Below are 70,255 nucleotides of genomic sequence, written 5' to 3'. Positions count from 1 at the left end.
GTGCATTAGTGTGGGAGGTGCACTGACCTTGGTTAACCTCACTGAGGGATGACTGTAAAATGGTGGCTGTGATTCATACAATAACAATGAATAAGGATGTAGAGAATTATTTTATTGTAACCCCAGGTGAACCTATCTAAGAATAGAAATATTTCAATCAACAATGAAACAATCAAAGAAAATTAATGTGAGACTTATGAAACTCTTCAGACAATTCTAGTTTGTTGAAAAGTTTTTAAGTCGGTCTCCTGGGGTTGTTATAATCACTAAAACATTCTGGATAGTTTTCTCTCTCCAGGTAGGCCTCAGCACTGGTAAGGAGTGTGTCAGTCTTTCCATATGAGTCTTCTCCACTCTTGACCCAAGAGCCTGTGACCATAAGAAAAGCGCTGACATTTGAAAAAAAAACAAACAAAAGGTGACAATCTTGCCAAAGGTGGCTGCACTGACTGTTTTATTTTTGACTCTCTTGCTCCTGTTTCCCTGAGTTACAGGCTAAGCTGAATGTGTGAAATACTGATGGGCAGAGTCTAGCAAAAGATTTATTCACTAAATAAATGGCAATTAATCAACAGAAAGAACTAATCTAATTACTATTGAGTCATTTGATGAATGCTTCTACAACCCTCATCTAACTTCAACTGTAGCCAGATTTACCTTGGTATGGCGTTAAATGAAAATTTTCAGAAAGAAGCAACTTTATAAAATGAGAAAAATCGTTTTTTTTTAGTCCAGAAACTTTATTTTAACTTTATTTATTTATTTTTTTAATATAGACCTTTAGCATAAATAATATAGTCCTCTTCTCTTTCATGTGACAAATCATTAACATCATAGTGGCTGGATTAACAGCAGTGGCAACATTTCAGTTTGAGTAACAGTGCTGTCCCTACCTCTTCTGAGAAGTACAGTAATAGTGACTGATGTCTCGTCAGTATCATTGTACAGAAACAACTTTGAGTGTGACCCGTTGTGCTGATACCTTAACATAGCAACACATACGTTGACAACAAAGTAGAACACAAACGTGTCAGCAAAACCCCTTCATCACAAAACCTAATGTACGATACAGACAACTGAGGTGTTATGGTGGTACAGGGACTGCAGTTTGACGTGATGTTGGATGATGATTACATGCAGAAAAATACAGGGAGGGGCCAACACATTGTGTCTCCCGAGCCCACATTCAGCAGCAGTGAATGTGATGCAAATGGAATAACACGAAGCGGTGACATTTAGTTTTGCACTTTGGTTTAAAGTATGTGTAGTTGCCCTTTAAATCACTTGTGATCATTTGGAACATGACTCCTTCGGTCGACCCCTTTTAGGTCCCACCCTTAAAAACTGCTAATATAACTCAGTGGCAGATTTGACGCAGTCAAACTGAAAATGATGAAAAAAAATATTTACAGTTCATATCTATTTTTGGAAATGAAACTGATCACATATGCTTCTCAGACTCTGGCTGACATTCAGATTAGGCTGCATATATATATATATATATATATATATATATAATATATATATATAGCAATGAATTGATGAAACTTCCTTCTCTTTATTTGTCTGTGTGAAAAAAGCTTTGTGTTCACATTTATTTCCTGTTTTCAGTTCAGTTCATTGCAGCTGTGTATCCATTTATGTCAAACCGCCAGTGCCTGTATCCCCACATCCCAATGCCAGGCTCCACAGCAAACCTGTGGCTGTCTGCTTCATGACAGCCCTCAGACTGTATCTCACTTCCCAGTATATTTTTTACAGTTCAAGCTGATCAGCAGGTGTGCACTGCTCTACAAAACCCACTTTCTCTCTTTCTGTCACGTTCTCTTTCTTCCTGTGTCAGATGCATTCATCCCTCTCTTTCATTCTTTCTCTGTGAGTTTCTCTATTATTGTTTCTCTCTGTCTCTTTCCCACTCCCTCAGTCTGGCTTCCCAAGAATCACGTCATGCATGTGCTGATGTGCTTTCTGGTTATGTTCCCAACTTGCTCTTGCTATCTTTGCTTTCGCTTTAACTGTTTTAGTTCATCTTCTGACTTTCCCATTGTCTTTTCTTGGGTCAGGTGCATTTGCACAGTATTGTTTTTGTCTTTAAGGCCTGTCTGTATCTGTGCGTGTTGTTCACCACCACAGTTCCTCCCCACTAGACATGGCTGCATAACGCGGCTAAGCAAAGGAAGGAAAATGGAAGTTCCCCCACAGTACTTCCTCCCCACATGAAGATGACGACCTCGCTCGCGCTCTGACCACAAACCTGCCCAAAATTACCCAGAGGCCTTTGCAATATGTCTTCCTTACCAACTTTAGGGTGCACAGGGTGTCAAAACAGTGGCTTCAAAACTTAAACTTGCAGCTTCAATTCCAGCTAACTGCAAACATAGACCTCATTTACTCAGCAACTTCTTAACAGTTTATTTACATAAAACAATAAAATGTGGAAGTAGCTCACATTATAGCACCCCTACCACTGAACATGTTGCATCAGCCAAGTGTGCTGGTATAGTACCACAGAGGCAGAGAGGCACCCATGCCAGTGCAAAGACAAAACACAAGTATTCCCTGCAGGTTCTCAAGCTCGGCTGCACTGCTACTTCCACCACCTCGCCTCCAGTGTTCCAATACTGACATAACGCCAGTCGGTCTCCGAAGTGCATCAACCTTTCCCAGGGTTTTCACATTACATCATATTCAATCAGCAGAAACACTTAACAAAGCTACTGATACCAGATTTCTGCAGTGCTTCAACTAGCCTTAACAACTTCTAAAATATGGGTGTGTAGCAGAGAAAACTTGGCGTTGTGAGTTGTTGTTGTGCGTGCGTGTGTGTGTGTGTGTGTGTGTGTGTGTGTGCACACGCGTTTGTGCATGTCTTTGCTAGCGTGTGTGAAGTTTTAAAGACCAGGCTAAACATCCACCACTACCTGGCAGGAAAAACAGGAATAGGACTTGTCACCGGGCGATTGCACAACCTTGCTGAGGATTCACATTAGGCTTAAGAAGATCTTGAACTGCTCCCTGCTTTGTAACTCGAAACCCAGAGGACAGGCTACGCCACTTGTTGCTCAGACAAAAGCAACACTGATTCCTATGTGCTCATAAATAACAGTGACAACTGAAGGCATACATCATACTTTACATCTGTTCCATATGGGTATTAATCAGTATCAGTTGTCTTTTTCCCCCCACTAATATGGAAATTACATTAATTCAACCCAACCTAAGATCATACTTCTGTATAGTCATATTTGTTCACAGTATACTGTCAGCCTGGTTTATTCTTTGTCAGACGCCAGTGTCACTATGAGGTGTGTTTTGGTGTTAATCTGAGTGTGTAAAGTGTGTCTGTGTACATGCAGAGTATGTAGGTGTGGATGGCAGTAGTTTCCAGTGCTTTTGACACCTCCAGATCACACTTACCAACTGAGAGGATCTGCAGAAGAAGAAGAGGAGGCACGGGCAGTGGAACCCGACAGAGGAAGTCTCCCAGTCAAAGCTTGCTGCAGCCCTGTCCTGAGGAGAAAAGAAAATGCTATTAGCACTTTGGCTCAAGTCTTTGGCGCTCAGCAAAATACTTAACACTCAGCTGTCTTAGGTTACACAATCAGCGGGATTTTCATAAATAGCCTGTCTTAACACAGACGTACAAAACATGGAGAATATGTTGACAACTCTGTGCTGTCTGACAAAAATATTAGACATGAGAGAGTGCTTTTTGTTGCATCCAACATCCAAAAAAACTTCCACAATGCTGGAACTTTCAGACTCTAATTTTAAGTAGGATGAGGAACAAAACACACTGAGTCCACTGCGCTTCAGACAGCTCAAATAACTTACTGATCAGACAGGTCTGAGGAAAATGTCAAGAATTTCTTCAAACTATTTAATACTTAATAAAAACTTTCATACTGACCTGTCATGGCCACACGCTTCCAGCAGGTTCATGTGCCGTCATCTTCAGTGAGGGTTTAAAAACATGACATCAACTCACCTCAGAATATCTTTAAGCTCTCTGAAATAAGTTAGTTTGCTGTTAGCCACATTATAAGTAATTCACCATTTAATTATTAAGTGTGAAGTTAAGAGTGGTATCTTATTGATAATCCTATAATATCTATTATTATTCCAAAGCGATTTATGTCTGGGATCTGAGGTCTAGACAGTGAACTGGTGAGTGCTTCATTACTTCATGGAGCAATTGCTGTCTTCGGCCATTCTTTAACATGGCTTCTCTACAGTACATCAAGCTGCAGTTGCCATTAGGTATTTTTTTCTTTAATGAAGTGGTGCTCTAGTCTAACGGCTGACTCCAAAAAACATGTTTTTGTAGCCACACCATGAAAACACTGACTATTAACAATCTTTTTGTATTCCCCTCAGTGACAATGTCACTGCAGCACAGCCCTCAGTCATGACAGTGCCTGGCAGTTGCAGGCAGGTACTGTCATGATTCTATTCTTTTCATTCTTCCAAAAAGTCTTCACTGCAAGTGAAGTTACAGTAAACTGTGATAATAAAGATTTGAAATGATGCAATAATCTTTTTTTTTTTTAAGCAGTTCTGAAATCATTTTTCCCCTTAATATGGGTAATGTCTGAGAAAGGGCTTTCTATCAGAAGAGCACCAAAAAGCGAGGGCAGGTGTATCACACCTGTGCTGAAAATATGAGTCAACCAGAGATATGATCTCGATGGGAACAAACAATGAACCGACAGGCAGGTAAATAGAAGGATCTGAAGATGAAAAGATACAGTTTGGGGTCTGTTTAGGCTTTACACTTCTCAGTTTTGCTACCGCCCTCAGGCAGCTTTGATTTTGTGTTTGCTGTGTGATTATGTGTGTGTGAGTGTGTGTGCAATACACAGATTAAAGAAGTAAGGGGTTGATGAAGGCTGCTCTGACATTTGAGGCTTCTACAAGTTCCAGCGCCCACCTGTTCATAGACAAAGACTGGAGGGGAACAAACACCAGTCGTTACAGTGCAAAGTAAGGCAAGCCACTAACGCTGTACAGTACAGTGGAGTATGTCTGCCTGCGATCACTAGAAATGATTTCACTTTACTTTACTTAGAAATAGACATTTTTATGTGCAGAAGAATGCTGCATCCAGCTTCCTCAGATTTGACATTCATAAGCACTGAAGGAGCCAGTTGCTTTTATTTCTGTATTTATTCAGGTAATAAATGAGACAGTAGGCTATTCAATGTTTGTTGACAGGTTTGACATTTTCTGTGATAGGCCAAAATATTACTGTATTGAATAATTAAAATAATGAAAAAAAAAATTCAGAAAGTGAAATTTTATTGCTGCCATAAACTGTTTATATACTGTACGGCTCTACTCATGTCAGCAGTGGTCCACAGGACTTATTGCTATTTGACCTTGAAAAAAATGAGTGCTCCATCAGCACACTGTTACACTGGCAGTGCAACTCCAGTGCTTCACAATCACGGCTTATTTGTCTCATTTTAATTATCTTTCACTTTTCATGAGTCATGTCCGGTTTAAGCGGAAAATTTGCCTGAAATAGAATTCACATACAGTATGATTCTGTACAGTTGGTGATTTGAGCCTCTCATTAAACTAAGCAGCAGAGAGACAGATTGTGGTGAGAAACTGCTCTATGGGCAGTAAATTATACTATTATGTTAAGTATAACTCTAAGACACAGTGACCACGTGTAGCGACAAGAGCACATTTTCTGATTGATTATGTAGCCTTCCATTCAAATAAAACACACCCAGGGTGGAATCTCACACAAGTGTTCTACAGTCGAACACTTTAAACAAATGTCACTTGACGATCTCCTCACTTCACTATTTGATCCTTGTCTATGCTTGTGGATTTCTACTCTGCTGTGCAGAATCTCGGAGAGAGATATGCTGGGCATATTGTTACAAAGTAGTTGTGAAGAGGGCATAAGTGGTCAAGCCATTTCTGCAGACATATTTAGCCTCTTCTTCCAGTTTAATGACTTTTTCCTGACTTGCCTTTACATGTTGTTCACAAGATTAAAGCACTGTATTTTTATTTCTCACAATAAAATCTTTTAATTGCAAGTAAGATACAGTTTGCATGTTTTGAAGAAAACTATATAACAACACGTCTCACTTCCTGTTTCGAAATTCACAAAACAGGAAAGGCAGTAAAATCATTTCTTTAATAGAGAGAAACCCATGCCTCAAAAATATACATTGTATTCTTCACAGCAGTGTGTCTTCATGTATTGTCATTGACGTTGAAAAACAGGGCTGAACAATCCTCCAACTTCCTTCAGCACATTCAGTACTGGACTGAGTCAAGAGAAATTACCAAAGAATTTCAATTAATGTGCATCTTTTTTGATAAATAAATCACATATTTTAGGACATAAAAATACACAGCCTATGCAAATACCTGAGAGCCCTCACAGCAGAAAGTTGTTATCAACATGAGAAATTATCAATCAGCACACGTTTTTTTGGATAATGTCAATGTTCAGTGCCAAAATATACACCGCTCATATATTATTTCTTAAAAAATACAATGCACCTGAACCCTGTCTTTTACATTTTTGTAAACATTTTTCAACTTAAAAAAAACACACACAAAGTTCACAAAACTATTTGCATTAACATTTCAGCAGAAAAATAGGCATTTAGCACACTCACTTTCAAGATTTACAAAAAACATCCCCGCAATCTGAAACAATACCAATGATTTTGATTTTCAAGTAAACTCCTCACTCATTAGGAGGGCTGACAGAAGACCTTTCTTCTTTACTTTTTTGTTCATATGGCTGCTTCACTTAAAGAATTTGTGGACAACTAAGGATGTTCTTATCACAACATTACTATGAGAGCACAAAGTCAATTGTCCTGGTCTGTTTATTATTACTCCCTCTGAAGGGGATTAAGAAAACAATAAATCAGGGTAGCATTAACTTATGTTTTACCATAGGAAAATGAAAAGGATATGTTGTTTTAGAAGGACCCCTGTCTAAACTGATAAGGCTTTCAGATGATATATATACAGGAATAATATAGTAGAGGAATGTATAGAGTCAATATCACAGCTGCGAGGTGTAAACAATTTCCAGTGCCAATACTTTACAGACAGTGCGTTTTTATGCTAGCTGGGCACCAGTTGCGCAATAGAGAAGCAACATGTAAACAGTGAAAAAGCTGCCTTTTGATCACAAGTAGATGTTGAACATAGACAAGTAGATCACTGAGTTTAACCTTAGAAAATAATCAGCTGTTTATGATGGTAGAAAAGTGACCTGGGAGAAATGGGAGTAATGATACAGTAAAAAAGAACATGTTGCAAAACCTATGTGGAGATTAATGTCCAATGTGCAACTCCAAGATTGTTCTTTTAAAAGAAAAGAGGAACCTGTGTCCTGTCAGTAATGGCTTTCCACTCCACCTACACTTTAATGTAACAACAGACAAATAATGCTGCCTATAGGCAGGGCATGGACATAAAGTGCATGGCCAACTGTACAAAGCACAGTCGTATCTGAGTCCTTTCACAGGCAGAGACAGTAACTGTGGAGGAGCTGCAACTGGCCTTGTGGATCAAAATCTCCAATCCTTCAACATACTGTAGATGATGGACAAGAGAATGTGGATCTGCCATTTACATTTTGCATACATGAGCTTTTAATGTTAGAGCAGGTCTACAGAGGTGACTCGGAATGCTACAGTTTTGGGAAGTGCCTTCAGAGTGGTACCTGAAAGAATTGTGGTAACCACACTTATTTCACCTTTCCTCTTGCTCATGCTGTCTCATTCTTGATTCCCTCTGTAAAAGGTCATAGATGAAAGCCGCAACATTATACCAATGCAAAGAGCAAGATTCAAAGAGTGAGGAAAAGACATTAGTGTGTGTGTGTGCGCTTGTGTGTGAGATGGTGTTTACGAGGAGCAGATAATGAGCAGCCTGATTCAAACAAGATCAGGTTAATAATATTACAGTGGGAAACCAGCATGACATACAAATCAAGAACTCCTTCAATTCCCATAATGCAATACATTTTAGGGATTCAGCTTCAGTTAAAGCTGCGCTAGGCAACAGTTTAAGGTGCCATGGTAAATGCACCTCTGTGATGTTTCCCTGTGTTTGTCATGACATACAAATAGGATGAAAGATGGCATTGAAAGCACATACAGTATAAGCTTATAAGCATGTGTTTACCGTGCTAGAAAACAGCACCAATAATGCAGACCCCATGACCCCATCCTCAAGCCCAGAAAAAAAAAAAGCACAACATTTATACTATATATACACACAGACCCATCCGTCCTAAATCACAAAGTGGATTAGATCAAAAAGACCTAAAGGCCTAAAGCATTAAGTGAGGTACATCAGTGGTATCCATTCCCATAGATAATCATTCTCCAGGCAGGTAATTACAACTTCAACAACTTCTAGATTTTTTACGGTTACCTCCCTCTGTCATCTTAGGCTGTCAATGTAGAAGTCCAGTTTTAAACAAACGACCGGTGAGTCATCACGATCTAATAATTTCCTGTAGGAGGAAAAGATGAGAAAAGATGGCCATGGCTGAACTTTTTGAATGTTGCCATGAGGCTTCACTTTGTGCTTTCTTGTTTTCCTTCCAGTGTGATTTTGCTTCATGATCAATAGTTCTACTTTGTTAGTGCACGCTAAATAGAGGCTGATAGCTACGGAGAGAAATAGATCCTAATACAAGCACCAAATTTGGTCTCATGGGATAACAAATAAAAGTGATTTACAAATGTATAACAATTTAAAATGTATATTCTATAAATTAATGAACGCAAAATTAATTATACTTGCAACTTTCAGTAAGCACCCTAACTGAAACATTTGCATCAAATCAATATCAAAATATTTGTGATTTTTTTTCCTTTCATCAACAAATGGTCAAATCTGCATATTGGATTTTATTACATTCAATACAAGATACAAACTTGGATACATGTGATACATGTGTTTCAAATGTTATAGAATAATGTAATCTAATGTAAAATAGGTTTAACCTTTCGAGAATTGGTTGAGCTAAGTTACTCAGCTGTTTATTTCTTTTAATATTACAAATTACACAAACCACCAACAGAAGGTTGGTGGCTTTCTTTTTGTGTGCTGGTGGTACAAAAGTGCTTTTCCAGCCAGTGAGAATCAGACAAGCATTGGTGGTGCTAAGTGACTGATTTTTGCATGATTTGCAATAGGAAAAATAACCTAATATAATAAATATGTCAGTTGATCTGTAAAAAATTTATTGGTGAAGACTATCACATCAGCTGAATGTTGTTGTTAAGAGGTAGTTGTCTGGTTTCAGCTTTTCTAGACTTCAGCTAAAGCTTCACAAATTAGATTAATAAATTAGATATAAAATGCAGTAATAAAATTGTGTAAGATTTCGTTACGTTTGGTAGTATTTGTTTTGGAGAGGAAAACTCATTTACGATCAACATAATTTATGTACAAATTGTATTTTGTTGAGACATTGATTTGCTACTTGTATTGAGAGTTCTCTTCATAGATTACGTTCAAAGCCTGACAGCAATGTACCGGCACCAAGTCTACTGGCAATCATGTATTCGTACCATTACACAGTTATTCATAGGAAAACTGAGAATTATTGGTTGTGGCAACGTCTTAAGACAAAAAAAAAAAAAAAAAGCACAGATCCTGTGTAGGATATGCAACAGTGGGCCAAATCAGTACCATAACTCTTTGTGGGGTCTGTTTTTAGCAAGCAATTTAAATGGTTTCAATACATTTAATATTTTAAACATACTGTAGACGATCTTAACTTTTTTGAACACATAAATTCCATCACACCACATAATGCTATTATCATGAAAGAATCCATGAATGATCATTTTTTTAATTAGAGACTATCTGAAGTCTTATTTTATTTTACCTCTGTGTTAGCCATGATATTTTATCTGGTTAAACTGAAACTATAATTTTATCCACCACATTGAGCCCACAAGGTAGCGAAGGGACAAGGACAAAAGGAGACATTTACAAGTAAGACTAAAAGGAAAAACTAGTCAAAGTTGTCTGACAGCTGCTCTGTTAAATAATTTGTGAACATTTTAGGAGAAAAATCTTACCTTCCTTCCTCTACATTTAATTATTAATTAAATATGTAGAAAATGTGTCTTTGGCCCATACCTTCATATGATTGTTAAACTGTTCTGATTCACAATAAGTAGCTTAAAAAGAAGTCTTTGATTGTGCTACACTTGTCTACAGTGCCATTCAACTGTGCAGTCTCAGAGGTCTGGGGATAAGGATGGATATCAGGCTATTGCTCCTTTCCCTTCTTTTTCTTCCTCTTAATTCCTACCCATCCTCTTACTGGAAGGTGTGTTCACCACGGACTATATGAGAGGAGAACTCATAGCGATCTTTGCTGCGGTGACCACAGATGTTGCACTCCAGTGGATCTCTGTATCCGTGGCAACCCATGTGGATGGTATACATGACATGGTCCAGGAAGAGCACCCGACAGTGCTCGCACTGGAAGGCCCGCAACTCCTGGCCCTCTCGCCCAAACACCCGCACTCCTTCCTGGCTCACAGGCCTCTCTGCGGCCATTCGTATCAGCCCAGCTCCGATTCCTGCCCCGCTCCTCGGTGATGCTGTTGTCACCCGCTCACCTGTATAGACCACTGCTGGACTTGCTTGAGACCTGAGGCCAGGAGTGCGGTTGCTCCCATGATAGCCCGGCCTCTCCTGAGGGCTGCTGCGAGCTGAGTCGGCAGAGTCAACTCCACTGTTGTTGGGAGATTCCTCGTGCCCTGACTGGGGAGGCTTGCCCTGCCTGGTTACAGCAGTGGGGCCGTTTGAGGTGGGATGGCTGGGGAAGTCATGAGGCTGAGGTGGATGTGGTGGCAGCGTGTCACAGTTTCCTTGACGCTCTGTTCGTTGGCCCAGTTGCAAGACATGGTGAAAAAGGGGGTTGACCATGGGTACCACGTCGGCCATAGAGAGAGGTGGACCTGGATGGTGGAGCATGGGCCGAAGGGTGTCCGATCCCAAGTATGTGATGGCATTGCTGATGGCCTGGTCCATCATGTGGGCTGGCATCATTTCAGCCTGCTTTTCATACTTAAGACCCATTTCATAGCTTACATCCGGATAGCTGTAGCGAGCCATCTTTTCACCTGGACAAAATAGAGTAGCACTATGACTGTGACTCTTAATTGATTTAACAAGATCGTGCTAATTTCAAGTTGTAAGACACAAAGCATAATAAATATAGATGCAAAAGATTAAAACGATGTAAATAGTCTTGCTTTTACCTACAAACAGGAGGGGCAAATAATGTGCAAAAATATGTGCATGGCTTGACTTCACAAAATTTCCTTTCTAGCCCGTCAAAACTTATATCTTTCTGATATTTACGGTACTTGTTTTTCATATTCTGTACTTGATGTTCTAGGTGTACGAGTTTAATGGGGTGGAAAGCCCCATCCATCTATTACTGCACTATTTAACCCCTCCAGAACAGGGATGCGGTGAGCTGTTTTCTCTCGATAAGAGCAATGGCAAAGTTACAGGTGTACCTAACCACAGAGTGAAAAAAACATTTCCTTGCCTCTAAGTCATCCGCTTGCTGAAGCATGCTCAACCTTGCTCAACCTCTTTTTCTAATAGTGTGGCAAATAAAACCAAATTCAGAATAAAGAATCTGTGCTCATAAGTAGTGCAGGGTTACTGTGTGATATTATTTACTTTTGTATGATGCAACACTGAGAGGGAAGGTAAAAACTATCTCAGACTTAGTAAACGCAAAACAACAAACAATTAGATAAGTTAATAATAATATTTCACGTCTTTCATTTCATTTCATTTCACTGCAAATCAGTTTTCAAGCCCACATTACTGAATCAGAATCTGCTTGGACAAATAATAAAAAATTCCTCTCACACTGATGACAGAAACCCACTGAAATGCTGCACAAGTTGGACTCCAGTTGAGGTATAAACCATATTCATCATAATGTTACTTGACTTGACAGCATAATTATGACTTGCATGGTAATCCATCAGTGCAGAACATGATACAAAAAATCTTTTTCAACCACTGGCTTAACTTCAGACTCAGAAAAAGCAAATGGAGGGAATCTAATGAAGTTCAAGTAAATAATACTCAAGCTGCTTCTCATGGAGTTTATCTCCACATTAAAGTAAATAAAACCATTGACTGTCTACTGATGTTTAAAATACCCACCCACAAATTTCTGAGGGGTGGTGCTCTTCCTCTTGCCCACATTGCTGTGTAGCCTTTCAATAACAGGTGGCCGATCAAAGGTTGCCATGGCGTTGGCTTCTGCCATGGGCCTTGGCTCTTTAGGAACCTCACCTTGAAAAGTTGAGAAGCGAAGGGGATTAGAAAGGGCAAGAACACATTTGGGTAGTTAAGATTACTAAAACGAACAGGTAACTTTTTGGAGGATGTGATGATGACAAGAAATCAGAATTTAGCTGTTGGGACCAATCATGGGCTGAAATTCATCTATAAACTCAGTCTGTCTTTACCTCCTTGACTTTTCTAATTCTGTTGGAAATGTTGTTTGTCTTGTCTAATTATATTTATATACACAAATGCACAAATTTATGAAAATGTTAAAATAATTGTGCAAATAATAAATAAATAACCACAAAACCTTCTTTAATAATGTAGTAATTAATATTTTTTAGGCTTTTTTTCTTTCACTTTTTTTAAATGGATTTTGTCCACACACATTAATGCACTGAAATGTATAAATTCCAATGGATTAATAATTAATAAATAAGTGTGTACAAGTGTACATGTTAATCCTGATTCTTTCCTTTGAGATCCAGCTTTCATGATGCATTGCAATATACTGTACTACTGTTTCCGGTACACATTAGGCCACCTTCATTCTCATTATTTCAGAATTGAGCAAAAGGTTTTACCTGTGTAAGGGCCAGTGTTGGCAGTTGGATCCAAGCCGATACCTTGCAGGTAGCTATGGCAGCGCTCTTTATGTTCCTCCAGAGATGTTCGCTGTTTATAACTCCGCCCACAGTAGTTACATTTGTGTGGTTTTCCCACTAAAAGTGAAGATTCAAAGGGACAGCATATTAATTTCAGTCACTACATGGAATGCGTAGTAGTAAACACTGTAAACAGTTAGTAGTGCAAACAAACCGGAAGCAAGCCTCTGAGATCATGGATGTTCCACTACTAGTGCGAGGATTCCACACAACTGTTACCAGACTAAAACAGACAAGTTGTGGGCGACAGTGTAAGTTGCACCATAAAGTCTGCAGTTCAAAAAACTTTGGTCTCTGAAACATAACGCTAACTCCCACTGCATGAGTGAATAGCGGAGTTGATCATGCATCCCATGCGGCGGTAGGAAACTAACTCCAATGTTAAACTGCTAACATGGAGGTGGAGGGTGATTCATTGTGCCATTTCTATTTCATTCAATTCCTTCCTACCTAGACAAGTGGAAAGATGAAGACATATCCTTTACATCTAGCTCAGCCAAGCCACCAGCCAATCCTTCCATCCAACTGGCTTTATCAGTTAATTAATGGATCAACGCATCAGTGGATCAGTGAAACAATAAATGCATTTAAATGTGAACAAAAGAAGAAGAATACCAAACTAAATTATACAATTATCCTAAAATTGGCTACTGTGATTTATAGACATTATTATTCACCAGAGAGGCACTTTGTTATGAGTTGACCAATGGTTACAAATGAAGAACAGCTTAGAAAAACAGGCCAATAAATGTCAACTAAATGTCACCAGTGTCACCACCTTTGCACAATGGAACTATATGAATGTTGAGGTAAATGTTGAATAAGAAAAAATAATAATTGAAACACTGCATTCAGGTGAATCATACGCAGGGCAGACACCACTGAGGAAACAGATCCGTGTCCTGTAGTAGTATACTCAAAACTAATGTACTGACTCATAAAGGGACTGTAGTGAGTGGGAGCCAGACCCAGTGACCCAGACACCGTCATTAACAATGCAATGTAGTGAGATGTTCACTAGCATAATGCTGACAGGTATTACTAGAAGATGTGTTGATGATCCAGTGCTCTTCTTGACACCGTGAGAAAAGAGAAACCAAACTCATTTCAGTCTGAGGCATGAAGACTCTAACACATAGGCGCGCGCGTGCGCACACACACACACACACACACACACACACACACACACACACACACACACACACACACAGACACACAGACACACATTATGTGGTAAGTCATAGTTTACACGTGAACATAAGCACTCTTTCTCCCACAGAAGGGGATGTTGCGTTTCTTTTTTTTTCCTCTTTAAAGCACATGTTACGCGAGAAGACAAGTTACTCAGAACTGAATATTCATTTAGCTGTAAATGTTGTATTTTTTTTATCTGGACTATGTCTTGGTTTGAGCGAGTGATATAAAACCCACTTTGTTACAGAATGACATGGCCAGTCATGGCCAATCTTACATCAGCAGGCACTTTTTTTTCAAATGAGTGATGTGGAATGATAATAGGTTTTCTGCTGTATCTGTCATTCAGTACTCTTGTGGTCTTTAAATGACACTGAATTGGCAGAACTCGAAACTAGGGTTCTTTATCATTTTTTCTGAGTATGAACAGATAAAAAAAAAAAAAAAAAAGCAGTGGCTAATGACAAAGGGTTTGACAGTGTGGGTACGTGTACCTGCAAGGTCATTGCAGTAATATTCATTCTGGGTAGTGAAAGAGTAACATCATCATGGAAACAATTTGCTGCTTTCCAGCCGTGAAACTCAAACAGTAGAGTAGGCAGTATTCAATCAAAAGTATCACTCCCATGTTCTCATCAGCTCACATCTACACACTCTGTCACACACGCACACAACATAGACTTACTTTTTCATATTTATATAACCACCCACACGCAGCCTTGTGCAGATGTTGGATGGACCTGAAGAATCCACTTTTCAGCTGCTATTCTTATTCATGCAAATGGTCCCCTCTGTGCACTCAGACTCACTTGACTGATTGTATTTGGCTAACAAACGGGAAGTTGCTTGAATTTAGATCCTCTGCCTTACAAAATGTAAAATCATTTGCCTCTCAAGCCACGATTTTACTGCACTGTCATTTCACCAATCAACTGTGCCTCAAAGAAAAATGTCACATTCCAACATTTAATCTGCAGCCAGATGCAACACTTTTGTACACACTGCTGTACTTTTCTTCACTAGCTTGCACTCTTGTTTTACTTGCCTGACCTCTCTTTCTATGCTTTATTTCCCTCTTTTGGCTACACCTGTTCTTCCTGGCAGAGCACCAGGCCAAAGCTGCCAGATCTGTAGCACCCAGGGACTAGTGAGTAGTGAGTAGTCAGTCCATGTACATAAAAGAGAGTCAGGACAGCACAGCTTAGCAACGTCAAATTCCCATGTGGGAGACAGGTGTAACTTACTCATCATGATTTTACAGGATAAAAAGGGGGTTGGGGGATGTGACAAACAAATACATCTGAACAATAAAGGAAGTGAAAATGGGAAAATGGTCATGGTTGACGACAGATGTGGAGAAACAGAAATACTAAGAAATATGTAAAAGAAGTGCCTCAGTCGCAACTTGGCGAGAGATTCCAAACACAAAAAATGAACCCAAACATGGACATTGCCTTGATCTAAAAACAGAATTATATATGAGTAGCCCCCACTGGGGCATCACAGGTAGAAATGAAACAGTATTGTCTGACCTTAATTTCAAAGGTGCAACAGAGGGGAGAGCACATCCTCTCTGATAGGAAAGTGGGTTACAGTTGAGAGAGACAGACAACACTCCCCATGTGTTTCTCAACAGACAGATAATTTCCTCCTTTGTGAGTCAAGCAACTAAGCAACACGATGTCCTTGGTACCTAACCACAAAGCACTCACAGTGCTGTCTATAACTCACACATTGAAAAAAAAAACAAAAAAAAAAAACACTGCATCTGTCTAACAACAAGAGAGAGTCACCAACCAGCTCGTATGGCTACTGTGGCCACTGTAGCTCTGCTAACTCATACGGGAGCAGACACACAGTCACATAAAGAAATATCTGAGCTAATATCCGACGTACTTACAAAGCATGTAGAGATTTTTTTTGAAAGATGGAAAAATATGGCATCACAAAGACTGTCATTATGGTGAACCAGACATGGGCCTTTACATTCTTCCTGATGAATGTACATATGAACATGGTTTGGCTTTCTCAAGGTATATTTTAGTCCTGAGATCACTTATGAACAAAGGATCAAAGCATTTTTCAAGGTTCCTATAATAATGCTAGAGACAGACTGAGATGATTTAAGTACACACAGCAGTGGAAGAGAGTGTGGACATGTAAGACAAGCATTATATTAGTATATAAAATTATTTTAGCAGGGGTCTGTATCACATATTGAACTATCTCTAAACATAAATATAGACAATCCCAGCATTAAAAGCATTATGGGTTAAGTTTTTTTTTCTCCCAGATCTCTGAAGCACTTCTTATTAATGCCATCTCTTCTGGTTAACAGAGGTGAATGAGTACAAAGGGAAGAGTAGAGGGCAAGGAGGAGTCTTACCAGCATGAGTGCGCAAATGACCAGTGAGAGCATCGCGCCGCCGACAGGCATAGCTACAGAAGGGGCATTTGAAGGGTTTTTCGCCTGTGTGCAGCTTGATGTGTCGCAGCAGGTTTCCCTTCTGGGTGAACGAGACGCCACACTGGTTGCACTGGAACGGCCTGTCACCTGATAGAGGCAGGCACAGGAAGTCAATACCACACTCATCGTGGAAGATGTTTTAGAAAGTATCAACAACCTTTCAAACTGTGTTTTTTTGCCTCTAACTGAACTCTCACATTTTCTGTTTTCGTAACTGCTGGAACAGCTGATTTTTATAAATAAACTATCTTGTCTATCAGATTGTCCTCACATGAACTACTTCTAGTAGATGATTACTAATGAAAATCAAGAAAAATAACAACTATTCAAATCAAATTCTTATTACAATACTTAATCAATTTCTCTATCTGTACCTATAAACTAAAGTGAACTGCACTGTGTTCAACTAAACTGAAACAAATCACTTGTGTTGGACTGTTGAATTACACTGAAATTACTTGAACTACACTGAATTCAGTTTAATCTAAATTGATTGATTCACATGAAATCTAGATTTAATTGAACTTTCATCTTCTCCCCATGTTTGCTTTATTAAAGACATTTAGTTGTACTTGAGAACTTAATACACTGCTTACTGAAAACATGACTGTACTACACCTACTTGTAGACCTTTCCATAGTAAATGCAATGTTTTCCATAGTAATGAATGGGAGTCGGCATGTGTTTATCACAGAATGTGTGCTGGATCGTGGAATGATGTAGTTCAGTACACATTACTGTCTTCTGCTCTAATAGCAAATCTTTTGATCTGCAGCCAGATGGAAAAGAGAAATATGATCCCAATGCTGTGACAACCAGGGCAGTCATGGCGTCAGCTGGAACAGGTTGTGGGGGATTCCAAGGATATTTTTTTCCCTGATAATACTTCCATGTCTAAGCTATTGTCTTTCAACAAAAAAACAAACCAAAACAAATCAGCAAAGAGCAATCCACACCCACTGTCGAGGAAAACAAAATGATTTCTGACTGTGTGCGGGAAACTACACACCACCCTGGTTTTAATGGTTAGGATTTCTAATGCTTAAAGATCATCATAAAAATTGCAACAATTATACCAGACAGCTACTATAATGGCATTTGGAATACACTAATCTGTACCATTTGGTTGTCGACTTCCTGCATCAGCAGTCGCATTTGGCCCAGATAATCCATCCTGTACGTTGCTTGGGCTGCCAGTCATGGATTCCTCCAATGCTACTCCTTCCTCCCCTGTGTGGCCTATTTCTTCAAGTGCTGGGCTTCTGTTGTCAGCTTCCTCCACTGTTTCTTCCTCTTGCTTAATTGTCAGTTCTGTAAAACAAAAAAAACAGCAATGCTGCGATGCTCATCTTACAGTGTCAGATGCAGAGAGGCATAAAAGTGCTTGTATGTTCAGCCTGCGTAGGTTAGGCCTGGGTTGCACGACTTACTCGAGCATAAATTAGATTATACTGAAATGGTTTGTGCTGATTTGCAATGAATGGAGTTGAACTAAGTTATGGTTAGGGCTGGCAGCCTCTGTACAATTGAGTTGGACTGTAAAAGCCTGAGATGAACTGTCCAAGGATGTACTGGATTGACTGGAGGTAGAAAGAGTTGATCGGCCACAGACACACTTAAGTGGGTGAGCCATGCAAAATATATCATTAAATGGGTATGTGGAGTGGGGGAATCCTAGTAACTTTACAACTCAGCATAGACAGAACTGGGATGGACAGACATGGCAACGGAACAAGAAGGAGAAACAGGCTGGTCTGGTTCCTGACTGTTCCTGGGTAGAAAGGGAGTGTCAGAGGCCCTGTAGCTTAAAACACCTGACTAGCAATGGGAGACCGGCTGGATGACAAGGGGCAAAAGATTGTATGTGAGTGTGTGAGTGTGTGCATGTGTGCGTGTGAGCGTGGGTGTGGATGTGTGGGTGGTTGTGGCGGGAAACTATTCACCACTGGAGTCTCTAGTTATCAGTCAGCAATTAGTATCACTTGTACACAAAAATAATAATCCAGTAGATAGCAAAGCACACGTAACACAGCTACACCTAGTTTCAGCCACCTTGAGTCTTGTCCCAGTAGTCACTTGGATTGTACATATTGTAAACATTTCAGTCAACCAGATGAGCAAGGTTTGCTTTGTCCACCGCAGGAACTCTACCAGTGCCACAAAGCAGCTACACTCTGTAAAGGAAAGTTCCTTTGTCTTGGAATTTACCCCATTTCCAGCCATTTCCACACACACACGCAACACAATCAGAATTACCATTTTAAAAATGAATGCGTGCTTTGATCAAGCAGAATGCAGTGTCGTCTTTACAGTTTTTTTGTATATTCTTTGTAAAACTGTCAAATGCAACAATATCAAAGAAAAGTGTATGCTAAAAGGGATTAAGCTGCTTTGGTTGTTTGAATGGGCCTTATAATAAAACTTGACTCAACTTGGTTTCCTTTTCCAAAAAAAAAACCTTCTATTTGCTACTTTATTGCAGTACAGCCATGAAAGAGAATTTCTAAGAATCATACTAGTTCAACAGCCAGCAAATTCTGGGAGCATCTTACACTAAAAATCTAATCTTGTTGTTGTTAAAGATGCATGTGAAAGGGGCTTTAGATGGAGTTTAAAACTATCCAAGCCAAACTTACTGAACCTGATGATCTTGTTTTGGGATTTACAGGGACAGTAATCACAGTGTGAGCACATGTGGTTGTTTTACTAAAAACTCCTTTCTGATTGCATCTTTCAACTGTCCCCTCAGGCTTTGGAGCTGCATCCAAGAAATTTAGTAATTCAGACTACATTTTCTTTTTTTATCGACCATTCTTCATACTTATACTGTATATTTCCATTGCCACCGTTTGTGCACAACACTTATACCAATACCCGTGTCTTCAACAGCTGTATCCTGGCAACACGGAGCAGACCTGAACGTCCTTGCTATTCAGCTCCTTGCATCTTTACATCTGTCTCAACAGTGTGGCAGGGTTGGAAGCAGAGAGTGGTCAGATGAGGATACGCTTGAAAGGGCTGCTACGACAAAAGCAGTATTTAATTTATACTTTTGCGATTAATCAAGTTTTCCACAATCCGAGATAAAGCTCACAATTGATTGAAATGTTTACAGGATGTCTTCTTTCTGAAGAAGTCATTATCTTACCACCCAAACCGTCACCTAGCCCAAAGGGTGTAATTTGACCGATCATCATTTATTACCAGACAGAGTTTACAATACCAGTTACGATTACAAAACCGGAGTTTATGTTCTAGCTGGCAAGTTTAGGAGTCTGGCACTGAAATTTGACATGGTTTCATGTTCATTTTCAACAGATGATGTGATGCAGCCCTTCTTTTGTAACAAAACCTCAAATGGCAAATCATGTTAAGCAACTTCCAGAATGACAACAGGTCTTATCGGTGAAGAGTATCTCCCTGTGAAAACCATCACCCAGCCCACCTCCCTGTATCTCTTAACTTGTGGGAAAGAAGCTTCCCTTTTTCTTACTCGTGTCCCTTGTTTCACAGAGTTTCCCCTTTTCTTACTTTGCTGTTTCACAGTGACATAGCTAAAGCTAATCTGAGGCGTCAGATCAATACATTGAAAGGAACCAAGCAACCCTTAAGGTACAGTACAAGAGCAATATGGTACAACAAGGTGCAGTATGGCATTTTTATACAAACTGTACCCAGTTTTTCTTTGTTTCTTCTTTATAATTCTTTTAGTGCTTTTATGCATAATTTGCTTTGCATTTTGACACTCAAAGTTTTTCAGCTTTCACACTGTTTGGGTGGACACAATAAAACATTTCTGCAGTTCAGACATTGAGCTATTAGCCGTGGGGCTACATCCATACTACATTTACAGGGAGTTCTCACATGCCATAATGGTTGTTGTTTACATCCCCCCCTCCGCTAACCCATCATCCACTCTGTTACTGTAAGACTGCAGACTCTGCACCCCAGTGCTTTCTTCATGATCTCCCAGGGGACTTCAATTGGACAAGACTCTCCCCACCTCACTCAGTTTGTGGACTGCACTACCAGAGGAGACAGGACACTGTGAAAGAGCTCTGGAAATTCTACCTCACACATTACTTTTTGTAAATTTCCATTTCTACATTTTTCTTACTTCATTCACTTACTGTGAATTTATCATTACTACTTTTTTATAGTAGTTTTTTACCTTTTTACTTCTTTACTTCATTTTTTCTTACTGCATGTTTGTGCATTTGTAAAAAAGCAATTTCCCCGCAGGGATCAATAAAGTTTCTCTGATTGTGATTCACTCCTTCATACACATGCTCACACACTGATTAGGGCAAACTACCATTCAAGGCACAGACTTAAACATCAAGAGCACTTTTTTTGTGCTCACATTAACCATGTTGATTCCATACTGCAACTACTGTAGAAACATCCTCAATCTACTGCATTTCACATTAACAACCTTCCTTCATTCAGAGGAAATACAGTAATCCGTCCTTCCCCGGAAGCTTTTATTGTGAAAGAGTTGAGTTTCATTACGAGTAACTTAAAATAAGAAGAGCAAAGTACAATAATCAAAATTAACTGATCTAGTCAGTAAGAACAGTGTATGTGCTTAAAGGAGAAACTGCATGTGCGCATAGCTTTTCTCGGCAGACCACACAAATGTGTTTCTATTGATTGAGCACTCACCACTGGGGGAATTAGGACCCTGAGGAACTGTCTGTCCATTAGGTGTTGACATATCTGCCAACATTCTCGAGTTCTCCTTACCAGGAGAGAATTTGCCGTTACCTGGGAGACAAACAGAAACACAGCAATCTTCATTGTGATGTACAATACTGTAGTAGTACAATAAATACAATACACTGCTGTTATGTGAAAAAAAAGGGATGAGGATGAAGAAAATTAGTAATGTGGTCAAGTGAGAGGTCAGTTGTTGCTGAAAACAGTCAAAATACATACCACACATAAACTGAAAAATACTTCTGGTCTAGTCACGTTTAGACAGATAGTGAAAATGAATAAATGTTGATCAAATTTCTAGCTAAGCTAACAGTTCACATCATATACGGCATCTGGGTGTTAGGTTAGAATAATTTCATCCCTGTCAGATCTCTTTCTAAGCCTAACCTGAATGGTCTCTGTAGGGGTGACATTACAGAACGCAGAAGGCAACAAACTTAACTGTCTTTATTCACCTATGGGATCCTAATGTCCAGCAAATGTGGATCAGATTGCATTCTCTCAGCAGCCTGTACAGAACCCAGGCTATGGATAGCCCTGTGTCCACTCAGAGGGAGAGCAAACCAATCCCTTATCCCCTTACACCCCGGCCCCGTCAGGGTCACTAGAACAATACAGTGGCAACAGGCAAACACCCCTGCTGACCCAGGTGTCAGATCCCTTAGGAACCACAGTGAGCCATCATTCACCACCAGCACAGTTAAAAGTTTTCCTCAAGCATACTGACAACTATGAAAAACTGGAAAGCATGCATTATGATAACTCCAGACTGTCTAACGCTCTTAAAATTGATGGAGCAACAGCTGTAACTGAGGAAGTTTCAGTAAAAATCAAAGGGCCGTGCTACATGCTACATCTGAAACCGCTACAGACGGCCTTGTTACAATTTGTCAGTGCTGAATATGTCTACAATGATCCCTCATACATGAAAAAGAAATCTGTGTCAGATCTCCTCTTGTTGTGGCAGCTCCTCTAAAATTGACAACCTCTTGTGTGGTATTGTTCCATTGTAGTGGCAACCCCACTGAGTGGGGCATACTGGGAGACGATGTCCATGACACAATCCCTGGGCCTGAGCTCGGGTTGCACAGGTTGGGGTTGGAGGAAATCTCAGGTGACTTGACGCTGGCTATCCCTTGGCAGCGCTGTCCTGGAGACAGGAGTGGCCCAGATTTGTCATGAAAGATTTTCCATTACTGTAGCAGACGCTGTGAGCTACCTAGCAGCACCATGGCTAGACTGTCTCAGACATTAACTAATAGTTTTGGGCTGCCTGGGGCCAAAATGCTAAAATAAGAACCCACCATTACAGATTCTAACAGTATTATTTTTGTTTATTTATTTTGTATTGAAAGGGTTAAAATAAATTCCTTCACACATTAATAATATGGATCAAATATTAAAATACCATTCATGAAGTGTGCTCATTCATGAATAATGCTGTCAACAGCGTGTTTTTGTCATAAAGAATGGCACGAAAGAAAGACTATATCATGTTCATCTGTTGCTTATAGTGGTCAAATGCACCCACACAGCCACTGAAGTACATGCATTTCCACACACACACACACACACACACACACACAACACACACACACACACACACACACACACACACACACACACGCACACACACACACACGCTCGCATGGATTGAATTGAAGTTTTGCGTTGGTGCCCCGCATTTGCTGAGTCAATCCTGTACGAACAGTAAGATGAGGATAATAAACAGGCATAACTTGCCAGGGGAAAGGTACTTTGAGTAATGCACCAAATTGGGATAATTTAATGTGGTGGCAAATGGAAAGGAACAAATGTGTACACTTGAAACTTGTAGGTGTAATAAATGCTGACTTTAATCACTGAAGCTAAATGAATGCATAGCTTTAAGGTACAGTCATCCTCTCAGTAATCTAATAAGAGTTGATTCAATTTCTGGTCTTGCAACTTACTGATAAAAGCGCACAAGTAATTATAAATGGTATCTAGGTTCAGGGATGATATTCTATGACAAGGCTCTGGAAACAACCAAAATAAACCAAGGTTAAGCTCCATTTGCCTGTTTGTGATGGTCAAAGTGAATAAGATGACAAAACATGATTCACAGCACCCATGTCTAACTGTGTAAAGAACTGAATAAGATTCTTTTTATGGAGCGGCGAGGTCTGGTTTCTGGATACAAACTGTATGGGAGCTGGTTTTTCCTGTCAACCCCTGAACCTTCCTTAAGACACAGATTCATAACACACAGATACGCCATACACCATTGACCCAATACACAGAAAAAATATACAGAGATAAACAAACCTTAACTTATACTTGTAATATGTATAAAATATTGTATTGGAAATACAACTGACGAATTTCATTTGTGAATAAATGAATAGTTTTGCCTTACACACTTCATTCCAGAAGTATTACAGAAGCACCTGCTGTTAATTACCAAGCGCAGCGGTGTGTTCTATTTGTGGTAATCTACATTTGTGTCTGTGGGGGTGACATGAAAGGAGGGAAAACTGGTAAAGCCCACCTCCACAGAAAACTAATATTAACTTATTTGCAGAGTAGATCTCAAGAGTTAAGTGAAATCAGTAAAGAATTCATAGTAAAGTCCAGCTATTGAATAACCTTGCCACCTGCTGCAGCATTCATGGAGGGTCTTTGATTAATGCTGTAGAGCTAAGATGGAAGTGTGACAAAAACTTTGTGATTAACTAGCTAAATCTGATGATTTTCATTTGTCTCTGGAAGAAGGGGGACTATACAGATCATAAATCATACTTGCTGTCTCACACACACACACACACACACACACACACACACACACACACACAGCCATCATAATCTCACACACACACACCACTATACTCTCCTACCACAACTCTACTTTATATATGTAACTGTTGTAAATGTTTATTACTTGAGATGGTCAAACTAAAATTGAAATGTGTGTATGCTGCTTGTTTTATGTGTTCTCTTAGCTGAAGTGTTAGCTCATGTTTGGTCAAACATGGTTTGAAAGAACCACCACTCTTCACCGCCTACTAGTGTATGTGGAAATAGAATTTGTTAAAAAAGACAGTTTACAAAATGAGTACTGTATGAGGCAATCTGAGGGCTTTGAAGAAATACTTTTTGTTGTTTTTAAGATGATACTGAACCCAGTGCTTCCTCACGGATTATTGTGCAGGAGCTCAGAAAATGCGATTAGTTTCATTTAGAGGCTGATGGGGCTCATTGATAAACTGAAACTTTGCTCAACTGAAATTATACACCAACTAATGCAGCTCATTAGTTTTAATCTGTTTTATCTTTTCAGTCGGCTACCACTAGATTTCTGCATTACACGGGAGATGTTTGCACCTGTCTGTACTATAATGTCACAACCATCAAATTAGAGCAAAAAACAGAACATCAAACTAGATTAGGCTGTGGGTTTTTCCTGTTTAAAAGATCAACAGAATATTTATCTTAGAGAACAGTCTGATAGCATCAGACAAATGTCAGTGACCAATGACTCGCTGATAAACAGATGGTAAAATATCACAGTTTATCCTAAAAGTATATCAAATATTTTTTCAGGGTTATTAGTTTAAAAGCTCTGGACTGGGACCTTCAGGATTTGAGGGTGTGAAGTAGACCTTGTTATGTCAATTTCTAAAACTAGCATTAGCTCAAGTACCTACAATGTAAAGCTGTCAAACCTATTGGATATTGTATTGCCGTTCAGATATTAACAAGCTTATCCTGTCTGACATGATGTGGCGGGTAGACTACATAACTTCAGATTGTCATAATAGTTATTTTTGGAGTATGATTGCATACTGAATTTGCATAATGTTTACTGGATGTTTTATTTTTTATTTAATTATACTATGTAGTATAGCATTGTTGTCGTATAGTGTTGTATACTATTATATAGTGTACGTAGTGTAGTATTGCGTTGTTTCTTACATTGTGAATCATTACATCTTTTGCAACCAAAACTGTGCTAAACTGTAGTTATACAAAAAAGCCAAATTTGAATTTAAAATTTTAAATACTAAATAACTAGGAAGTATTTATCTCATTCTTTTCATGCAGCAATAACAAAACTTTATAATAATCCTTGATAAATGTTCGACACATTATTGGTCATCAGTACAGGTGCAATACTGAGGAAAAAAGTTATTTTCTTTAAAACAGAGCGGTGTGTGTGAGTGAGAATGAAAATATAGAATTACTCAGAAGTGTGACAGAAGAAGTGTGTCTGAATTACTATCATGATATATTTATGTGACAATGAGCATGTGAAACAAAATGACGCGTGTGAGAGAGTGGGATAATATGTGTGAGAGAATGATTGCGTATGTGATAAATCATAATGGTCTATGTGGAGGAGCAAAGCAGCGTGTTGTGTAGGAAAAAGTAAAATTGCATGTGAGAGTATGATAACTTGTGGGGCAGAGAATGACTGACAAAGGCAGCTCACGTGGTTATCAATAATGGTGTGAGAAGAGTGTTTAAAGAAAAAGGAAGGTCGGTTGATTAAAGAGGAAGGCAGCTTCAGTTCTCGATTATTGAACGGACTTCATAAAAACAAACCTTGTACATTCTGCTGTCAACATCTGGGCTACAAGGAGCATTCAAATCCAACCACAGTGCAATTAAGGGCCTCATGTTGTGTTAGCACAATAGCAAAAATTTCTACATTTTAACCATGACTTCTTCTTTATGTGCATGTTCTATATAATGTCTTAAGCTGATCAGAGATTGGAACCACGAATCCTATCAATCACATAAAATTTTATACACTGTCAAGTCGTATGTCTCATACTACAATTCTGAGTCACAGATACTCTTATTCTCTTTTACATATAGACATTAATAGTATCTACAGTTCATATGATTGAGAATAGTAGTGCTCTCCCACACAACTATACAAATTCAAATATTTTCCACCTTGTTTGTGGGGCATATAACTCCAAAATAATGAATCTAATAAATTGTCACATTGCCTTACTTGCACAAGTTTGATTGCTGTATTGTTTTTCAGCTCATGCTTTTTCATCCCAAACAACCAATGTAACAACTTTAGACATTAGTTCTAAGTTAGCTAGTATTACTGATGACCAGCCTCTGACTGGTCTCAAAGCCTATAATTTTCAAATAATATCCTTAAGACTCATCTCCTGTGTTTCATGTCTACATGTTCATGAACTGGACTCATAAACAGTGTTACCAGATTTGACTGACTGACAGCAAGTAACGCAATCAGAGTCCCCCCGTCATAAAAGCCACAAAAGCCCACTCTGAAGCATCACTACACTGAAGCTACTGAAGCAATCCCCAGAGAAATGTAGCTAGCTAAGCTACAAAGCTACACCAACATGGCAAGTAGTTTACTCCATCAACTACTTCTTTTTTTTTTTTTTACATTTAGACGGTGGCTTCACGTGGTGGAAGACCAGCACAGTCTCCAGACTTAAACATTGTACATTGTAGACAGAACGCCATAAGTGTATGCAGCTGCTGGACGAGTCAAAAATTTTTGTTTAAATCTTGTTCAACAAAAATATTCAATGATTCTTGGCTTTTAAAATCTCCAGTTATTTATTTGCTCTATACTTTAATTAATAGAGACACTGTGACGTGGAATTATGCAAAATGGAATGAAAAAAGGAGGTGTTCTAAAACTTTTGACCATTAGTGTACACATGCACGCATGCACACACACACACACACACACACACACACACACACACACACACACACACACACACGGAAATCAAAGCCAACATTCTCATTCAAGTGAACAAAGCCTTGGATAAAATTTTGCTCAGTTTGAAAGTTTTGATGCATCATTTTCAACCTGTGCCTCCCAGGAGGAATATGACACCTCTCATGTCTCTGCATTGACCTTATGTGCACTCATGCTGCCAATAAAATGTATCTCACATACAGCTGATACACACTACTACTGTAGGGTGCTGTGACTATGCGTATGAGAAAGTACATTTCTGTGTTCTGTAATGGGGAAAAGAATAGATATGTTCGGATATAAAGTGGATGGTCGGGTTTAGTGTAGTAGAGTGTAGCAGTGCGTGTAGGAGAGTGTAGTGATTATGATGATGTATCTCACAACCATTACGATGTTTGACCTTAATCTTCTCTCACAGTCAGCAGTGTCTTGCTAATGTATTGACCTACGAGTAAAATACATGGGAGCAAATTCGGATAAAAACAGTTGCGTTCCACGAAGATGCGTGTTTTCCGCAGTTTCATGCTAACGGAACAGACCAGGCACTATTTGTTCCAAACTATCATTTCAGAAGCGTCCCACAGACAAACAAGGAGAGGAAGAGCTTCCATTTCTTCTTCCGCCACCACCCCTACCCCGCCTGCCAAGTGTTCCTACAAGTACAAACCCCCAATGGAGACCTAAAAGTCCCCGATGATGTCATCAACAACATGCTACCTGTTTTCAGATATGCTTACCAAAGCAAAATACAAGGGGTGCAGGCAAGATATTCAAGAGACCTGCCCAAAGGAAACCAGTAAAGGGCAATGGAGCACCACAAAGTGCATATCCAGTATCTACTGTGTTCAACAGGATGTCGCTAATGCTTCGTTTTCTCTACCTTTAAGGGGTGAACAGGAAAAGGGCTGCACTGGGGGAAAATCCCTTGAATGTTTACACTGTTGTAATTGCAAAAATTTATTTTTTTTGTATCAACATTATGTGAAAAAGGTGGAAACGATGTCAAGTCAAAGTCAAAATACATTTATAACGTCACAGCCACAATTACATAATAGCATGCAGACACGATCATTATCATCCTCAGCGTTATCGTCATCAGCAAAACAAAACACAGACACACATTTTGATATTTTGTACAAACTCTGTCCTTGGTCATAAAGTGTGAGTCAATGACTATCCGTGTGTATTGGTTGTAATGTGTAAGCAATATGAGGACTTACTAGCACAATAGTCATCGGGAGCCTCCATTTCAAGTGCTGCAGGGAGTGCTGCAGGGAACAAAACCAAATATGACCGTGACTTTTATGTTACCGTAACACAAAGACTTTTTGCACATATGCTTATACTTCTAGTCTTTATTCCTGATTTATTTAACCGGATATGTGTATTTCGAAAGCTATGCAGCCTGAGCTGTGTGTCATAGTATGCAACAATGATGAGCACCTTCGGGATTAACCTTGATCAAGTGTTCACACAAACACTATGAGCCTGAAAACTATTAATTAGTCTAAAATCACACTAATACCCGTATTTACAGCCGCTAAGCAGCTTTAGATGCATGAATTCCGGTGGACAGAGGTCCTTTCCAACAGAGGCACTGGTCTGTGCAGTTGTCTTATTAGAGCAGTCCCTCGTATATATTTAGCATGCTACACTTTAAACTATTTTAAATGTGTGAATGGCCAAATTTTAGTTTCATGTTATCTATATAAAATACATTCTTGTCTAAGTGACAGTTAAATTATAAATGGGATTTTCTATGACGATACACAATTATGGCTTATATATAATATACATGAGGTCCATGATTGAGGCAGAAATGATGTGATTGATTATATCAGCCATAGTGTTCCCATTCAAAACAGGCAAAAGAAAAAAAAAGATTAAATAAATAAATCAAAAATGTAAAACAGAGGGAGAATTAAACCACTAAAATTCACTGAGTTTCAGCTGTGCAGAGACCCACTTTAACATGCAACTTCTAAACCTCACATTTATGGGCATGTTTGTAATATCTGGTTTCTACGGTCACCTATTGAAGTTGTAAATAAGTCATTAATTATTAATTAATTGCAAACTTAGGTTCATCTTTATCTCTCAACCCACTGTTATTGTTGAGTAGAAGATCTGTTTTTAAAGTAAGTGTGTTACGATTGATGAATTGTAAATGCACTGCATCTGAAAGACTTGTAATATAGTTTTATTTTTTCTAATGGTTTGTTAAACACAAAGTTTTATCACACAATAAATTTGTCACAGCACAACTGCTGGCTTCCTTGAAGAACATGAAGCTTAACTTGTTCTTCATTAAAGGTAAAAAAAGAAATCTGCAGGCCAAATGCAGAATGTCCCACATCCTTATTTCTATTTTCTAATAGCAGTTTACTGTGTAACAAAGACAGAGCTAGCAACAGTTTTCTTAACTCACTTCACTTAGCAGCTACATGGAGGAAACCTTTGGCCATTTTACACTAACAGCAAGTTGAAAAAGCATTTGTTTTAGGTTCTAGTTATAGCTACGATACACTTCTTAGCAGCTAAAGTTAAAAGTGAAACGTGAAAGCAAAACAACAAAGTAAAATGCAATACATAGAAAAAAGGTGGATTCCTATAATTACCTTGAAGTGTCTCCCCTGTGCAAAATTAGTTGGTAATTTCAGTCAAGGACGGGGGGAGGGGGGTGGTAAGATGTCTCCACCTCCCTTTAAAGAAACAAAAAAGTCAAAATGACTTATTTCATCCAGCGATTTCGCACTATGAAAGAATAAAAAACAACTTTTTTTTTTTAAGGTCAGCAAGTTTCAACAACAGTCCGATGACAAGAACATGTAAACCATGTGAAAATTCGCCTGAGCAAGTTCAGAAAAGCAGAGAAAAGTTTAAGAGGAGCGCATCTGAGTATCCTACAGGTGACTGCTGCTGCGTCAAAGCCTCGTCTGCGCGCTTCCCGTCGAGTTTTCCACTTTAAAATCGACCCATCGAGCTCGCCACTCACTTGATTCAAACTTGCGACATTTCAGCAGAAGTCACACACCGATTAGCTGAGCCTTTCACAGTGAACTTTTACAGTAGGAACACCGAGGAGGGGGAAGACTCAACAAGTTGGTAAGGGAAAGAAAGAGAGGGATGGATCAAACTGGATCCACCGGTTCCAAAGGAATTAGCCATAGCGGCAGGGAGCAGCCAAGCTATTTTCAACAACCAAAGGACTGGAAATCCGTGGGTAGGCAATGTTGAAAAGCTATTGTGGAGATATGACTCAAGGTCCTACCGGCAGAGCTTCGCGCGCTGTAAGTGCTGCTGCAGAGAATGGGGGATAACGTGATCTGGTGGCACACTAAACGTGGGTAACCTGCTGCGTGGCCACTACCACCTTCAGAAGGCATTACAGAACGTAAGACAAAAACAACGACTTGTCCCATCAGAAATTTCACTAATTAAAATGACCCCCCCAGCACCCCCCCTCCCCCACAACACCCCCCTCCCCCCTTTTCTCATTTGACAGGCCTGCCACCTTTGACACCAGCCTACTTCCTAGTCTGTCTACAACGTGACTTTAGGTTGCCGGATTAATATTTATGTTAGCAGCAAGGAGGTGGGAGAACTCTATTATGCAGATGCACAGACAGATGAAGCGGTGAGGACAGGGAGCATTTACCTGGTAGGCAACAGAGCATCTCTGGAAATAACCACCAGCTGCAAAAATAATAATAAAAAAAAAAACTAACAAACCCCCCCCCCCAAAAAAAAAAAAAACAAACAAAAACGCTGAAGCCACTTTGGTTGTTATTGTGGCATCGCGCTGTGTTTCTCTTGTTAAGTGATGTCTTTGCAGGCTGTGTTGCCTGCGTGGATTGGCGCTGACTGACAGCTGCAATTCAACAGGTTATCCGATCACCGCAGTCTACAGCAGAGCCCGTCTGGCTTTCCATTCATCAGACAGACGCTCCTTGTCTGCCTCTGCTGCAGACATGCGCCTCTAGCAGGTCTGAAGCGTCGGTAGCCTATTGATACTCGAATGATATTGAATAGCCATATTAAAGCAGCAACAGAATGGTTAGTTAATACAGGAAACCGATCCATGCACTTCTGCCTCTTTCGCTCTCTTTTATTATTTACCTTAAACACGTTGGAGTTTATATATCCACATGAACTTGCACATTGATCCAGACTGAATGTCTCGGCTTGGAATAGACTTCATTCTAGCCCGAGATGCGCCACGCAGCGCGGACTGAACGGTAGTTTGGTTCCGCAGCAGCAGCAACAAAAGCAACAGTTGTTGAATCCACCACTGACTTCCTCCTCCATGTCCTCCGGAGCAGCGCAGAGCAGAGCAGAACAGCAGACAATACCGCCCGAGTTGCTATTCTGGGAAGTTACGGAAACGGATCACAGAGTGTGGACCCAGTCTCCCTCTCTGCTCGGCAATCGATTAGGTTACAAGGGGCCTCTTATTTCTGAGGCTGCAGCCAGGTTACAAAACATAGGTGGCACACTCTTAAAGTATTTTTATAGAGATAATAATGAAGTCAAGGAGCGAGTACAAGTGCATTTTCCCTATCTTCTGCAGCTATGTGTAATATCTATACAACTACACTTGTATTGAAGTAATTTGCGAAATTTAGAACAAATTTTTTTTTATAATTGTTATATATATATATTTTATAATTCTATTGCACTCTGTAATCTTGTGTTGTCCTGTCAAGAATGCATAATGACTATTATTATAATTCGAGAGTATGATCGATACTGCACGATGTCAATATCAAGATCAATAATTAAGAATTCCAAAAATGTAATAACAATACCTCTGCCAGTATTAGCTTTTTAACATCAAGGCAATTTTTATTTGTATAGCGCCAATTCACAACAGAGGTTATCTCAAGGCACTTTCCAAATAGAGCAGGTCTAGACTCTTCTCTTATAAAACGTGAACATTACATAGACATTTTTTATTTATTGACTTTCATTTATCAACAATTTGCAGCTCAAATGTGCACTAAGCAGAACATTGTACAGTTAAAAAAATGTGTTAATGCTACCAGTGGTTCTCAAAGTGAGGTCCAGGGACCCCCATGGGTCCTTGAGGGTGTTCCTGGGGGTCCCAAGCAAAAAGGTGAATCATTTATTTTCACTATACTTCCATCCATGTGTGTACAGTGACATAATGTATGACTATTTTGGTCATGGGTATCAAACACTTTCTGTAATAAAACATCTAAAAGCAAAAAATGTTATCAGATGGGGGGACCCTGGTGTAAAATCTTATCAGATGCCTTGTGTCAGTTTAGAGATCCATGATGTGAAAAAGTTTGACAACCACTGTAGCTTTAATCTTTGGCATTACTCTGTTGCAATTTCTTACCAGCTAAAAAATACATACGCCAACGTACTGTTACTGCGATGAGATGGCAGATATGATGAATCAGCTGGACTCTGAGTCTACAACTGTTAAGACCAGGACAGTAATGATGACAATGTTCATCCATAGTATTATGGTATGTAATACAGTCGAAAAAGTTGCAGTTGGGCTTGCGACAGTCACAAAAGGTTGCTGAGAGGCCCAGTTGTAATATTAGCATAAAGTTTGCAGTGGTACAATGACAGTACTGCAACAGCAGTTTTTTTTGTCAGACCCACTCAGCACTTTTCTTGTCCACCTCATTTCTGAGGCAGGTCCCGCATACATTAGTATTTAATGGCTGGAATTGACAGGAATCAGTAACTAAAGAGTCAATAAACTCATGCTGCACTTTTAGTTGGGTGATCTTATTACTTAAATGTAGCTTCATCATGTAAGAGATTAAGTGAAATACTCAAACCAATCATAACTTTAAATGCCACAGTGACCACATGTAAAGGCTCTATTAGGCTGTGAGGTCTGGTAGTCAGTGGCATTGGTAGTGTAAATGTGGATGTGTGTGAATAATAGAATGTAGGGTGTTTTTTAAAACCAAAAAAGGGTTTGAGGCACAGATAAGGGCTTATAGTGTATGTCCTATAGAAAAAACACTTGGCCCAGGAGCTCCAGATTTGGCTGGCCATCCCAGTGCTATCAGGAACCTCAAACACCTTTAAGACTGTACAGGTGAACACCAGCAGACATAAATAAACAGACACAAAGTGGTACTTCCCTCTTACACTTTCAAGACAGAAAGCTAGACGTGAAGCTGACATGACTCCAGTGGTGGAAATTATGAACATATCGGTTAAGAGCCACTATTTTGTAAGGCAGAGGTTTCCCCACATGGTTCAGACGCGGAGGCATGTGCAAGTGCAGTGAATTTGAATGTGTGAGTGTTATTGTGCGGCCAGAGCAAAACTTATCCCTCCCTCCCATAGTGCTCATTGTTTGCTATGTAACATTACCAATTTGTCTCTGTTTGTTTTCTTTAACAATGGAGAAACACACACAGGGGCTGGGACAGAGAGAAGTCTTCACCGAGAAGTTTAGCTGTCTGTGCAAGCAGCTTAATATGACCCACAGTTACGTTCCATTGCTAAGCAACCTCTAGTGGCCACAGTAGTTATGACAGGAGCAAAGGAGGAAGTCAAATGACATCGTCTTTAGTCTGAGGAAGGAAGGTTAGTTTGGATGGTTGAATGGACAGAACGCAGGACTCTCACTCATGAGATCGCTGTTTGTTTCCCATGGGAAACTAGTCCTTTTTCTTTTATCCACAACTGTTGAATAAACTTAACTGCAAGTTTATTATTGTTACCATGATGACAAAGTCCCTCTAACCTTAAGAATGTGCTTATTTTAATCCAAACTACAGAGATAGATAGATAGAGAGATAGATAGATAGATAGATAGATAGATAGATAGATAGATAGTTTATTTTTACTTATTTTACTTTACTTTATTTTAACCATGATGTTTCCCGAAACGCACCCATGAGTCGTATTCCAGGGCAGGACAAACAACCTATATGGTCGTTTAGGTTGGAGGCAAATCATTCTGTTTCAAGTCCTGCCCTTTGGTTGTAAGGTCAGTTTGGGTTTGGATAAAATAGTTACTGGACCTTTTACAAATCTGTTAAAACGTATTTAGTTATTATTCGGTAAGATTATTCGGTATTTGGTAGGAATAGAAAAGAAGAGGCTGAGATGTTGTAGGCTGGTAGCTGGAGTATCAGCAGTGGGAGTACTAAATAGCAACGGGTCAATACAGCTCACTGTTCAGTAGGCCTATAAAACACAAATTAGGGTTTGTAGCCTGAATGAAAACATATTATGGCCAATAGGATCGACCAGTTTCATTTCACCTTAGACATACACAGTTTTAAAGTTCTCTTTCTTATCGTTTTCCTAATATATATGTATTTCTTACTCACATATATGAGTGCAAACATTCTAAAATATATTTTAAATGAAAATTAAATGAACGAAAGAAAGAAATGCCTTGATGGCATTAGGAAAATGTGAAAAAAGAAAAAAAGTCTTAACTTGGTTAGACTGACCTCAGACAGCTGACACTGTTAGAGTATGTATGTAATTTAATTGTGCTCTCTAGCCTTTAACAAGTATAGTTGACATTGGCTTTCACTGCGTTATATATTAAAAAAATTCTGCTGATCTTATTAAAACCCAAGATGGAGAGAAGTATTGTAGTGATAAATCTACCTCTCACCACAAAATGAACCTCCACATTTGAGGAAGCTGACAAAGTATGGAAATTAGCATAACTCATTGTTAATACACAAACTTAGGGAATACTTTCTGTTTTACATGATATGGGCTATGCTTTATCAAAACATCTGGTTTGGTCTCAGAAAACTATTATTTATTTAAAGTCATGAGGTATCAAACTGTTGAAACAAATATTTTGTGTGTTTTTTTACCTGTTAAAGGAGGCCAGGGGTCTACAGGAGACCGAATACAAAATGAGGGTGAATAACAATTCTTTTCAAGTCTTACATTGAAACAGATTGGCAGCATTTTTTTTACTCACTGCTGAAATATTTGACATCATGGTCAACTTTTGGCTCCATGATGCATGCACGCCAACTATAATAGTGGTGATATGAATAGCCTAGCTGTGGAGTAAGTAGCAGATGTAGCAGTAGTAGTACGGTGTACAGTGTAGCCTAATATATGCAGTAGAATCAGGAGTCTATTAGTGGTAATAGTGGCAATACGGGCTTGAGTGAAGTGCAGTGGAAATAATAGAATGAAAAAAAGACCTTTGTTGGCTTACAAAGTGACAGTTTTATCTTATCAAAGAGTGAGGAAGTGGTACCACCCCACCCCCCATCCCCCCCAGAATATATCTCATGAACTCAGTTTTCAGTAAGAGATTTCTGTCGGGAAACAACCATTTGAGATTTTAATCAGCCCAGTCACATTTGCACCATACAAGTCAGCAAAAAACTAACTGCATGGCCTATTTCTCTCCTTATCCACAATGTACTGTATTTACACCCTTATTTTAGTGCAGAGGTTTGGAATATTAAGCTTCAGAACAGCCATCATGTTGTTTCATTTTAAAAGTCAGACACATTGACAATAATGGACCAGTGAGCTTGTCCACGCATTCATCTTGTTGACTGAGTGAAAGTATTAATTATCAATTATTATCAATTAAGAATTAACCTGATCCTTATTTAATATTATTAGTACTCAAGTACCAATACAATGATGTAAAAAATACACTATTAAAATTAAAAGTCCTTCATTCAAAGTCCCACTTAAATCCCACATAAGTAAAAGTACATCAGGAAAATGTATTTAAAGTATCTAAAGTAAGTAAGATGTCACTTTAGTTAAATGGTCCCTATGATTATACAGTCAGTTACATCAAACATCAGTTAGTCAAAAAAAAAAAATCATACATTACATTATCAGATTTCTTACTGTTCATTGATGCACCAATATTTAAGTAGTATTTCACTGTTGTAGCTGGTTGCAGTGGAGCTAATTTTAACTACATTGCAGTTATGTAGTTTAGTCCTGTGGTACCCAACCTAGGGGTCAAAGCCCCTCCAAAAGGTTACAAGATAAATATGGTGGTTGTGAGTGGTTGTGAGATGATTAATGGGGTGAGAAAAAAGAAGAAACAAAGCCCAGATTAACAGATTTCTATTAGTTATTATTATTTTCAGTATAATCTGATCTTTGCTGTTTTTGTAAAATACTGGAATCCGATAAATAGGAGAAGAAGAACAGAACAACTTCCTCACATCACCACGACCACAGTACAAATGCAGCATTTCCTCCTTTATAAGGCCACCCTACAGTCTCATAAGATAAGAAATCATACTGTATGAAAAATAAGCATCATGTGATCTTTTGTTCTTTGGTGGACTATAATTGACAAATGAACTTTAAACATTCTTTTTTTTTTTTTTTCACAACATACTATACGTCAATGTCTGTTGAATGCTCTGTTGGTCATTACCAGAAAAAGCCTCAAAAGAAAAAAAAGAAAAAAAAGTATATGTGTTACCCAACATATCTTACCACACTATTCATTTTTATGTATATAGTTTTATCTTGCAGCAAAAGAGAACTGCACACAAGTATCAGCTTTTTTAATCTATGAGGTTGTTAAATTTATCTTATACTGGTTTGAGCTTTCTTAGAGTGATTAGTTCTCTTACGCATTGCATGTAGCAACAGTGGCCTTACTGAAGAAATGACCCATCTACAGAGCATCAAGGTGAAGACTGAATGTTTTATAGCCTCTAAAATGCGAAAGTCTGCTGTCCTTAATCATTCTTCTTATCACAGATTACTTTCAATCTGCCTCCATGAGATTCTACAGCGATGTATATATATATATATATATATAAATAATTGTACAGTATACAGAAACATATTCCTTTGTGGTTCAGTGGCACACACTCAGATGGTTGCTTAAAGCTTTTGCAAAAGGGATAAGTATTAAATAGTAATTGACTATACTGCACAGTCAGTCATTTTGTTTGGCTCATGTGGATGTCACCTGTCCTCCTACTCTAACGGAGCCTATATTTGACCAGTACTGGTAGAAATATAGTTATAGCAGTTGCAGTTTAGTCAAAAGGTGGAATGTAAATTTACTCAAGTAGAGTTTTGAGGTACTTGTACCTTACATGGAAATGTACACTTCATGATACTTTATAGTTCTACTCCACAATTCACAGGGAAATATTCTTCTACTGCATTTATTTGATGGATTCAGTTAGTTGTCCAGGGACTGCCTGTCATATTTCAGATGGTTTTCTACCAGCTCTACCAAAAAGACATTTCCCCCCTAAATTTCTCAAATGCTCTCATTTAAATAAATAAACATTAAAGCTGACAGAGGCAAAATTCTCCAATATTTCACAGTACAGTAATCAGTACAGATTTGAGAAAAGTCTGAACAATGAATCCAGATTTTTGTAGTAGAACAGTGTTTCTTCATTCCTGTCCATTAGGCCCTGTTCTCTAGGTTGGTAACCATGTGATTAAAGTAGTTACAACTAGCTCCACCTCGAAAAGCTACAACATTAAATTACTGTCTATGCATTGATGTGTCTGCATTAATAATGTAAATGATAATAGGCTATTAACATAACACAGGACTTGTAATTAAGTATTTTTACAATGTGGTATTTGTACTTTTCTGTACTAATGTAATACTTAACTAAACTGTCATATTTGTGGCTGTCGCAGTAGTCATAGTGGTGGTGGTGGTGGTGGCATTTGTTGCACCACCACCAATGGAGAATTGCAGTGAAGGCAGAAATGGTAAAAGCAATGGCACAACTACCACAAGAAGCAGTGTAGGAGTGCAGTGTTATTAGTAGCGACATTGTTAGTCATTGTTTTTACTCACCTGAACTCCACTCATTGCTCCCATCATTGTTATTTTCCTGTTTTTTTTTCTTTATTTTTCCAGGTTTGTGTGATGTCAAGCAGTGCCACACATTGCTGCAGATCACCTCCCTTTTACTGCAGCTCCCCCCTGTGGGCAATAAGGTGATGCTATGTAGCTGAAGATGTCTTATAATATTTTGGATAACGTATATCTATAAACCCTTTTGATTGTGGTAGATAGTCTGCTATACTGCAGACTAAGCAGCCCCTGACACCTCTAAAACTTTTTCATTTGAGGTTTTGCCTGTTCATCTCCACTGTTTACCATCAACAACATGACATTGATCAGCTGCTATTAAGGGGCTGAATAGTCTCCCCCTGGTGTCTGTCTACTAAGGAAGGATTTAAACCTCTTTGGTAACAATACAGCATTAAGTGTGTGAGTGCCCTTTCTCAAACGTCCTCCAAACCAAAGAGATAGATATAGACCCACATCATTAGCTAGGAAGCAATTGTGACACTGTTTAAAAATTTGAAAAAGTTTGTAGTTTGTAGGCACAGCAAATACTTAATGTCCTTAAGTTATGCTCTCTCACTTTTTCTCGTACCCACCCACACACACACACTATCCACTATTAACACTGAGAATGGCCTTTACACTTTCTTAAACTGCAGCATTAGTTCAAAATAAAACAATTAACTAACAAGCATGCAAAATACTCTTTAATCAGTGCTGAATCGAACTTAAACAAATTTCTAGTGAACCTTTACCAGCCTGACATGAAAATCTACATTATTACACAAATCTGCCACTGCAAAAGGGGAACTTTTCACAAGGGTTTTCCTCCTGGTTCCTAAACTCATTTCTCTAATCTGAGTTATCAGAGCTCTGATAGCTATCAGCATGTTTCATTTCAATGAAAAGTCATCTGAACACTTATATTTAGCAATGGAGAGAAGACATATTGCTTGTTTAGTTCCAGCAAATTGGACTGGATGACATTCACACGTGACAGAACTAATCCAACAGCCCCTCAGTGTGATGAAGCATAAAACACACTTCACCCTAACATCCATTAAAAAGGTTTTCCTACTATATAAGAGTAGTGAAATACACATCTGACTTGAATAGCAGAAAAAGCACAAGTGTAAATAGTAACACAAATGCTTACTCCATTCCATGTAGGTGTCTAAGCTGAGCCAGTGAGCCAGAATGCACCACACCAGAGGCCTGGCACTGGAGCCCCTCAGTTACAAGCAGCCATCATTTGAGTTATCATCATAAGTGAGTTTGACCAGTCAAAATGTCCACCATGAAAAAGGTCTACTAAAGAACTGTGTAATCTAAATATTTCACCATTACCTACAGACATATGTTTTTAAATGTCAAGCTAGCATTGCCCATGCAAGTTACAAGCTATTTTCACTTGTTGTGGCATTATATTTTCCAGAAATTGATTTGTGTCAAGTATTTCCAGTTTGATTTGGAAAAAAAAAAAAAGAAAAAAAAAAAGACTATTTCAGAGCACAAAAAAATATACTGAGCATTTTTCATGAAAAGTAGTGCAACAACTCAAGGGAAGAATAAATATTCCGGCATAGTAACTTTGATGTCTATGTCTGCTTTTTATTAAGAAGTTGCAGATCAGAGATGACAGTTTTATTAGTAATATAAACTTGCCATGGTCAAGAGGGAGGCTATGGCATTGAGTAATGTGCGTTACAGCTCATATATGTGCTTCAGATCATTTTACTCACAGCTCACAAAGTAACCATTTTATTTCTATGTACTGGATAGAAAAGATAAAACAGGCAGACCCAGACTACAAAATGTCTATAGTGTGATGCAGAGCAGCCAAAGATATCATCAAGTCTGAAGCGAGGTGCTGCTTTCCCACAATCAATTTTCAGTTTCACACACAAGTACAGGCATTAATAGCTGCCTCAAGACCCTTTCACCTCAAAATGAGCCCATTGTCTACAAACCCACAGCTTTGGTTACTGCACAAACCTGTAGTAACTTGTCATATCCTTGCATCTTACACCAACTGGAAATTCACCAGCAATTTTTCAAAAGCATGCATAATAACATGCATTTTTGAGAATGGGTTGGTTCTGTTTAAATTCTACATTGAACATTAAAAACATCATCATAGATGAGAGGATTTCAGTTAAATGTGGTTTCCATGACGCCCACCAAAGGTTAACAGACTGTAACTGTATACTGAAATACATGGTGACTTATATTTACAGAAAGCGCAGTTTCACCTTCAGCATATATTAAACACAATGTGCAAGCTAAGACATGGCTGTGAAATGCTTCTTTGTATTCCAGACTCAAACATTGCAAGACATTGTTAAACACTGCTAGAAAAAAGAATGTTCAGCTATGTCATGTCTATGTCAGCACAGCAACACTGCCATCATCTTACAATAAATAACATCAAAGAGTAAAATATCTTTCTAAAATATATCTCTAAAATACCAAGAAGCCAAATCAATTTACAGAAAAAAAACATGGAATATGTGAAATCCTGGTTGAGGCTGACAGAGGGCACTGGTGATCTATCAAATATAACACAGAAAAGGCCATTTATCTGTGCAGAACCTATAAAGAACTTGTCATGATTGCTATAATAACACCTCGCGAGCACACTCAAAAACACATTGTGTAAAACATTCAAACAGTAGTGCACGCATATTAAACATCCTGGGTTTAAGACTGTACCTGTCGGATAGTGAACACTGAAAGCAAACGTGTGTTTGTTTAGGCCTGCAGCACCAGTGTATGCAAAACACGGCTGACTTTCACATTGTGGGTCCTGTCAAGGCTAAAGGATATTGTGTCAAAAACTGAAACTGGTTTAAAGGAATCAACATTGATACATTCTTAACGGATGTTTTCCAACCTTACATTTTAACACAATGTGTAGGTGTGTGGTAGTGGTAACTGTGGTAAGGGGGAAGTATTTGTGTATACGTATTTGTGTGTGTGTATGTGTGTATATGTGTGTGTGTGTAGGAGGACGGCGTGTGGTTATTTAAGCTGCCCATACACAATATTATATGCTGGTGTTTAAAGATGTATCCATTGATATTGCTCATTATCAAACCTGACCCATTCTCTCTTTACTCAATGACTGCAGCGAATTCCAGTAAAGCCAAAGCAAGTTCATTTCTGTTATTGTTGTGATTGCTTTAATCACACATGTCTGCTAAACTACACATGATGCTCTGTGCACTCAGTTTTGCATGAGCACTGGGTGCAGAATTTCAAAGGAGGAGAGTTTTAGTCACATTAAAAATGTAATAATGATGCAGTTACACTGCGTCATGCACTGTAATATTTTAACAGGTAACATATGTTGCTGTATTATGCACATCCAGTTTTTATTGATGCATAGCAAACATTAATGCCATAGCAACGCAGTAGTAGGCTAATTCATTTTATAACATCCAGCACTGATTGCTCCTTGTCTAGCTTTTTGTTAGGTCATATCTAAATGAAACATTAAATGTGAAGCATGCTAGCTTCTACTAGTAACGCCTATATTATAGCTCCACCTCACCTGAGGCAGTTTTTACTCAATGGCACAGGTATGTGAAATGTGTCAGTTTACAAAATACTCGGCAAAACATTACAGACTGTACCTATATATATATATATATATATATATATATACACACACACATATGTGTATATACACCAGAGCCAGGCCGATGCACAAGTGAACCAGGCACGTTCTTAGGGCCCCTGTGGCCACCAGAGGGGGCCCTAACATGAGAGCTTTGCTTTTTTTTTTTTTTGGTAATGTAATAATACAAAAATGTAGTTGTAGTTGTGCATTTTCTAAACGTAAAACAATTAAATTGGTTAACTTATTTACACCACATGCATTGTCTGCTGGTTCTTTTGTTACTTTTCAGTACACAACATTCAGAATTACACATAGTACTGTATCACTTTGAAAATTAAAGTGCAAATTAACATCACACCACTCTTGTGAGTTTGCTACCTTTTAAGATTAAAACACAACAGAAGGGTAACAACATGCCAGGCTGACATTGCTATGATGTAAACAACATAACTACAATAAAGTTGATAATGGGTATGTTAGACTTATGGTAAGTGTGCAGCGATCAAGCATTGACAATAATTAATAGAATTGGTGGCCTGGCAACTCTAAAAATTACTTTTCTATTAAAGTATAAGGTTGGGAACACACGGGCTGCGTGGCGGTTGCAGAACGTCTCGGTTTTCATTTCGGCCCCCAAGTTACGGGGTTACAGCGGACACACTGACTGCATGAGACGCCTTATCGGGTAAGCTTAAAAGTTTCAAGTGAAACCTACAATATTTGTTTTCAAACAATAGTCTGCAGACAAACAGCTCTGTGATACTGAATTTAAGCAGACGCTAACATGCCTGCAATGATGATACTAACGCGCTGATGTTTAGCAAGCATAATGTTTACTACCATAACATGGATAGATAAAGAGATAGATACTTTATCCCCTCTGGGAAATTCATGGCATGTTAGCATGCTAACATTTGCAAATAACCAGGAAACACAAAGTAGAGCACAATTTTGAAATTACATTCCTTTGGTGGTGTTAGATAAAGGTTAATGTTAAAATCCTCAGGGGGAGATAAAAGTCTGTATTTGGAATTTTCATGTCAAATCATCCAACAGTGGTTGAGGTATTTCACTCAAAAAAAACCAACAAAAGACACACACACATCCTCATGGCAGAGCTACAATTCATTCTCTGGGCATCATGAATCTCTCAGTTAAATTTTAAAGCAATCCATCCCATAGTTGTTGAGCCATTGTTATCCCCAGAGATATGCCACTAGCACAGCTAAAAGTAAGTTGCCAGTGTTGCAGTTTCCATGCCTGCTAGTTTGCCATGAATTAGTGATACTATGTTACCTTTAATATCTTACACACTGTCCTCTATTTTGACTAAATACACACAACTGGCAACACAGTTTTTTCATAGCTGCAAAAAATGACACATTAGCCTGAGCAGAAAGCAGGTTCCTGGCAACACAGCGTTTTTATCCCTACCACCAACTCTTTTGATATTTAAATCTATGTGACGAGTGTCACAATTCAAATTCCAAATAACGTGATGTGCTGTTTACTGTGTTCATTTACAATGTAGAAGCAACAGTGGCAAGTTTTCTAACTATGCATTACATTTGCAACAGCAGAAACAACAGCTCATGCAATTCTCATGACATTAAATACTGGTGATAAAAATGGATGTATGTAGTTTATATTGTACATTTAATAAAGATAAAAGATTGAGCAGAGGGATCAGGACATTAAGGGGAAGGGGAAGTTGTTGTGGTTACCTGTGGACAATGACCGGGTCGTCCATGATGGTTTAGTCCCAGTAGCAACACCTGCATGGGTGACTAACTGTTCCCAGTCACCAACAGCCACTCAACCCCATATAACACCAACACCTCTCAAAGCCCCAGCAGGGTTTTTACTGAATCTATTAACTGAAAACAGGAGTTCGATATACAGTAGTGTGCTCAACAGACCACTGCAATCCAAAGAACAACTCAGTTACATCTGTTATTTTAGCCACACACAACACACTGTGTACAGAGTCTGATTGTGATTGTTATGTGTGTTATCTATCTTATTCAACTGGAATTCAATACCAGGTCCGGTTTTCCAGCCTCTCTGTGAACCCATGAATTCCCCCTGCATCCATGATGCCAATGGAAGCCACCACAACAGATATTTTGATTACTATGAAAATAGTATATTAAAGCTTGTTAAGTTATTTTAACCTTTAGTGAGTTTAACCTTTATTATTTTTATGCAACTTTATGCAAAAATATGTAACATTAAAAATCTACCTGTGCAGATGTCCGCGTGCAGTCCAAAAATATGCAGCGCACCGCGCAGGCTATCCACACTGAGTGCACTGACTGCGCATTCGCCAGACAAGTAGCGTGGACACTTGTGTTGTGCCACGTACGTATGTACTGTTTATTTCCCATCCTTCTTGTTATGTTATATTAAGCAGTTGCACACAGTTTTCTTTTTTTTAATCAAAGGAACGCTTCCTCTTGCTGTTTTCAAGTACATACGTGTGAAACATGTCCCCACACATGTACCCCAGTTATAGCACAATCACACAATCTGCCTCCGTCGTTGGGCAAGTGGAAACCATCAACGGGCCTTCAGAGGGTAAAGTATTGTAACATTAAGGTTCAAACTGTTGATCACTGAATTATTTATACATTTATTGCTAAATTTGTACTGGACCCATCTCCTTTAACTTCTGCAACAAAAATCTAGTCCTCTGACATTTATTTGGCGCTCTTTGATTCATTTTTCATCGAGCGCGATTCATTTTAAAATTGGATGCAGACAAAGTAAGATCAATAGACTGTTTAATTTAGTCTCACCATGTCTGTAGACCCTGATCTGTGAAATTGCAGAAAAGCAACCGAGGCATTACATAGACTTTGGAAACATTCAGAGCGCAGAGAGAGCACATCTGCCTGCAGAGTGTACCCACACCACTCTTGCCCCTGTCATTTATGTTGTTTTTGTGTTGTGCATGAGCGCACCAAAAGTGTGTGAATGTGTGATTTGGATGTGGGCCTCTGTTTCGTCCAAGAGCTTTTACCTGCACACGTGACACCAGTCAGTCATCTTTGACCTTGTGAAAAAAAAAGCTTTACAGATTAAAGAAAGGGCTTTTGAAAGCATGGCATATCACTTGACTCTGTACTACATCAAACTCAAATCACACATAGCCTCATAGTACCACCCCAAATAATTCTCTGGATTTGTTATGGCGTTTTGATGCTCACCGTTTACCCAGGATTTATAATCACAACTCCACTGCCCCACAAAGGCCTCAGCAGATCCAGCTACAGGCTTAGATGGCAAACAAACCGAATTACCATGCAGAGGCGGCTGGCAGACAGTTCATCATGGCCAAGGTCAAGAAGCTCTTCAATTTTTTAAAAACATGAAGGTATGCATCTGCTCACTCTGTCATGACCACTTTCAAAGTAGTCTTTTTGTTTGTTGGCGGGGCCTTGGAGTCCAGCCATGGCACAGTATCTCATCACCTCCCTGTCAGGCAGCTCTAGCAGTGTTCATTACTTTGTCCCAGATTGATCTGTGCTCTCTGATGACCGTACAGCCATCTCATTTCTGTTGATCACTGCTTTTCCACCTCAAAGAGCATGGGCTGTAATGGCCCTCCAGCAGCATAGCACTCCAGTATTACCATCCACTGTGTCAGAATCCTGCAGTAACTTAAGACAGTTATGCTATTGCATACCCATTTACAATGACAGGATAAGACTTAGGCTTGTGACCAATTAAGCATTACAGCTTGTATATGTAGAAAATTAAGGTTTTGTGTCATAAAACACAATATGCATTAATATATTGAATCTGATTTGCTCAACAGAGCTATATTCCATCGCAGACGGATAAACAATAACCCAAATTCAACATGTCTACAAAAAGACAGTTTCATTTTGATCCATCAAGGGTTTGACACAAATTTGCTTCTACAATGTTATCAGATTTGGGTCACAGTGGAGGGAAAATGTATTTCAAGAGGCTTGAGAAAAATCTCATTTGGCACACACAAGTCAGCTGCAGTAGCTCAAGGGCATGGGATGAGCGATGTCATTACACTAGCATAGTGAATCTGATCGGTCACAGCTCATATGTGGCAAAACGACCTCAGAGTGCTCCTCTGGTTTGTCGTGGGGATAAACGAGATCAATGAATTCTTTAAATGAGGATATTACCAAGGGGATAATATTATATTGTTATGTGAAAGTATAATGGAATATTATTGACAATGCATGTATAATGTACAGTAGAGTTGGGTTTTGTTTACAGCAGTAATACTTGAAAAATTTTTTTTTAAAGAACCATTCAAAAGAAGTTATGGAAACAACAACATCGCATCTCATTTCATGCTTAATGCTAAGGTCAGCAGGTTAACATGCTAAGAATGACAATGGTAACTTGCTGATTCTGATAACAGGTGTATATTTTACCGTGTACACTATTTTAGTTGTGTTAGCACCTAAGTATAGCTGCAGATGACACAATAATCATGTCCATGTTATGCACGGTAACTTCTCTGAAATCTAATCTAGCCTCATCTGAGGTGTCGAGATGTCATGCATATATGCTACTGTCTTGGTCCCACACTATCACCACTTTTATCTGCATAGGTGCAAGAAGTAATTGGGGTTAGGTTTCAGGGTTAGAAAAGATGAGCCTATCGGCATGTCTGTGTTTAGAGAAATCACACTTACACTCATGCATTCAATAACCACAGAAACCATGTTGGAAATTCTGTGAAGTGGGGGTGTTTACAATCTGTGGACCACCATTTCCCATACAGAAAGTGACTATTTTCCTTACAGCACAACTGGAAGTTATACTGTGATGACAACTGAAACCTTCTCACGTTCTCTTCACTCCCCCTGCGTACCCACAATGGGTCTGCAGCATAACTTTATCTTAAAATCTGATGAAAACAGCACCTGACTTAAAAGAGATTTTGTGGTCTGCAGGCAGTTGAGTGTATGCGCGTGTGTGCATGTGTGTTGAGGGAGGTGTGGTGGTTTTCAGAGAAATAAAGAAGTGTTTTTTTTTTTTTTTTTTAAGTTATATTATGCTCAGCTGTAGTTCTAATGAGAAGTAGCAGTAATAACCAGGTGTAATAAAAAAAGTTTGAAAATTTGAAATTAATCGAAAGAAAAAATCAAGTAGAATAACTCACAACTCCAGCTACACTATTTTACAGTTGACATCTGACTGTTGCATCACCAGAACAACTGTCATTCTGTCATTCCAATAATCTCACGATAATGACAATTAGTCATTTTACAATGGGAGCAATCTCAAATATGTCACATCTTGTTTTTACTTTTTTTGACAAGCTGTTATTTGAAGGCCTCTTTGCTTTCACTTTTTTCTACTTTCACACTCAAATGTATATTAGGCTGTTTAGAGAGCTTTACACCAGAGAATAGCAAAATGATGACTTTACATTTTACTGTGCAAAGCTTTAAGGTGGGTATATTCTCTGCTGTGCTGTGCCCGTCTGCTGGCTTCTGACGGATTAGCAGGGAACTAATGATTTGTACATGGATAATCTCATTAATGGTTTCAAAAATCCAGGTGCTCAGGTAATCTTTTCATTACATTCCACTAATCTTAATCCCGGTGAGATAATTCCTGCACTGCTGCATGCTAACCTGATCGCTATCAACACTTTTTCTCTTTACGTAATAAAGATATTTTTAGGCAGAGAAAATTAAATAGCTCTGCTTACAGTCATGACAAGTACGGTATCAATAGTGTGCATAGTGGAATTTCGGTTATGTGTGATACTCCCACTATGGTTAGAATATATGCTAAGAAGGTCTGTTCATTTAGTCACTCTGTTAAAGCCCCAGTGTTTCCTACATAGCTAATATTGAATATTCAACACTGAAAGAGGCTCCAGCAAGACCCAAATATAACTTCTAAAGCTAACATTAAAACATGTTTTGCACTTTAGTATTGCACTCTTTATTGCAATCTAAATTGGTCTCACAGCAGTTTTATGAAGCTGGTAGCTGCAATCATGTCAGTGACCCATGAGAACAGACACCTGTTTCTTTCATCTAGTTACCCTCAGAAATTGGATGCACTGTCTTGAGTCCAGTAAAGTAAGTAAGTTTCACCTGACTGAATGGAAATCAATTGCTAATAGACATTAGTTAGTGTATCTGCTCCTGCAGCTAAAGCATAAGATAGACTAAGTGTTCTCAAATCACTCATAGTTTAATTAAGCTATGTGATAGATTTTTAATTCTTGCTGAATGCATTTGCACAATGTTGCATGCAAAGTGCTGCTGCAGCACATTATGGTTGCATCACACATTAGAGGTGATGAAAAAAAAAAGTATTCTTGCTACAACAGAAGACAACCAGTCATATAAGGATTACGATGAGCGTTTTGTCTTTCAGTGCTCTGTAACATTTAGCATAGCATACTGTATAATGCAAAACAGAATCAGACACAGTGGACTGTCTTGCACAAATGCAAAGCTTATGTAGAAGAGATGCATGATTACAGTGCATGCTGAAGCTTTTGTTGTCAGTGATGAAGTAACAGCATTAGTGTTTGTATGTTTAATCCAGACAAATGATTGGCTGTCCACTGAAACTGAAAACTCTGCACTGTCTAACAGATATATTATGTTCACAATTAATTCAAAGGTAATGTATATAGTGTGCACACATATGCAGTTCAGCAGAGTGTTTGGTTATGAGGAAAAGCTTGTGAAGAGAAAATGACAAAGATACCTTGATGAATACTTGCAGATAAATTGAGACGTGGTGTCATAAAAGAAGCAAAATCTAGAGGGAGGAGAAAATGTCAGAGTGACCAGCAAGACTCAAGTTTCACATTCACATTCCTGCCTGAGTGCATAGAGAATGAAGACCTCATGAATCAAATTCTGTCAGCTGTGATGGGAGCAAAATGAACCAGGGGTTCCTGGGATCATCTTTGATTAAAATGTTGCCACTGTTAAATCATTGACATACTAATCCATTTTGAAGCCAAGGGAGCACCAGCACTGAGCCCCAGCTTTTAATTCAATGAAATATTTACCTGTTGTCTGCTTCAAAACACTGAAAAACTGCCATGTAATAAGGGAAAAACACATTTGCAAAACAAGAATGAGCAATTTGACATCAGTATGTTAGTCAACAGTATGAGCTAATTGGATTCACTGACAGAGGTGGCCATATGTTACTCGCTCTCCCTTTGTGTCTAACCCCTGCACATAAGCAAGAAGATTACCGCAGCTGTCACCGTTACTGTGAGTTGAGAAATGTAGCATGTTGATTTCACACCAGCACACACCCTCTGCCTCTTTTATCCTGCTCAGACAGATCGCCACAGTGTCTCTGGTGTACCTTTCTCTCTACGGCACTGTCAGCTCTGGTAATTGACTGTTGCAGTCTCTGCTGAGCCGTCAACTACATGGCCTCTCAGGCTCCACTCCCAATTACAGGCTGCAGCTCCCTGACGGGCTGAGGTTGATGACCAGGGGGGTGGGTGGGTGGGTGGGGGTGGAGTAAGGTGCGGGCGGTGGAGTGCAGTATTATTAGTCTTTGATGTGGAACCAAGGGTGAGCTGGATATACACAGGCACACTAGTGGCATACCCCTGTAAAACTATTAACTTCAGTTCGTGCAAGTGCTACAGCTTTGACGCAGGCGCCAGGATTTGACACATCTAACCGTTACATCTAGGATACATTGTTGACTTATTAGTTTAATCAGGTAGCTGACTCACTGTTGTACGAGTTGAATGTAAAGGCAGCAACAGAATCTGTCCTGCTCTATTTATCCGCTGTGTAAGGCAACAGATTGGGTTGAAGTAGCATTCACTCTTCAGCCTATGCCACACAGAGAGAAGTGTTTCTTTTTGGCCACCAGGCACAGCTCAAACAGCCAATGATAGGGCACCATTGGCCAGTGGCAGCCTGTCAAAGATAATAACCATCACTGTTGTAGCTGTGTTTGCCAGAGGGAATGCGTGAGCAGTAGGCTTTGTGTTTTGTATGCATGTGTCTCACTTGCTTACTCCCAATGAAGTCCATTGTTTCTTTTCAGCCTAAAACCACTGGGATCATTTCAACTTGTGTCTTCTTTTTGTAGTTTTGGCCATTGTTTCTGTCAATTTTGTTCTCAACAAAGTAACTGCTGAGATCTAAGAATGTGGCAACATCCTTACAACAATGTCCCACAGGGGAAGCAACAAGCAGGCTGATAATAAACCAATAAAATATCTTAGAAACAAGATTAAGATAAAAAGTGAGTGCATCCAAAATATTGTTAATTGTGCCTCATTACCCTGAGAAACTGTGTGCACATACAATTAATATAAATATGGGAGGTCAAAGTTGAACTAGGAAATTGGTGTGTTTGTAAAGAGTCTGTGCAAAGTCCGCAGAGGTAGGTTGTCACGAGTGATTCCTTGTCCATGTGTTGCTTATGTGTGAGTGTGCGTGTGTGGCCAGGGTCGGGTCAATCAATGCACCTCTCAAAGTCAGATAGCAGTCTGCAGTGTTAGAGGAAGGGGCAGTGGGTGAGTGTCATTCACAAGGCTGATGGCCTCTAGGTAAAAGCTGTTCTTCAGTCTTGTTGTCCTTGCTGTTGTGCTCCTGTAGCACCTTCTTGACATTGGGAGTGTGAATAAGTTACGTTGTGGGTGACTGCTGTCCTTTATGATGTTATGGCCCCTTCCTGATGTTCCAGTGATGGTTTGGGCTGCTCTCACCGCCCACTGTAGAGGCTTATCCTGTGCTGGGCAACTGCCAAACCAGAGTGGGACGGAGCTGGTGAGGATGCTCTTGATTGTACATCTGTAGAAGCTTGGCATGCCAAATTTTCTCAGCCTCCTCAGGAAATACAGATGCTGTTGGGATTTCCTCGCCAGTTATGTGATGTCGTGAATCCGTCTGATATCCTGAGAGTAGAGATGAGAATGTAATCACTCTCTTCACCTCAGTCTCAATGTGCAGTGGTGGGTGACACTCACTCCTCCTGTTTTATTGACATTTAGGGAGAGATTGTTGCCCTCGCACCACTTCACCACTCCTGCATGCTGACTCGTCACCCCCTGACTGTCGAATCATCAGCAAATTTGATGATACTTATGTTGTTCTGAACACGCAGCCCTGTGGAATTCCTGTGTTCACAGTTATTCTCTCGTGGTTCCCATTTTTGTTAGCAAGTTCAATGTCCAATTACAGAGGATGGGTGGCACACCAGTGGTCGAGAGCTTGTTGATGAGCTGGTATCTGTACTTTTGTCATTGAACAGCAGTGTGTATTGCTGTGCGTCCTCTGTAGAACTATTTGGTTTGTATACAAACTGATGTCTGATTCTCTCAAAGTAATTCATCACTATAGTAGACAATGCAGGTTACTTTATCCTTTTTTGGCAGTGGTTTAATGATGGTTGTTTTACAGCATGGATTGAGATCAAGTTGAATATGTCCACACAGCTAGCATCGAGTGCTCGTCTGGGCTGGCTTCCTTCAAGGGGTTTATACTCCTCAGGGTCTTTGCTACATCTGGAGATGTGATTGTGAATGGTGGGTTCACTGTGCTCCCACTAGCCAACTCTCTCCCCAGTGGCTTGGGGTTGTGGACCTCAAAGCGGGTGTAGAATTCGTTGAATTCATCTGGTATGATGTGTCTGTCAGTGATCTCACTCCTGCTTCTGCCTCTGTAGCCTGCGATACTTTCTTTCAAATCACTTCACCATTCAGCTACTTTTGTTTGCTTGTGCTTGCTGTCTCATTACACTTCTTTTTAGCTCCCAGATCTCAGACACTGAATACAATTTTTTTTTTTTTTACTGACAGCACTGATGGCTAAAACTACAAAAATGAGACCAAGGTTGTATGAAACAAGAATTTCTCATTAAGTTGTAGCTGATGTGCACCTTCTCAAAACTCAAACTACAGGTAGGGCTAAGATGGGTATGGGGATACCTCGTGGAGACCGCAGGAAACTGTGGTTTGTCAGCATGAGCTACTTGTGTTTCCTCCTCTAATTTTCCAGTGCTGATTGATTGTTGGTAGTGAGAACAACATCCACTACTGCAAACCTTCTGTCAGGTGCAGTCACAGCACTCAATCACAGTGAATCAAAGAACGTAAAGTCTGCACAGCAGTAGTTTCCTTTTTAAATCACAAGCCGAGGCCAAATATAGCTGAGCTGGATGTAACTACTGTGGCCAATATGTTCACTGCATGATATAGATACATCCCTGTTGTGGTAGTGATATCAGCGGGTGAAATCCTATACTGTACGATAACTCAAAGATGCAATGTACAATGTAACAATCTAAAATGGGCAAGTCTAAATCCAGCTTTACTTTCATTCACACTCACACAGCCCCCAGTCCACAACACTACATTCCCTGTAAAACCAGGAAATGAAAAAGAAAAAGAGCCAAAGATTGAACAGCCAGTCATTTTAGCTTACAACATATGAGAGCCACAGATTGCACTGGACATTATTATCTCCCCCTGGACCACTATTACTGCCTCCATCAACCACCCTCAAAGAGGGCGGTCCGGGGGAGGAGGGGGGGGCGTCGGGTGAGAGAGGAATGTTTTTAGCTTAGTAGTTGTGAGGCCTAATGGTCCATCTAAGATGTGCACAAACCAATTAGCCTGACTGACCTCAGAGATGGTGTGTCAGCCTGTCAATCTTGAGGAGAGGGGGATGACAGGCAACTCTTATCACTGCCTGACTGTTAAAGGGGTCAGATGAGTAGATGAGGAGGATGGGGGGAGCAATGGGTAGATGTTATTGATGGCAGAGTCTGGCAGAGTGGAGGGGTCAATTAGGAAAACCACCAGTGGCACCAACCCCCGAAGAAAAAAAAAGATCCAATAAGGACTATTGTATCAGCATGTAGGGAAGAAAATCACTATTATCTCCCACAGTACCACTATTATCGTTCACTGGACAGAAATTCTTGAAAATTCCTGTTATTACCACCACGTCAGCACTGACTGCTGGCAAAATTGACATCACTTTCAGATATCTCTAGCCTGAACACCGGGTTATGAAGGGCTTAAGATGATAAAGTACATAAGTACGTTTTGTTATTCTGGTTTTAAACACTTTTTCTCTTTCAAACCTATTTGTCATTTCAGCAGGTCTATAATCCAGAAGTAAAAGAAAAGGCTCTCTAAGCAGTCTTTAGTTACAGTAAAGGTTATCTGTGCAATTTAAATGGTTCAAGTGACTTGATTTGTCAAAAAGAACACCTCATTTTAAAGACCTATATGCTGTAAAATGGTTTCAACAACCTTGTCTCTGCTAACTACAATTTTTATGCACGACTGACACGACAACAGGGGTGAAGGCAAACAACTTTCAAATACAATGTGAAATTGGCAGCCTTAATGCTTATTTCTTCCTGCTTTTCTACTATATACAGATTTGTGGCATGGACATGATGCGCATGACGAAAAAACATGATTGCCACTGTCTGATGATAGCAGGAGGAGGTATGTTTTGGCATGCTTCCTTTTGTTTAAACAAACAACAAGTGTATATATAGTCACTCAGTTACTTGACTTTAGTTTAGTGTGGCATCAAACAACCCGTTATTAACATGCTGCCCTCAAGCAGGACTTCTAAAAAGGTTTGCATTATTTTAGCTCCGGGTGCAGAGGGGCCGATTTACAGGGAAGCCCTCCTCCACTATGTGCTGCTGAGACATCCAAATCAACCGATATTATCCTCATATTTTTTTGCATCATGCATAAAATATTCACTGAAGAAAATAGTGACTTCTGCTAAGCTGGCTTCTCTAACATGCTGGTAAAGAACATAATAGCTCAGTATTATTTGCCGTTATATTCACATTCATTGTGAGGCACAGCTTACTTTCTGGATATTATTACTGAGGTAACCCAACAGAACATTTATGTTGCCTGCTCTTATTTGCAAATTCATCTTTTTAATATGTACAATAAGTCATTTATGAGCTATAGCATTATATATATATATATATATATTATATTCAAATCATTGATATATCTTTTAGATACCTTTTACATTCAAACTACAGATAAAGTCATTATTCACCTTGCTGTCCATATGGTGGTTTTTATATGATACAAGACATGTATCATGTACATAGCTGAGTATTTTCACCTTGGAACTGCAGTTTCAAAAAATGGATTCAGACAGCCAGGGATTCATATGTCGCAAACCTAAAGAGCCAATTCCATCAGCTTGTGGGGGGTAAAAGAAACCTGAAACCCTGTCAGTAGAGAGAGAGAGAGTTTGCATTAGCACAGCCACTATCGCTGTGTCAGCCACTGTCAGTTACAAGCAGCAGACAACATAAGCAAAAGATGCTAACTATGCTTAACGTTCTGATACATCTACGAGTCACTAATTTTGGTGCACAACAGACTCCTCATCTGAGTCTGGGTCTGACTGAGGCTCAAACATGTGGCTGAGTTTCACTGATGTGTCCTCTAACGCTAACCACCATTATACACACTACTCTTTTACTGGTTAGCCTAGCGCAAGCAGTGGTGGTGGGCGGGGCACAAGGCCCCGATCCAGAATTTCTCAATGAGGAAGTAAATGTAGATGTGCTTCCAGACCCTTTTTAGAGTTTTTTTTTTTTTCTTTTGTACTTTTTATGTGGGAAACATTTTAAACAAAATATCAACTATAGCAGAGTATTTTTTTTACCTACTTTTAAATGTGTCCGGAGGGAAACTTTAAGGGATTGAGTGATACACATTACTGATATATATTTCAAGTAAAGCTGACATTTCTGCACTAAGCACTCAGTGTTTTCTCCAGGTTTTTGAGACACACAAATAGTATTTATAGTATACTTTATTTGGTGGGTGACACTGAGGACACCATTATAATAAAACAGAAATATTGAACCAATTTGGAAACCACTACATCAGTCTTATTACAGCTCACTAAAGAATACCTTGCTTCAGTCCCCCACCTCCCTTGCTCTTCCAGGGGCAACCTGTCCCTGGGGGCTTCATATAGACCTTACTCCTTGATCATGACTCTTGTCAAAAGTAGAAGAGGAGATAGATCATTGTTAAGACCAGCTTGTGGCAGAGACATCTTCTCTGTCCTGGTTGTTAGCGCATGATGTATCACCGTTGTCATGGTCTTCCTGGATCTGGTGCTACATGCATATCCTCATGGCTGAACTCACGAACACCAAATCCGCAGCACCAGGACACTGTCATAATATATATACTATCATTGTACCAAGGTCACATTGCACCAGAAACACAGTTTATGTGGCAGTTTATGTGTAAACTGCAAAAGGTCAAGACACTATAGATAAACTACCATACAATGCCTGACATCCAGTATCTATGAAAATGGGTTCTAAATTCTATCATAATATTTTTGCTTCAGGAAATGCTTTTGTTCTCCTGTCCAACCACTTTCTCTCACACTAGACAAGATAAACAAATATAATATATCAAATTAGACAATTCAGTGATCATATTATGATCATTCTGCCTTGCCAGGGGTGGATCCTTTCACATAGTAATTGAGGCTCTAATAACTGGAACGTTATTAACCTTAGCTCTCCTCATGGCCAGATGTAGTGATAAATATCCAGGGTTCACTCTGGGATTCTGCCCTTGCTTCTACTTTCATCTCAAAGTCATTCAGACCACTAGAACACCAAATTACCCCTGAAGACCCTGTATTGACTGTGATTATAGGATAGAATGTTGGATTTTAAACTGAACTAAGCAAACAAAATTCAGGAGTTTTGGCTAAATGTACAATTAAGAAACATTATTTATTTTACATTTTGAGGCCTGGATGTGGCTGATAAATTGCAAAGGAAGTACAGGACATGAATATCTTTCAAATGTGTCAGTGGGGGGCAAAATTGATCCAGCATCTCAGAGTTAATCAGCTCACATCAGCTGTGAGACATGCCCAGTTGTGTGGAGGCTTTAAAAACAAAAAGACAAAGTTATTCCTCATTGAGAGAAAGTCCCATGTTTTGCAGAGATGTAAGGCTGCTTTCCGTAAACAACAATACCACCACATCCTGGGTCCATGGGTGAGCCACTCCCTGTGTGATTTTCTTATGCATGTCCAAAATATAGTTTGATAATATCCCCTCAAACTCATAGCGTGTCAGTCAGAATGCATTACCTTGTGTTAATGGGACTAAAAAGAAAGAAAAGATGCAAGCATGAATCAATAAGATTAACAATATTTAAACAAAGATATAAAATGGAAAGTCAGTGTCGAGAACAAAGATGATGAGGAAAGGACAAACTGTGAAAGACAATGGAAATAACTTTGGTATTTGTCAGACTAGGTCAAGAGCCCTGTGGAGGACCAACGTCATGAGAGTGACATTTAACCCCACTCCCATTCCACATTCTGATCAAGTATTTTACTCAGCGAAACTGAAGGTCACTTTGTGAAACTGTGAGAGAGAAAAGTAAAAAGGTGCCTGAATTGTCTAACGATGCCTTTATATTATTAAAGTATAACAATTGCTAGTTTGTTATTCATGTGGAAAAATACCTGCTATGGGTAGTTCAGCAATTTAGTATTGCACTTGTAGAACTTGAAGAACTTTTTGTCGAAAGGTTTAAAAAGGTCAAAATCAATGGATGGGTCAAGATCCAAATAACTCTGAATCCAACACTTTGCATTACAAAACACATTAGAGCATCTCTGCCTTACAAACGCCTATATATTTCAAACTCCTTTTATAAGTCAGACTTTTTGTTAAATTCTTGTCTTCATGCCACAATAATTTTGATCACATCAGATTTTTTTACAGCCTCCCTCCAGAGCCTCAAAAGACATTAATGTGCAGGTAGTGCTAGAAAAAATTGCAGGAACACTGAAAAATGTGTAACTGCCAATGCTGCTTTGCACTCTTGCAAACAAAATAATAATAATAAAAGGAGACTAAAAGTCAGAAAATGAAACAAAATACAACTCTTGGCAGCCTAGGGGGCAGGCCAAAGCATCAAGTAGAGAACATTGCACAGGGTAACAATGACTATGTCTCTTCCTACTGAGCAATTTTGACCATGGCTGGAAAAAAGCATCACATAGATATTGCACTCTTCCTGTTTGTGCCTGTGCTGCCATGTTTCTCACAGGCAAAATGGGCAATAAATTGCATGAGGATTCTTGACAAGAATGCTAGAACTATTTGCCTGCTATATGAGATTGATATGATGAATATGTAATTGTTTTGCATCTCCATTTCGAGCACTAAATATACACATCTTCAAATAGGTCTTTGAAGATATCATACTTGGGAAACAATTATCACAGAGTGAAGAAGGTTTGAAGTATGTGTGTGGGAATTATGTGTAGAACAGGTAAAGTAGAAGTAGGTGAAGGTAAAGTACAAATTCCAAAGAATAAAGCCTACAGGTGGTTGTAAGCACAGACTTTCCACTGTAAATATTCAATTTGTCTTCACTACCTCCACCAAGGAGGTTATGTGTTTATTTGTTTGTCAGCAGGATTACACAAAAAGTACTGCACCAAACTTGGTGGAGGAATGGGACGTGATCCAGGGAAGAACCCATTAAATTTTGGTGTGGATCCAGTTAAAGGGTTGGGTCCAGAAATTTTTTTCACCTCCCCAACACCTCAACATTTTTGTCAATTTCTCAGGAAAAGATGTTTGGGTTTTGATGTACAAAGTCAGATATTAATGGTGCAGATCCAGATAATAATCTGGATCTCATGGACATGTGCAGGACTGACTGGCCTTGGCGGAAGTATCCGCTCTACCGAGTGCATTGTTGCAGAGCATGCCTGCCTGCTGGCCATCAACAGCCTTTCTGTGTGGAGTCCCTGTGCCTCCGCAGTTTTCCTCTGGATACTCCAGCCTCCTCCTACAGTCCGAAGACGTAGGTTAAATGGCACCTCAAATTGAATGTGAGCATGAGTAGTTTGTCTCTATATGTTGGTCCTGTGATAGACTTGCAATCTGTCCAGGGTCTAACCTGCCTCTCACCCAATGTCAAATATTTGTAACAAATTTCATGAAAATCCAAAAAGTTCTTGAGATAAAACATTTCACTCATGACTAAAGAAGTGAAGCATGGTGACGCTAATTAAAAGTCAGAGGTGTCCCAAAGTCGAAGGGACAATGAATGTAGAGAAAAAAATCTTGGCAATCCATTCAATATTTTCTGAGATATTTTACTCTAAACCAAGGTGTGGACTGACTTACTGATATTGCCATCCATAAAGCTCCACCTTAGCATGTCTAAAAAAAATATGTACTGTTCCATGATTTATTTAAACCTCTGTGCTCTTTCGCTAATGGTACAACATATGCTGGACTTCTTTTAATCAATGTTTGAAAGACTCTGCCAGCAACTCAGCCCTCTCCATTGATTGACACTGCTTTGTTTTCCTGGAAAAGAATTCATGACTTATACTAAATAACTGATGTTGATGTTGTGTGTGGTGCTGCAATGAACATCTAGCGATTCATGTTTGGACTAATCTACAAAATAATGAAAAGTGCTTCACATGGCGCTTCCTCTTTTGCTTCCCTACGTCTTCACCATTCTACATTTGTGAAATACTAAAAAGTGAACAGCACATCTTCCAGATAATGCTGATAGCATTCTGGAGTATTAGCTTCTCTGACAATATAAAAACTTTTAGCATATCTTCACATGACTCTACTGTAATTTATCTTGGCCCCTACAGATTGAAGAGTTGAGTGCAGCAGAATTATTCATCTGTTTAACCTGAAATAACCACAGCAATAATTAAGCCACTGAATAACCCAATGTTACTGACTGTCTGCAGTAATGCAGCATGCTTATATTTACGACATGATTAAGGAAACACATTAGAATCCTCAAAGCATGAGTTGTCAAATCTAATCACTGAAGCAAATATAAGATCACAAGCTTGAACACAGCAACTCTGTCAAAGCTCAGTTCCAAGTAGCTAGCTCTTAATATCTTTCGTTTTGAAGACAGTGGGGGTTTGTTTGTGAAGTTGGCGCGTGTATAGAACTGAATTCCTGCTCCCTGGCTGTTTATTGCTTTTGCATGAAAAATTGGCAGAGGGGAAACTAACTGGAGACCAATTCACTGCATTTTAAAGGCTAAAATGCACTGCTGTTGGAGCCCACTCAGAAATGGCTCAGAAAATGCAGTGGTCTAATACGCCCATAATCAGCTCACATGAAGGCAAGAATACACTGCATCTGTTTTTATTCAGTGAAATGTTTTAGTCCATAATGTGTGCATCAAAGGTCCAGTAAAATATTTTTTGCTCTGCCAAATAATTTGTCCCGTCTCACTGTGGTACCCTTTTATTGCTGGACCTGATTATTTGCTGCAGCCTGTAGAACAGGGTCAAAGGAGACATCTGGAGGTGGAGGAATTGACATTTTCCACCAGCTCCGTCAGCCTAGCCAAAAATTATGAACCAGAAGTCTCTGGAAACTCAGGAAGGTGAAGAGGCCTACTCTGTTTGCTTTCAGTGGTTGTGCGCTGTGACCTGAGGTCTAAAACTGGACTGGAGAGCCAACTCACTTGGTGCTAGAAGTTAGCTCATTAGCTTTATTTTGAGCTAAACTGGCCTTTTGGTTTTTGTTTTTTTCGTCTTTAATTTATGTACAGCATTGCTATGCAAGTATTTTTGTGAAACTACAAAAGAGTTTGTAAATTAAAGTGACAAGGAGAATGGAAGCTTTATTCTGCATCTATAGAATATTATTTGGAAGTCCCACGGCTGTGGGTAAAGTGGTATCTGATTTTTCTATTTTAGATTTCTTCTTTGTTGGGCCACGTGCTTGTCCAGTAGTTGTTTCATCACCCTAGCGTATAAATCTATGCATTCTTTGTTGCATTGGACTACCCACATATGCAACAAATAACATCATTATTTGTAGCATATGTGGGTATGTTTGGATGTATGCTTTTAGGACAGACAAGATTCTGCCTCCCTGTATTACTCTGTGAAAAACACAGGGATGCAGTGTTTATTGAAGATCATCAGACACAATGTGGAGTATGTTTCTGTGTCTGCTCTGCTCATCTCATCTGTCTGTTGTTCTGGAGTCACGCTGCTCAGTATCTGACTCTCACCACCCACTGGAACACAAGGTTATTATACCTCTATGCCACTGTGATAAGAATGTGCCAACTATTGTACAAGCATATGTCCCAACATCATTAGCACAAGAACAGAAATGTATACTGATGTTTCACACCAATACATACCCTAATCCATGTGACTGCCAAGTGATGTCATGTAGATGTGAACCCACAAAGGTTTAAATGCCTTAGACTTCCTACTAATCAACAGTTCTTGTGAAGCCTTTTTGGCTGAGTGACAAAACAAGACTAAAACAGCAAGTATAGTTGCCTTTGGCTAAGTGCTTCTAATTTTCCTATTATCCAAATGTCTGAGAATTGTCATAGAGAGCTAGTGATGGGGTGACTATGTCAAGAGCCCCAGCAAAACTATTGCTAACACTTCAGGAGTTACTGTAAGTGTAATATTACCAAGGCCTTCTGGAGTCAAAGCATTTTTGATACTTCTTGAAATGTCTTTATATTTCTTTCTGTTCACCAGTTTGTTAACGTCACAATCCCAGAGGATTAAAATGACAGAGGAGAAAAGATAATGACACCCAAGCCATCTGGAGAGCTAAAAAAGAATTGTAGACTACAAATTTGCCCAAAGGGCAAAACATTAAATGGCCTTGTCATAGAAGATAAGTTCACCAAAGATGAGAATGCCTGTTTCCTTCTTGCATTCTTTAAGCTAATCTGCTGCACACTGAGAGAGGAGCAGAAAGTATTAACCCAGTGTTAAATGTTACATAAAAATATTATCCACATCAAATCCAAGTTATCTCTCCTATACGAAACATTATGTTGCACAAGTCTCTTCATCCTGTAAGAATGATTTATGTTTTACCTGGGAATGCTGTCAAACAATTAATAATTATAAGGAAAAAACAAAAAAGAGCTGTAGCTGGTCACTAATCAAATGAGACATGTAACATTATGTATCCATCAAGTTACTTATACACTGAGTAGAACAAAAGTCAGTTCTGAGTCAAGCTGGAGCCCTTTAGCCACTTGTAGGGTTTTCCATCACAGTAAATCCAGACCAGTATTGGCTCCACGGTCAGACTGGGAAAGAATTACAGCCTTTGACTTATCCGCTGGGACCGGCCACACGAATGACACTGATGGAGCCAGTAAAAACTTTATGGATGTTTTGATGTTCCACCGTCTGACCTGAATTTGAGCCGGCCCTCCCCATGGCCATTCTGCCTGTGCTCTGGTCTTATCTCCTTCTTTGTCAGAAGCCTTTTTAGACAAGCCTTTTTAGATGGGTGGGAGGTCCCTGTGTGTTTATAAATGTAAGGAGGGCCAATGTTGAGGGACTCATATGCGCTAACATGCACACGTACATGCACTAACATGCATGCACTGCCAGACCAGATACCAAAACAGGACAGAGAAACTCAGATGACAACACATTCCTACTCTGCTCAGGATGCCATTACTCCACTATGGAAATAGAAACAGAAAATACCTGTTTGCTGTTATATTGTTGCTTAAAATCTGGTTTGAACCTTGAAGCTGTCAATCAGAAGTGAACTGCAGTATCAGAGAGCTAACTGAAGGTTATGTTTAAAATCAACAGCAGATTGCAATGGCAGCGTGCTGGGGAATATGCAGTGGAGGTACAATTAGTCACAACTCTGACTACCAAGGACCATGAGGTAACTTTTGCCTTAGTTTTTTCAGTTAATGTACACATCTATCTAAACATTGTATACCCTGGATAGAGTGCATTTCACAAAGGAAGTTCTGCTTTCATTTGTCTATCAAGCCATAGTACATGGCATGGCCGAACAAATATTGGAAATTACTAAACTAAACACCTAAATACACAAACATACAGTATATAAAATAACATAGCCATATAACTATGTAGGACATAGAGGTGTCAACAACTGCTCCCACTTTGACAAGTACATCATAATAATCAGTTTATCCCTCCCTCATTACCACCATTGAGGTGCCCTTGAGCAAATCATTCACTCACAAGTACATCAGACTGTGGTTGTACTGAATGTGTGTAAGGCCACACTGATCTAGATATATTATTCTTGTGAGGTGATGTCTGCCCTAATAAACAACTTCTGCCTCCAGCTGACAGAGAGTTCAGCCCTTAATGACTGCGCACTTCCAAACAAGTTTCTGTTACACCTTGTTAGGTTGCCACGCCCGTTACACCTTATACCACCTCATATGGAAGCTATAATGAGTTGGCAAAAAATCCAGACATTGGTGGGTTCTTCAATCAACATGTAGCATAATTTTTTGGTCTAAATAATGTTTCTAAACACTAGTCTTTCTGTCCCTCTCTCTCTAGATGTGGTATAGGTGGGCACCATCCATCTTTACCACCTGAGTACTGGCAAGCTCTTCATGAAGTCTAAAGAATGTGATGATTGAGAAGCCCCAAGCCTTGAATTCAAGAGAGGTGCATATTCACAGTACTCCTCTTCACATTTTTGAAATTACACAAAATCCATGGACATGATACCCCAAGCTGAGTGGCACCAGTTTTCAGTATGTCAAAGCAAGACCAAATGCTTGAGTCATAGGTTTGTAAAAATGTGTAATGTATGAAAATGTAAAAAAAAAAATGAATGTAAGTAAAGATGATGTACACAGGTGGTAGCCTAACTGTAGGTGTTAGATCTGGTTAATTTAGCACAGCTTGTGTGCTCAAAGATGGATTTCAGGCACAGTATTAGTTTTTACATCTTTACAGACACAAAACATCAATGGTTCACAGCTGAGGTAGGTTTCAGTCAGGCAGGTGGGTATTTACTGAGGGAGAGTTTGCTGGAGTTGCTGGTGGTTGCAGTGATTTTTACACTGTTTTATTGTTTTGTGCTTCATTTTCTTGCTTCATCTACTGTAGCTGCTGTGAGTGCTCTTTTTCCCAATTGTGATATCATCATCCATCCACCAGTGACATACACTCACCCTTCATTAGACTGATCATTGTCACTTGTTATGCGCTGAATGTGAAACTATTTAAATTAAGAACAACATTATCAAAGTAGAAAGTGTCCTGTGATTCTATCAGAAATTAGTCTTTGTCATGTGTCTTTGTTGGCACCTACTTCCAAAGTAGCTGGTGTCTTCATTCTCCAGCTGAGCGACAAATAGAGGATCCAGACTCTAGAGGTTGCGCTAGTCCAGATCCCGGAAGAATGGATGTGTCTTCACCTCACGGGTTCCTCTTGGATAAGAAGAACGACAATCACACATTTATTTTGTACTTGACCCGGTCTCTCCACATTGCCTCCCTGGACCCACTAATATCTTCCTTTGTTATAAAAACACTCACTAAATGTGAACTTTCATTCAAGGGTCTCTGGAGCTCTCAGCAGTTATCAGGACCTAATGTCTCTATGGACAACCTTTTCATTAAGGTGTATTAAGCTACTCTCATTCCAGTTACATGTAGTGCACCCCTAACCAAGACCCCCGGTAGTACTTTAATAAAAAGGGAGAATGCTGAGCAGATGGGACAAAAAGCAACGAGAAAAGTCCCTGTTTAGGAGATGCAGAGTCACAATCTGGTGCTATACTGTCTGCTACCTCAATTCATTGCTGGATAATTGGCACTAAAATGACATACTGTGTAAGTCTGTAATTTTGTTGGTTGGCTAAAGTAATTACATTCAATAATACTTTTACAAAACAGCTCTGCACTACTGCTGCAGTATCTGTTGTCATGGGCAGATTAACAGACTAAGGGGCCCAGAGAGCAAAAACTCAGCTGCTGAGGTCCATTAACCTCCCATTCCTCCCAGTCTCTGTGCAATTTATACAGTTTTGTTTTTACATGCAATAGTACCTGGCCTCGGGGGTTGCTGTGTGATCAATCAATTAAACACAAATTAATTTAAGAATATGAAATGTAAAATACAAAACAACAATAAAAAAGGTTTGTATTTTTTTACACTGGGGGACCCTGGATATCAGGGACCCCAGGGGCTGTTGTGCCCAGTTCGTTTTCCAGGCTTCTCTGTTACAGGCACAGGCCTACAGTAGTTTTAGTTGTAGACAGTCATGACGTACATGCATCTCAAATCTTGGCCTGCACATAGTCACAGTGGCGGCATTAAACCATTGCTCTTAGGTGCTGTATGTGTGGAAACAACCTGGAATTCACTGGCCTATTACTCCACAGGTTTTTCTCCAAGCAGTTGATGTGTCATACTGTATTCATCCATGTGTCCATCATTTGTAAAGCTGCCACTTACTTGTACGCAGGCGTTTTCCACAGTTCTTTTTCAGGAGAAGGCTGATGAGGTCCTGGGCATCAGCTGGCACTGCATCTTCCCCCTGTGGCCAGATGAGCTTATCTGGAAAAGAAGCAGATAAAAGTCATGTGATAAAGTAATTCAAAAAAATAAAAAAAATAGCTGGGGACTGGCAGAGGGGAGCAGTAAAGTCCCTTTAGAAAAACATTATTAACATAGTGTAAAGATTAATATCCCATATCTACAAGAAAGAAGAAATGAAAGCTACATGTCAGCGTTTTATGGACAAGTTAAATCATAAAGCAGGAGAATGTTTTTTAATCCTGGGATGAGCCCACCAGGAACTGATAAAGAATCATGCCTACAGCCCACCAGTCTACTGGCATCCCACAGCACAGCCTCAGGAACAATTTGGGGGCGATGAACTGATATCTGTAGGAGGTAATGGATGAGGAGAGGAAAAAAGAAATGATTAACAAGCGCTATAACACATAACAATGGATAAACACAAGTTTAAATAAATGGAGAAGAGACTAAGCTCTGTGGCTGTGATCTCTCTGACAATTTTCTCATTGCAGCCTTTATTCAGGTCGGCTGCCATGTTCACTGGACCAATCTTTGACAGTCCAAAATCAGTCACCTTAATGTGTCCTGTGGAGCTGATCAACAGACTAAAAGGGGAAGAAGCAGAAAAATGTCTCATGCTAGATTAAACACCAGCCTGAATCCTGAAGCTAAAATGTAGGAAAAAAAATATATCAAGAGCGAAATTTCTGTGAATTCTGCTTAAAAAAAAAAAAAAACAGTTTATAAGCCCCACCCCTGAACAGCAACCAGTCCTATCTTAGAAGCCATAATTACAACAACATACATGCGTGCCATGTCCACCAGAAGATGCTTGCTTGAAGCAGGGTGGCACAATCCCAACCTACAAGGTCAGAGGGAGCCATCAGGACAGAGTGTCGGATGTTATGTTTCAATCTTCTTAGTGTGTTGGAGATGTATACACGGTTTGGTCAAGCGCTGCTCTTGCTCAGTTTCATGGCAAAAGCCTTACCAGTCTCCCTGTGGTTTACAGCCCTGCACAAAATATTGGAAACATGAGCAAGCTTTTATGACTGAATATATGATTTGAAAAGTAACATAAGAAATAAAAAATTCTACAACATCACATCCTCGTTTCATCTTCTTTTCTACTTTGACTGGACTCTCTGCACTATCCAAAGAGTCAGTTTGAACACAAAGAAAGTAGTCTGTCTGACTCACCCAAAGGCGCCACTGCCAACCAGCTTGACTGTGTCAAAGTCAGTCATCTCTGCTTTTCTCACAGGAGGACTGCAGGCTGCGCGGGTCAAAATCAGATACATGAAAGGCAGAAAATATGGTATGTAATAAATTAATAAACATAACCCAGAAAAGTACATACAGCCTTGATTCTAGCTTGACAGCCCTGCCTTTTCACTTCATCTAATGGGGTTTGAAGGGTTTTCACAGTGGACTGTCTAATATTTAAATTAAGTTTGAGCAACACCTTTAGTTACATAAAATAAGAACTTTGTATTATTGTCAACAGATATATGAAAACTCATAGTGTGGTAAATAAACAAATTGTGCCCTTTTAGAATTATGATAAATGAAAGTGAATTAAGACTACTAATCTACCTATACCTCTTAGAGATAATGAATTCCACGAGGCCAAAACCAGTGACCTGACCTTGACCTGGCTTTATTAGCTGTATCTATTTTTCACTTGGCAGTTGCAAACTGATTTCTGAAATTGACCATATTACTGCGGTTTTGGGTTTTTGTAAAACAAATTACAAATGACAAAGACAAGATTATATAATTATTATTCCAGTTATTCTTACGCCTCCGTGTTCTGGATAGATATCATAGTGCAGTTAGTTAGATTTCAAATGCTGGTTGAGTTCAGTTCTGCTCCATCAGGTGAAAAATGTTATTTTCTTTGCTGAACTTTTAACAATGTGTGATTTTACAATCATGCTGACAGACAAACACCTACCTCATGGAGACGCTTCTCCAGTTTGTTTTGCTGCTCCACAAAGTAGGTGACCAGACCGTTCTGGATCATGTTGTCACAGTCCCTGGCCAGCTCGAGCAGCTGGAGCTGAACAAACTTCATGGCACGAGTGGCCTGGAGCAGGATGCTGCCAATGAGTGCATTTGGGTTTATTTCTTGGACTGAACAAGGATGGAGGACAGGAAAGAATTATATAGTTATTATTTGAGTTTGGGCAGAATCTGAAATTCAAGGTCTGTGAGTAGGGACATAAGAATTTTCTGATCGGAAACTGCTGAAGTAACCAAATGTTTCTTGTTACATTAAGCATTTATGGACAGTAACTGAAATGTTTATAACCCAATATAACATACTGTAACCCTAACTGCAGAGTTTGAAATGAAACAAGGTATTATAGTAGTATATGGTAGGTGAAACATTAAAAGCATGATAACTTTGTCTCAATCTGAAAAGGATGTTAAACAACAAGATATCCTTGAAGAAATGTTTTTCTTCATAATGAGATATTAACTCATAAAACAATAAAATAAAATACATTTGTCATAAACTATAACTATACTTAAGAATATTTTCGTGAAGATGTCCTCGGTTACATATGAGCACTGACGCCACCTTTGCAGAACACAACTGATTGTGCTGCAGCCATGATGATGATAATTTCCAGGATTTCAAACGCAAAATGTAATGTAATAGTCCATGTTTTGAGAGTATGCAGTTTATTCTACTGTCATCTGACAATCTAAGGAACTATTTACATTATTGTTTTTTGTCTGTGCCCATGCTTTTCTCAGGAGCGTCTTAAAAAAACCCCCCCAAAAACATTTATCCAAAAGTAAACATTTGGATGTGTTAAGAACAACAGACTTGTGTACTGTGTGCGGACAACACTACAGAAGGTCTGAATTAATTAGATGCCTGTATAAAATAAACAATTAGAAACAAATCCTGAATTTTCTAAAGTAGTTAGAAAGAAACCCTCTGACGCTCTCTTGATAGTTCCAAAACTGACATTACTGACAGAATAAAACTGACAATAAATCCCAGTTTTACTCAGTTTTATTTTGTTTTCCAAGTGTCTTATTTCATCAAATTCTCCAAATAAATATTTAATACTGTGTATGACTGAATTAAATTTATTCAATGACTTGACAGGTTTCTTTTCAAAGTGTATGCTCATACACTTTTCTGGACAGTCTGTTTTTTAAGTAATGATTTGCTCTTAATCTTCCCATTAACCAATCACCAACTTCCATTTTCAAGAAGCGGCTTGTAATTCAGGCGTGGCTGCATGGTTTATAACACCATATAATGCAGTTGTAACACCTAAAATTATATGCAAAAAAATACATCAGTGTGTTATGACCCATTTATTAATCATTAGACCGATGACATGGCTTGATCGAGGGGAGACACTGTTAGTGTGGGGCCCTGCCTCTAAAAAGGGCCACAACTTTGTGGGTTAGCCCAGATATCTCCTCCTGAAGGGGCTGCTGTCCAATTGCATATGATCATATTCAACATGCCACAGCATAACCGGGTCAGTGGGAAAAGGTCGTTGAAGACCAGCTGCGGCTCAGCCTGCTGCTGCCTCTGCCACCAAAGAGTGCAAAGGATAACTGAACATGGTCTGGTTCAAATACATGGTGATCACTGAAGGGTTCTGTCTGGTCAGAAAATTTTAAGTGTGTGGTCTCACACTAAGAACATGCAGTAATAGAGAATATTATTAGATGCAGTGGTCGATGGGTGAATGAAGGTGCTGTTTTTACTGTTTTTATGTAGCTGTGTTTGCCACTACAATCACAGCATTAGTCAGAAGTGTCGGGCTAATTGAAAAATTCAGTCTGTTACTCATGATTGGTAATGGCTAAGGTCACAACATGTAGCTACGACCACTCCTTTTGTGATGACAGTAACCACTTCCAGCTCCTGTGCTATGTTGACATGTCCACTAAATGCACAGCGACAAAACTGATATCAGATCTCCCACCCATCTCCTGGAACGACAGCAAACAAGATGACTCTCGAAAACGCTGAAGTAACAAATTATGAGATTGCATCACACCAGCCACAACGTCCGGCAATATGTTGAGCTTGCAACTCATGAGCACTCAGAAGTCATTACTAAATTATTATTATATATTACATGACTATTCAGTACTCATGGGTCGGATCACACTCTTCAAACTCTGATTTTGATCTCAGCTACACACCTGTAAAGTTTCATGACTGCTTCTTGAACGGTTGTGACGCTATTGCAATGATAAAATCTGTCCACAGATAGACAGACAAATACAAAAACCACCACTCAAAACCACCTCTGTGATAGGTTCAGCTACAGTAGTTGTCTCTTGTACCACATTTTGCCATGATGACATATACACTCTCTCATACACACTCTCTCACACACACACAGACTCACAAGGTGAAAACAACACCAAGCCTCCAGGCTGATATAAAAGGTAAACACATTATTGTAATGCTGCCCAACACTGTTGGCCAGTCAATGACATTTCATGTATATTCACTGGGCACCCTCATTAAAGCTCTGTTTGTTTGAGACAAGACCACGATGGGACACTGACAGGATCCCAGAAAGGTCAATGCACGTGTTTTTCTGTTGCAACATTTTGTGGGTGTTATGTCGTATTGTGTGTGTTCAGTATGATCACATGTGTGTCACTACTTGTATGTTGTTAACCTTTCAATTTTCTCATAGCGTAGAGGAAATGTCATGCTCTTGCATATATCCTGTTCTGTACTGTAATATTTTACATTTTATGGTCCATGCTTGCATGTGATCATTATATATTCTTTGTCCTTGTGTGACCTGAGAATTATCTGGCCTGCCATTATTTAGCAGTTTCCAATTTCCTTTAATCAGTTTAGAAGCAAGGAAGAGCTTGAAGGAAGAATACACCAGGGGCCAGATGCATAAAACTCTGTGTGGATTCATAACTAAAACTCTGTGTATGCACAACACCAGATATATGCGTCAGAATTATAAAGCCATGCGTACACATGGTTCCACTTTATAAATATCAATCAGTGAGATATTGGGCGCATGTGCGCAAGCCTCATTCCACTCCCATAAATGGATGAGGACACTCCCTTAATCAGTTTCACCAAAAACATGCAACAGTTTACTTTAGTACAATTATAACAAATGTAAAGTCCTGTTTTATTCTGAACTTCAGTTATTGGAACTATAGCCATCTTAATTAGGCTACCAGACAGGCGTCTAAAATTCTGATTTGTGAATAGTATGAAACAGTTTACAGAATTCCTCAACATAAATAAGGTTATTAAACGGTGATAAAGGAAACATTGAGCACACAAACACAATTAATGCTGTTCATGAAATGTAAAATTGTTATTGCTATGTAAACGGTAAAACTTGTACTGATAATAATCAGTAAATTTGTTTCATTGTCTTGGCTTTTTTTGGATTTCCACTTCACTGTAACTTGGATCGCTGCAGAAAATCGTGTGTATGCATGGTCAAAGGAATGTGTGAGGTGACACATTCTGTGTTTATAAATACCAATTTACGTGCGGGAAATGGTGTACGCATGGTTTTTCTGTGTACGCATCATTTCTGCATCTGGCCCCTGATCCTCCTACATTGTAGTCTTTTACCGGACAGATGAAAGCCCCTTGTTAGAAACATGTTTAATGATTGGATACTGCAGCTAATTTGACAAAGCATGATACACGGAAAACACCATCACCAGTACCGACCCCATACCAAATACAACAGGTGTAGATGGATACAGTAATTAACTCGAATCAACCACTCAGTTCATTCTGATTGTTTAGAGTCACTAGTTTTCTGATTTAGCATCTTTTTAAAATTAATGAAACACCGTAGTGTATCATGTAAGCTGTAAATCATTTTTTCCCTGCAATAATTAGGTTTAATTAAATTAATTCAACACAATATGAGAGAATCTCATCATAATCCGAAATCTTACCTGTAAACTCGTCTTGGCTTAAATTGTACCTCATCTGTACGTCACTGTGGTCAAAGGGTTCTGCAAAAGGAATAAGTATAATGACAATGAAGTAAATGGCTTCTGATGGCAGCAATGATATAAGACCAGCCTAGCCCCCGAGTGTTACATTCATCTAGGCTTAAAGAGACTCATATTACTACAGAATCTGCTGTCTGCTTTTGGATGGACTGAATGCAAAGTTTTTCAAGTACCTGTAGAAAGAAGATGCTTCATCTTTGTGTTGTGTGAATTTGTTGTCACTTTATCCTTTGCCATCATGAGTAGCTTTTTTTTATGACACAGCTGGGTAAATCTCTTAAGGCCATCCACTTCTTCTTTCAATATGTGCCAGGAAGGAAAG

General features: G+C 39.2%; 1 protein-coding gene across 3 annotated transcripts; it reads right to left on the bottom strand.

Annotated features, from left to right (window-relative positions):
• Positions 1–9,713: 9,713 nt before the first annotated feature.
• ikzf2 (IKAROS family zinc finger 2) lies at positions 9,714–31,471 on the bottom strand. 3 transcript variants are annotated; one of them, XM_056390252.1, is made up of 9 exons: positions 31,247–31,471; positions 29,746–29,829; positions 28,348–28,395; positions 21,334–21,435; positions 17,788–17,979; positions 16,588–16,755; positions 12,927–13,064; positions 12,217–12,348; positions 9,714–11,147 (listed from the first exon to the last, which is right to left on the bottom strand). In XM_056390252.1, the coding sequence occupies exons 3-9, from the start codon at positions 28,373–28,375 to the stop codon at positions 10,336–10,338; spliced, it is 1,572 nt and encodes a 523-aa protein (XP_056246227.1). In that variant the 5' UTR covers positions 28,376–28,395; positions 29,746–29,829; positions 31,247–31,471; the 3' UTR covers positions 9,714–10,335. The 3 variants fall into 3 exon arrangements, with proteins under 3 accessions (XP_056246227.1, XP_056246230.1, XP_056246229.1); XM_056390255.1 differs by lacking the exon at positions 31,247–31,471 and adding an exon at positions 30,035–30,553; XM_056390254.1 differs by lacking the exon at positions 31,247–31,471 and having other exon boundaries at positions 29,746–30,553.
• Positions 31,472–70,255: the final 38,784 nt, after the last annotated feature.

The sequence above is a fragment of the Seriola aureovittata genome, chromosome 11 (assembly GCF_021018895.1).
Source record: "Seriola aureovittata isolate HTS-2021-v1 ecotype China chromosome 11, ASM2101889v1, whole genome shotgun sequence".
In the NCBI taxonomy this organism is placed as follows: Eukaryota; Metazoa; Chordata; class Actinopteri; order Carangiformes; family Carangidae; genus Seriola; species Seriola aureovittata.
This window is presented reverse-complemented; position numbering and strand designations above follow the sequence as displayed.

Excerpts from the sequence above, each read along its gene's own strand:
- ikzf2 (XM_056390252.1), bottom strand. The coding sequence starts at position 28,375 with ATGGAGGCTCCCGATGACTATTGTGCTA. Across the intron at positions 16,756-17,787 it reads AGGAAGTCGACAACCAAATG|GTGACAGGCCGTTCCAGTGC; the intron begins GTACAGATTAGT and ends TGCCTCTATCAG. Across the intron at positions 13,065-16,587 it reads TCATTTGCGCACTCATGCTG|TGGGAAAACCACACAAATGT; the intron begins GTAAGACTCCTC and ends CTTCACTTTTAG.